General features: G+C 42.0%; 1 protein-coding gene across 1 annotated transcript; it reads left to right on the plus strand.

Moving 5' to 3' along the window:
* The first annotated feature begins 22,740 nt into the window (after positions 1 to 22,740).
* On the plus strand, positions 22,741 to 32,557 carry LOC115374116 (sodium/potassium-transporting ATPase subunit beta-233-like). The gene is made up of 6 exons (XM_030072874.1): positions 22,741 to 22,934; positions 25,953 to 26,081; positions 28,833 to 28,988; positions 29,862 to 30,046; positions 30,664 to 30,747; positions 30,852 to 32,557. Exons 1-6 carry the CDS (start codon positions 22,844 to 22,846, stop codon positions 31,110 to 31,112), a joined length of 906 nt encoding a protein of 301 aa, XP_029928734.1. The 5' UTR covers positions 22,741 to 22,843; the 3' UTR covers positions 31,113 to 32,557.
* Positions 32,558 to 72,089: the final 39,532 nt, after the last annotated feature.

Genomic DNA, 72,089 nt, shown 5'->3' on the forward strand with positions numbered 1-72,089 from the left:
GCTGCTTTGCCATAACACATACACTGTGAGTGAACCTGTAGTGTACTGCTTATACTTGACTACATTTACACTTAAATACTACTATATTTACGTATATACTGTTTATAGGTTCAAGATTGACGAGTCGGCGTTCAGGCTGGAGGTGGAGGACCTGACACAGTGGTGCGGAGACAACAACTTCATCCTCAGTATACAGAGGGCCAAAGAGATGGTTGTTGATTTCCACAGGTCTGGCAGCCCGCCGCTTCCTCTCTACATCAGTGGAGCAGCTGTGGAAATGGTGCCCTCCATCAGGTACCTCGGGATACATCTAAACAACACCGTGTATTGAAGAAAGCACATCAGCATCTCTATTTCTTGAGGAAGCTGAGGAAAGCAGGACTGGGCGTTGACGTCCTCAGGGCCTTCTACAGCTGTGGGGTGGAGAGTGTCTTAACATCCTGCCTCAAGGATGGCATTGCAGAGGATGGTAAAGTCTGCGCAGAGAACAATTGGCTGCAGCTTACCACCCATCAGCAACATCTATAGCACCAAATGCAGGGAGAGAGCCATCTGCATTCTCCATGACCCCACCCACCCTGCACACGAACTGTTGACCCCACTGTGCTCTGGTAAGAGGCTGTGCTGCATCCGGGAAAAAACATCCAGACTGAAAAATAGCTTCTACCCGGATGCAGTCAGACTATTGAACTACTCCCCCCATATACTGTCCGCCCACTTTAACAATCTGCACCCTGACTCTGCTGTTGACGGCTGTTGACTGTCGCTGGTTGTTGGTTGCTGACTGTTTTTCCCTGTTTTTTGCACTCTTTGCACTCTGTTGCTGCTAGTATATATGTGCAGAACTGTACTTATAGCCAGATGTTTATTTGTTATGTCTTATTATTTATTTACTTTTTTAAAAAATTCTTTTATTCCGCTGCACACACACCGAGACCTGGGTAACTGTGTTTCGTTCACTCATGTTTCATGGTTGAATGACAATAAAAGCCTGAAGTCTGAGGTAACATAGAGATATATTTTATTGTCATGTGCCATTCAATATATAATTCAATATAATCAGTAAGCATTCTAAAACATGAAATTTAGTAAGGCTTTTTTATTACCTCATCTTTCAGTGTCACTCTTAAGTGCAGCACCAAACCAATCTACTTACATTTTTTCTCAGCTTTAAGACAACTATATGTTTTCACAACAGTGAAAATGCTCAAAGCTAAAGCCTGTCCTCTAAATAGGTAAATAAATACAAGATCAAAAGAGGTTATTGGGGATTTCCTTTTGCCTGTTTTGAAAAAGGCTGAAAACTCAAACACTTTCCTCAAAACTCCTTTTTCCTGATGGTATGGTCCTCTGGATGAACAGATGTATCTTTACTTACTAAAAGGACCATAATATTACTTAAAACCCTCCTTTTTCTATCTTAAATAAAACACTGGGCTTGCATTTATCCTGTGGCATTAGATGCAGGTTTGCCCTTGAGTCCACGTTATAGAAAGCTGTTATGGGCTGAGGAAGATGGGACACAGGTCTAAACTATGTTCTCATTTTGCTTTGAAAATAGAGATTATTCGACCTTGAGTAAGAGGCAGGAACAGCAAAGCTAAGGAGGGGGTGGGGGATCCACTACATACAACACAGGACACCCACCAAGGAAAAATGGGAACATGCAGATAGAAAAGTGAACAGTGACATTTTGTGTAGTTATATTTCCTTTTGTGAAGACAATGTCATTCCCACAAAGACTGTAAAGGTTTTCCCTAACAACAAACCGCGGGCTTCATCTGCACAAGGGTCTGTTACAAAAAAGGAAAAAAGCTTTCAATGACGGTAATGTCTCTGAAGTGAAAGAAACTAAAAAGGAGATCAGGACAGAAATAAAAAAAAAATCTAAACTCAGGTACAGAGACAAAATTCAAGCTGAGTTGGGTAGTAATAATTTAAGGCAAGCCTGGCATGGTATGAAAGCTATGACTGGGTTCAACGTATTCTCATGAAACGGTTCGTATGATATCGTATGAAAAATAATGCACAAATTTTTGTGCATATTCCTACGAATTTCCAGCAGCACGAGCGATCAGCGCGCCTGCGCGAGCCCTGGAGCGAGAGCCTTAAGAAAAATGGCGGACATTCCTTTTATTCTCAGTGTGGCACCCCATGTCTGTGCCATTTTTTGTTGCTGCACTGTAAGCCTTTAAAAGTGTCTCAGGTGCAAGGTTCAAAGGGCATTCCTGAGGAGCAGGAACTGCGCACTGGTTTCACACTGAGATATGTTACTCCATAGGTCAAGACCTTTCAAACGATGTCTTCATTGTTGTTCTGTGACAAAGTTTGATTTTCATCGTGCTCCAAGCCAAGGCTGTCTCAGGTGTACATCTGCAGACCTCTTTAGGGCAAGCTTGATAAAATCAGTCAAACTTCTTTAAGGGGGTATTTAATGGCCAAATTTATTTATAATATTGATGTTAGTCTTAAACACAGTCATACTTTTCAATTTGGACCATTTCAAAGCTTATTTTCCCCTTAAAATACTCAGTGTTTCATATTTCATATTTTCCCATTGACTTAATATGGCCACCTGAGACACTTTTAAAGGCTTACAGTGCAGCAACAAAAAATGGCACAGACATGGGGTCAACATTTTTGGAAAGCTCTTGACCTCTACTATCATGCCCGATGGCAAACCAATAGGGGGCGCCACTGACTAGTGTCAAAACATGGAAAAAACATGATTTCACTATCTTAAGAAAAAAATAAATAAAATCTGACCAAACAGGTGTTCTTCCCACACCCAAAAACTATAACAAAGATTGAAAAATTAGTGATCACAACATCACATAATAGACATAACATATTAGAACTACAAAATCTATGGCGCAGGACACCTCTGTGTGTTGCAACTCCGCGCAGATTGTAGTTCTGGTACGCCTCTTCCGGGTTAGGGGAAAAGTTTTGAAATTAGGTTTAAAAAACATACATACGGTAGTTTTTCAACACCAAAACTATAACCTTAACATGTAGCCTATGTTTATATCACAAATAAAGATGTGTTATGAAAAATAAAAATATATATATAAATCGTTAGTGCTATTTTGACGTGTTTCCGCGGTTTTTCCACCCGCTCTGTTTCGCTGACTGAAAGGGTTGTGTTCAATGGCGTAACATATCAGCATATTATCAACTTTCATGCACTTTATTGACTTTATTGATGAAAGTAAAATCAGACTCGTCGCTGATAAACACTAGGATTATGGGTAAGAAATCGATTAAAACAGGTTACATGCGAGGAGCACGCAATGCGTTATTAGGAGGTCATGCTCATTTCACGGATTTCTGTGAGAGCAGGTTATCCCCACGCCTCCTTCCCCAGATTTACACGGTGACAGTCAGTGAGGAAGGGACTTCCGAGCGGAAGCTACATCAGCGACAGTGGTAGCAGCGTCCATAGCAACAGCCATAGCAACGATAGAAACCTGAAAGAATCTTCGTAATAACTAACAAAGTAAACATTATATACACTAACTGAACGAAGATTTTTGAAATAAAATGCACATTTCCCGCTAGAAATGTTATCAAAACGCATTTGAATGCATAAGCTCTCTTAAAATATTGCATTTTCCACTGAGAATAAAAGGAATGTCCGCCATTTTTCTTAAGGCTCTCGCTTCGGGGCTCGCGCAGGCGCGCTGATCGCTCGTGCTGCTGGAAATTCGTAGGAATATGCACAAAAATTTGTGCATTATTTTTCGTAGGAATTTGTACGAATGTTGAATGAGAACAGCCTGCTGGGTTAAATCACAAAGTCAGCAGCAACATTTCCCTGTCTGGTTATAATTCAGACAAGCAGTTAGCTGATGAGCTTAATAATTTCTATCTAAGATTTAATTGTATGGACTTCAGTGAAACACGCGATGTTTTGAGGAGCAACACTAGAGCCCCTCCTGATTTTGTTATTGACATGAAATGTGTGCAAAAATATTTCAGACATACTAAGCCAAGCAAGAGTCCTGGGCCAGATAATATAGGTGGTAAGGTTCTGGCAACCTGCGCTGAACAGCTGAGCAGCATTTTCCATTTTATTTTTAGTTTATCTCTTCAGCAACAGAAGGTGCCTAATTTATGGAAACATGCCATTATTGTCCCTGTTGCAAAGACGAAAAAGCCAGCAACATTAAATGACTTTAGGCCTGTAGCACTGACCTCTTTAATTATGAAAACACTTGAAAAAATCATTAAACAAACAACTCCTTGATCCTATGCAGTTTGCCTACAGGTGTGGCAGAGGTGTAGAGGATGCCACTACTACCCTGCTACATTTTCTGTATTGCCACCTTGAAGGGACAAAAGCTCATGCTAGACTGTTGTTTATAGATTTCTCCTCAGCTTTTAACACTATCCAGCCACATCTTTTAGCAGACAAGCTAATCCACCTTTTTAATTTGGATCTTAATCTTGTGGGCTGGATACTGGACTTCTTGACTGTCAGGTCTCAGTGTGTGAGGGTGAATGGCTCCCCTTCTCCAACCAGCTGCAGTCCTCTACTGGGTCTCCTCAAGGCTGCTGTGTCTCTCCTCTACTTTATATCTTGTATACTAATGACTGCCGTAGCATATCATAACAGACATACACTATATTACCAAAAGTATTCGCTCACCCATTCAAATGATCAGAATCAGGTGTCCTAATCACTTGGCCTGGCCACAGGTGTATAAAATCAAGCACTCAGGCATGCAGACTGTGAAACAAGACATTTGTGAAAGAATGGGCCGCTCTCAGGAGCTCAGTGAATTCCAGCGTGGAACTGTCATAGGATGCCACCTGTGCAACAAATCCAGTCGTGAAATTTCCTCGCTCCTAAATATTCCACAGTCAACTGTCAGCTCTATTATAACAAAATGGAAGCGTTTGGGAACAACAGCAACTCAGCCACGAAGTGGTAGGCCACGTAAAGTGACGGAGAGGGGTCAGCGGATGCTGAAGCGCATAGTGCAAAGAGGTCGCCGACTTTCTGCACAGTCAATTGCTACAGAGCTACAAACGTCATGTGACCTTCAGATTAGCCCAAGTACAGTACGCAGAGAGCTTCATGGAATGGGTTTCCATGGCCGAGCAGCTGCAGCCAAGCCACACATCACCAAGTGCAATGCAAAGCGTCGGATGCAATGGTGTAAAGCACGCCGCCACTGGCCTCTAGAGCAGTGGAGACGCGTTCTCTGGAGTGATGAATCACGCTTTTCCATCTGGCAATCTGATGGACGAGTCTGGGTTTGGAGGTTGCCAGGAGAACGGTACATTTCAGACTGCATTGTGCCGACTGTGAAATTTGGTGGAGGAGGAATTATGGTGTGGGGTTGTTTTTCAGGAGCTGGGCTTGGCCCCTTAGTTCCAGTGAAAGGAACTTTGAATGCTTCAGGATACCAAAACATTTTGGACAATTCCATGCTCCCAACCTTGTGGGAACAGTTTGGAGCGGGCCCCTTCCTCTTCCAACATGACTGTGCACCAGTGCACAAAGCAAGGTCCATAAAGACATGGATGACAGAGTCTGGTGTGGATGAACTTGACTGGCCTGCACAGAGTCCTGACCTGAACCCGATAGAACACCTTTGGGATGAATTAGAGCGGAGACTGAGAGCCAGGCCTTCTCGACCAACATCAGTGTGTGACCTCACCAATGCGCTTTTGGAAGAATGGTCAAAAATTCCTATAAACACTCTCCTCAACCTTGTGGACAGTCTTCCCAGAAGAGTTGAAGCTGTAATAGCTGCAAAGGTGGACCGACATCATATTGAACTCTATGGGTTAGGAATGGGATGGCACTTCAGTTCATAGTATGAGTAAAGGCAGGTGAGCGAATACTTTTGGTAATATAGTGTATCATCAAATTTGCGGATGATTCAGTGATTGTTAGTCTCCTAGAAGGGAATGAGCTACAACATGGACCTGTGGTTGATGATTTTGTTTCTTGGTGTTATGAGTCTTTTCTTCAGTTGAATGTGTCTAAAACTAAAGATATGCTAATCAGCTTTGGAAAGGCCCCTGATAGTCCTGTACTCACCAGCATCAATGGCACTGAGATTGAACATGTGGACAGTTATAAATATCTTGGAGTGGTTCTTGATCGGAAACTCTGTTTTGACTCTCATGTCGCTGTCACAACAAAAAAAGTTCAGCAACGTCTTTATTTTCTGAGGAAAATTAGCTCTTTTAATGTGTCCTCAGAGATGATGACTCTGTTCTATAGAAGTTTTATTGAATCTGTTCTAACATTCTGTATCATTGCCTGGTTTTGGAACTTGACTGTAGCCAACAAAAACAGGCTTGGTAGCCTTATTAATGTGGCCAGTAAGATTTCTGGGAGGAGGCAAGCCCATCTTATAGACCTTTATAAAAGGCAGGTGACTAAAAAGGCCACTTCCATTCAGGAGTGCTTAGATCATCCCCTTCAGACCGAGTTTGAACTGTTACCTTCAGGTCGAAGGTTAAGGGTGCCTCCTATCAGGACAAATAGATACAGGGTCTCATTTGTTCCTGCTGCTATGTTAAATAATGTTAAATAGTAGGGTGTAGTATTGACAGCTGTCGGTAGTTGCTGTCTACACAGTCTGCTGCTATCTCACTTCACGTTTTGATTGAACCTTGTGTCTGAATGTACTCTTATAATTACTCTGCCCACTACGTGCTGTTGTTCTTAACAGTGGTTGATTGTTTTGTGTATATTTACAGTACAGGCCAAAAGTTTGGACACACCTTCTCATTCAATGCGTTTTCTTTATTTTCATGACTATTTACATTGTAGATTCTAACTGAAGGAATCAAAACTACGAATGAACACATGTGGAGTTATGTACTTAACAAAAAAAGGTGAAATAACTGAAAACATGTTTTATATTCTAGTTTCTTCAAAATAGCCACCCTTTGCTCTGATTACTGCTTTGAAAACTCTTGGCATTCTCTCGATGAGCTTCAAGAGGTAGTCACCTGAAATGGTTTTCACTTCACAGGTGTGCCTTATCAGGGTTAATTAGTGGAATTTCTTGCTTTATCAATGGGGTTGGGACCATCAGTTGTGTTGTGCAGAAGTCAGGTTACTACACAGCCGACAGCCCTATTGGACAACTGTTAAAATTCATATTATGGCAAGAACCAATCAGCTAACTAAAGAAAAACCAGTGGCCATCATTACTTTAAGAAATGAAGGTCAGTCAGTCCGGAAAATTGCAAAAACTTTAAATGTGTCCCCAAGTGGAGTCGCAAAAACCATCAAGCGCTACAACGAAACTGGCACACATGAGGACCGACCCAGGAAAGGAAGACCAAGAGTCACCTCTGCTTCTGAGGACAAGTTCAACTGAGTCACCAGCCTCAGAAATCGCAAGTTAACAGCAGCTCAGATCAGAGAGCAGATAAATGCCACACAGAGTTCTAGCAGCAGACCCATCTCTAGAACAACTGTTAAGAGGAGACTGCGCCAATCAGGCCTTCATGGTCAAATAGCTGCTAGGAAACCACTGCTAAGGAGAGGCAACAAGCAGTATTTGTTTGGGCCAAGAAACACATGGAATGGACATTAGACCAGTGGAAATCTGTGTTTGGTCTGATGAGTCCAAATTTGAGATCTTTGGTTCCAACCGCCGTGTCTTTGTGAGACGCAGAAAAGGTGAATGGATGGATTCCACATGCCTGGTTCCCACTGTGAAGCATGGAGGAGGAGGTGTGATGGTGTTTTGCTGGTGACATTGTTGGGGATTTATTCAAAATTGAAGGCACACTGAACCAGCATGGCTACCACAGCATCCTGCAGCGGCATGCCATCCCATCCAGTTTGCGTTTAGTTGGACCATCATTTATTTTTCAACAGGACAATGACCCCAAACACACCTCCAGGCTGTGTAAGGGCTATTTGACCAAGAAGGAGAGTGATGGAGTGCTGCGGCAGATGACCTGGCCTCCACAGTCACCGGACCTGAACCCAATCCAGATGGTTTGGGGTGAGCTGGACCGCAGAGTGAAGGCAAAGGGGCCAACAAGTGCTCAGCATCTCTGGGAACTCCTTCAAGGCTGCTGGAAAACCATGTCAGGTGACTATCTCTTGAAGCTCATGGAGAGAATGCCAAGAGTGTGCAAAGCAGTAATCAGAGCAAAGGGTGGCTATTTTGAAGAAACTAGAATATAAAACATGTTTTCAGTTATTTCACCTTTTTTTGTTAAGTACATAACTCCACATGTGTTCATTCATAGTTTTGATTCCTTCAGTTAGAATCTACAATGTAAATAGTCATGAAAATAAAGAAAAAGCATTGAATGAGAAGGTGTGTCCAAACTTTTGGCCTGTACTGTATGTGCACTGGATGTTTTATGTGTATTGGACTTCCTGGCTGCAAATCAATTTCTCAATAGGGACAATAAAGCTAACTTTGAACTTTGAACTTTGAACAGTGCCAGCTTCAGCCAAAGTGAACGCATTCTGTCATTGAAAGGCAATGAAATGATTATTGTTTGTGGCATAATAGCTGTTTTAGAGTAAGTAGCATCACTCTGAATTATAGGGTACAGAACTGAAGTCTGAAATTGCATGTGTACTGTCACCATTCTAATTGCTAGCATGTGATGATTTTGTAATTCAGCATGGTTTTTGCATGCTGAATTACAAATCCACAGACAAATCCATTAGACCCAGAAATGTGTTCATATTTTCAAAATCGTAAATTTGCCCCTTGCTTTCACATTGGAAAAAAGTTGTATCACTTAAAAAAGTGTCCAGTGGGATACAAGGATACAAGGAAGTTTATTTATCATTATACAACAGGTTTCATAGTGAAATTATGGGGTGGTTGTTGTCTTTTAGGATCCTTTTGGCTCTGCGCAGGCACCTCACCTCCCCGATATCACTGATGCTTGGTAGATGGGTTCCAATGATGTTTTGGGCAGTTTTAATCACTCGTTGCAGAGTCTTCCTGTCCTGGGCCGTGCACATCCCATGCCAGTTTGTGATGTTTCCAGTCAGGATGCTTTCAATCCTTTCAAACCTTTGTAGAAGCTGACAAGAACTTGGCGTGGGAATTTTGCTTTCTTAAGTTTCCTTAAGAAATACAGCCGTTTCTGAGCTTTTTTAACCAGGGCAGAGATATGTGAACTCCATGTCAGGTTCTCTGTTATGCTGATTCCCAGGAACTTAAAACTGCTCACTTGCTCCACCTCAGCTCCACTGATGTAAACAGGGTCGTATGTTTTTGCCTCCTTTTTCCTAAAATCAACTATCAGTTCTTTGGTTTTGCTGACGTTGAGCAGTAGGTTGTTTTCTGTGCACCATTCTGCAAGATGGTTGATTTCCTCCCGATATGAAAACTCATCATTGTTGGAAATCCGTTCGTTGATGGTGGTGTCACACTGCAAAAACTCAAAATCTTACCAAGATTATTTGTCTTATTTCAAGTCAAAAATGTCTTATTACTAGTCAAAATATCTCATTACACTTAAAATAAGACATGATCACCTCAGAAGTAACTTGTTTTTAGACAATTGTCTCTTGTTCCAAGTGAAAATTTGCTTGGAACAAGTGAAAATTTGTTTGTTTCATTGGCAAAATTTGTTTCTTGTTTCTAGCTAATTTTCACTTATTTCAAGTGAATTTTCACTTTTTCCACTGGCAAATTTTGCCAATGAAACAAGCAAATTTTCACTTGTTTCAAGAGAATTTTCACTTGAAACAAGTGAAAATTGTCTAAAAACAAGTTACTTCTGAGGTGATCATGTCTTATTGTAAGTGTAATGAGATATTTTGACTAGAAATAAGACATTTTTGACTTGAAATAAGACAAATAATCTTGGTAAGATTTTGAGTTTTGCAGTGCATCTGCGAACTTTACAATAGAGTTCTCTCCATGTCGGGGGTTGCAGTTTTAGCGTGAGGGAGGCTAATAGGTAAGTATAGGACAATGCCACCTGGGGAATTTCACCCCAGGAAATTACTAATTATGGAGTCTGATGCACAGGGGCCCATTCAGGTTCGTAACATCACGGGCAGAGACGGTTTAAATAAAGAAATATTTATTAAACAGAAAAGAAATTAATAGCAAACAAAGCACCAGGGTATAATCAACATTACTAAAACCACTGGTAGAGGGAAAGGGGTCGGACAGGGCTGGGGCTGGGGCTTACCACAGCAGCAGGGGAATAATAATAATAATAAAATGGAAAGGGTCCACAAATCATCCACCCGTGTCACTGCACACCAACAGAGAAGGGAACATGAAGAAAACACCACCACCAGGAAACCGGGCTGCTGCCAGGAGCCTCAGCACCTGTCCAGAGAAAGAAGAGGAGAAAATTAAAACCCTACCATGCACCTTACCCTGGTGCATCTTTAACTAATCAAAATAATTTGGAAAAACAAACAAACAAACAAACCAACAAACAAACAACCCAAAAAAAACACAATTCACTTAAACTAAGAAGAAAGAAAAATAAACAAACTAAAGAACCCAATGCTAAACAATAAAATTATAAAAGCAGGTCCCCGCGTCCAGGCGCTCCCTCTAGGGCCAGCCTCCAGGGTGTGGGGTCCGGCCACACGCTGACGGTGGGGACGGAGCCGGTCCTCGCCAGAGGGGGAGAGAGGCTTGTGGTATGAGCAGTCGGCAGGCGACGTGACCTCGCGAGAGGGAAGCATGAACAACAACAGAGCCAAAGCAGCAGCCGGTCTTGGCGCAGTGGCTAAAAACAAGCCAAAAAAAATAAACCAATAGAAATCGATCAATACACCGATAGAATAATGGTTACATAATAAATTTGGCATTGTACATACCTTTGAACTTTGACAGCGCAGCCTCGCCTTGGAGGGCAGGAGTGATAAACACACAACAAATGCTGCAGCAGGAAAAATACATAAATATTTTTCAACAGGGAGCTCGGTGATAGCAGCAAGAAAGCAGACAAACGGCGACTCACCAAGCCGACAGACAGCCAACACACAGCGGGCCTCCAGCGAAGCAGTCCTCCGCTCCTGGACCAGTGGTCAGCCACATTACAAACAGGTGGAAACTGTCACTGAAATGCCTGCGGCGCATTCAATTACAAAACAGCACGATGCCTTACCTGTTTGATAATGGGACTTTTGTCGGCCGCCACACCAAACAAAAGGCCAAGCTGCCCAGCACACCGCAGCAACCCCGGAAGACGGAGTCGGAGAAAAAGGAAAGACCCAGGCATGGGCGCCCCCGACATACCACAACCAAGTAACAGGGTGTCCAGCTGGTCTGGCCCAAGTGTTTCTATTTGAGGATACTTGTGTTTACAAACACTATTTTTTTTCCCTTTTCCTTATGTATAGCTGGTGTGCTTGTATGACTGTGGATGTGTTCAATTGTTGTTTTATGTAATGTCATGAGAATTTCTCTGCTGCAAATCAAATTTCCCCAAGGGGACAAATGAATGCATAATAATATATAGGCTCCGCTGATAATTAAAGTATAGGCAGGCTGGCACAGTGCCACACAGTGGCCGGGAGCGAAGAGACCTCTTACCACACAGTCATGGGTGTACAGCATGAACAGGAGGGGGCTGAGCACACAGCCCTGGGGCGCTCCGGTGTTGAGCACTAGAGTGGAGGAGGAGAGACTGCCAATCCGAACTGACTGGGGTCTGTTTTTGAGGAAGTCCAGTAACCAGTTGCAGAGAGTGGTACTGATGCCCAGAGTGTTCAGTTTTCCAATCAGCTTCAAAGCTGAGCTGAAATCAACAAACAGCATTCTGATGTAGGTGCTGCTTTTCTCCAGGTGAGTGAAGACTGAGTGGAGAGCAGTGGAGATGGCATCCTCTGTGGATCTGTTGGTTCTGAATGCAAACTGCTGAGGGTCCAGACTGGCAGGGATGTTGTTCTTTATGTGCTGGAGAACCAGTTTCTCAAAGTACTTCATCAGGATGGGGGTGAGTGCCACAGGGCGGTAGTCATTTAGATCAGACACTGCAGACTTTTTAGGCACAGGGATGATGGTGGCTGTCTTGAAGCAGGTGGGAACACTCTCCTGTGACAGTGATATGTTGAAAATGTCGGTAATGACAACACGGCCAGGGATGTTATCAGGCCCAGCAGTTTTACTCATATTCACTTTCAGCAGGACTTTCCTCACATCCACTGTGGATACTGACAGTGGCCGGTCCTCTGGAGGCGGAGTAGACTTTACAGCTGACTCCCAGTTGAGGTGGTCAAAGCGAACATAAAATGTGTTTAGCTCGTCTGGTAACGTGGCCTCACACATGATGGGAGCGCTCCTGCTTTTGTAGCCTGTATGACCGCCTGCCACAAGTCTTTGCTGTTGTTGGTGTTGAGGTCTCTGCCTCCTTGATGCCAGCTTTCAGTTTTGCTCTGGCAGTGTTGTAGGCTTCTTTGTCACCTGACTTAAAGGCAGCTTTTTTGGCTCTACATAGAGCTCTCACCTCTCCATTCATCCAGGCTTTCTCATTGGGGAATGATTTAACTGTCCATATTTTTACCACATCATCAGAACATTTGCTGATGTATGATGTCACTGATGATGTGTATTCTTCAAGGTCGATATGGTTCTCCTGGGTAGCAGCATCTTTGAACATCTGCCAGTCTGTGCATTCAAAACAGTCCTGTAGAGCTGCTGTCCCTTACGGAAAGAAAATATATTTACCAATATATGAAATGCAATGTATTGTAATGTATTAGAATATATTACATTTAATATGCGAACAACAATGTATAGAAATATATTATATATTTGAAAATGTCTCAGAAATAAATGGTGTAATATATAGGTGAATCATATATGTGGCATATATTTATATATTGCATCAATATATTGCAATATATGTTAATATATGGAAAAATACAGCAACAATTGCGCATTTCATATATTTGCCATATATTGCAATATAAATATATAATATATGTGTTTATATATTGACTTTTATATGTATAAAAGTCCTCCATAATGTATTTACATTTATGTGATGAACACTGGGTTAATATATTTATAAATACATGATCTATGACATTCCAATTATATGGGAACATGTATTGGAAATATAGGTAAAACTACAGCTGCTGTGCAGCGATGGGTGGGGTCCAGGCATTTTTAGGTGCTGCTCAGTCACACTCACGCAGTTTGGAGCACATGATTAAGATGTTCACATTACAATGTGGATTCTGCACTAGTCGAGGTTTGAACCTGCAACCTCTGGAGCCAAAGACCGTCGTTTACCGCCCTGAGCTAATTGGCAGGTAGAAGCTCAGTAGCAGCTTGACAATTTGACTAAGCCAGTGGTTACATCGTGTTTTCCTGAAAATGAATAGATACCAAACATAGCAAAATGAAATTGCTCTACTAGCTCAATCATGTTGTAACTAGAATATCTGCTGGGAAAAAAAAAATATTTTTCTTTTCATGGACTGATAATTATACTTCTACCGACTTCTCAGTCATTTTTAACTGGTAGATGTTTCATTTCAGCTGGGGGTGTGTCATTCCAATTTAACGTCAGCTCCGATTAATATGGCTATGCAGCAAAAGTAAGGACAGTAAGCAGCCACATTAAGGCTGAACATAGCTATATAATCACCTTTTCAGGCTGTTATCAATTTACCTCTGAAATAAAGACGACAGTTTTCACAGATGTGTTGATTTATTAAATGTTCATTTCAATGTACAGACGCAAACAAACTGACAAATTAATTAAATAAATGGCCCAGGAAACTCATAAAGACTAAACAAATGAATAGTGATTAATAGGCTAATTAATAACTGATAACAATATATACATACATCTCTGTGGAAAATCTTACAGGTAGCCTACTGTCCGTGGTGCTAACTCCACTGAGGGACTTAATTATAGAAATTAAAATTCACGGAGGATCTTGTTTAGCTCTTGTTTACTTAAGTTGAGAAATCAGCTGTTTGCCTGGTGTTTGTCAGGTAGTCTTGTAGACATTTGACAGATTGCTCGGTCGGATCTACGCAAGGTAGTCTCGTGTTATAATTTTAAAAAATCTCAAGTACCCCCTGGAGTTCCTCTAAGTAGCCTACCCTACCTACCCTACCTGTTTTTACAGTTGGTTTGACCCTTTTTGTCAGCTGAATGTAAGTAGGCAGGAGAAGCAGGGAGATGTGGTCTGACTGGCCAAAATGAGGACGAGAGAGGGCTTTGTAGCTGCCAGGAACATTGGTGTAGACATGGTCCAGTGTGTTGTTTCCTCTGGTGGGGATGTGGACGTGCTGGTGGAATCTAGGTAAAACAATTCTGAGATCCGTTTGATTAAAATCCCCAGCAACAATAATAACAGCATCTGGCTGTTTAGTCATGTGACTGCTGATGACCTCATACAATTCCTGGAGTGCATTTTTTGAATTTGCATCTGGTGGAATGTAAACAGCAGCAACAAACACACTGGTGAATTCTCAAGGCAGATAATATGGCCGACATCTCAGCAGTAAAAACTCAATGTCAGGTGAACATTTTCCATCCACTCTGACTGCACCTGTGCACCAAGCATCACTGATGTACACACAGAGTCCGCCCCCTCTTTAGTAAGGGTATTTTATCAGATAATTGACCAATCTGCCAACTAAATCGTTACCAAGAAATTTCTTCACCAATGTGTTTCTAAAGGTGTGTAATAACATGTACTAAAAGGTTGAAATTCAACTCCTGGGGGAAACTTCATAAAAAACTGCTTAAAGTTGGGGTACCGATAACCGATTTTTCAAAAATTCTAAAGTGCTTAAATTGGACATAAGTAACTTTTCAGGGGTCAAACTAGGGGTTTTTCATGATGATGCTGATAGCTAGCATTTATTTATGCCCCCCCCCCCCCCCCCCCCCCCCCCCCCCTTCCTCCATAGAGCCCCATTCATTCTGAACTCGCCCGCGATCACCCCCAGTGGAATTCCGGTGGAATGGCAACCAAGTTCGATACAATGGGGGTTAATGGAGAGTGGCAAGGCTCGTCGTAGACGGGCTCAGGTACTACTCTGGGTGCAATTTGATACAACATGTTCTCATGAAAGGCAGCGGCTGGGCTGATCAAACCAGAGACTCTACCTCCAACAGAGGGTGCAGCTGCACAGCATTCTCTCCGTGCCTACCTACAAACCCAGGACTGGATCCTTCTACAGAGCATGTCCCTGGACCCCAGTGACTATGGATGAACATTAGGGGCTCTAGGGCCCTATCTTGCGCCACCCTCTACCCGTTGCCACTACCCGCTATCCGTGAATTGCACATTTAACAGCTTCCACTATCCCTAAACGGTATCTTGCTACCCGCTATACATTATGCCGACTCCGTTATTTGCACCTGGAGCTGTGCCCGTGGGCGTGTTTTATACGCTTTCCCTACAATTGCTATCTTGAGCATACACTTCAGGGAAAGCGGATAGCGGGTCCTCTAAACCACCCGCTATCCCATTTGGGCTTTTACAGGAGCGCGCCCAGGCGGCTTCAATACGCGTCCACTTGGACACATGTGGACGTGCACATGCGACTCCACCTCCCGAATAAAAAGCCACCTTGCTTTAGCCTCAGTTGAACCCCTAAGAAAATGGCAGAGTAGTACTAAATCGCGACCTGCCTCTCTCCATCATGGGTTTAGGATTTAGGATAGCGCAGCCTTCTCTTAAAGGCAATGGCACCTGGCACACTGATTGGTTTAACTGGTGTAACGCCCAAACCACGCCTCTGCATAATATAGTGGGTAGCGCAGGTTTTTTACGGATAACGGCAGGTGCGCAAGATAGCAACTTTTGAGGGGGAACACCTCTTACGCAATGCTGAATCCCCAAATAATGGGTTTAGGGACTCTGGCGCAAGATAGGGCCCCTAGTTTCCCGGTGCGGCACAGGGTGGCGCAGTGAGGCGAACCTCCAGCAGAGCTAGTTTCAAGCAGCGCAACCCGAGGAACGCTCAGTTTGGTAGTTTGGCAGTCCGAGGTGTGCTGAGATGAGAGTAGTGTTGCAGCAGCGGGAGGTGTTGACAGATTCAGCTTAGTGTAGTGACAGTTTCATGCCAAAAGGCTTCACCAAGGTGCGCTCAAAGCTCGCAATCTGAAACCAGGTCTACTTTCAGCGCAGCCGGTGTAGTGGAACTTTGGCAGACCAGCGCGCAGTGTGCACATGTCACCAAAACCTTACAGGCAGGTGTCCAGAATGTCAGGCACATTAACAATGCAATAAATACCGTCGAAATCCACTATTCAGTGCTACTGTCTCAATTAGCACATAAATTTATTTCCATAGCGACTGTCCCGTCTAGGGTTGAGTACCGAAACACGGTGCCAATAGGGCACTGGTTCTGACGTAAATGGTAGTAATGAGACCGAATAAGAACAAAAATTTTGGTGCCTCATTTCAGTGCCGCCCTCTGGTGTTCCGGCATGAACTTGCGGTTGTTGAACGTGACGTCAGCGCCGCTACTCAGCACACTTGTTGATCAGAACTGATAGTGAGAGGATCAATAGAGACGCTGAAGGCAAAAGGCTCCAAGGTTTGGCTACATTTCACGTCTAAGGAGGATGCAGACTCTGCGACATGCAACAGATGCCTTAAAGCAACGTCATGCAAGGGAGGTAACGCGTCGAATTTAATGAAACATCTGGCAACACATGGAGTTTATTTAAAAGCCGAACAATGCACCGTGTTTGATAATCTACGTCAGCGGTCCACAACCACCAGTCCGCGGACCAGTACCGGGCCACAAGACATTCCCGACCGGGCCGTGCAGCCCGACTGTAACCCCCCCTCCCCCACCCCCCTCCCCCCCGCGCGGTTGCGCACAAATAGCATGAGTTTATTATTACCATATGTTACTTGCATTTATATTGTTTAAATATTTAAGTTAATATTGTGTTCAATTTGGCCCTGGAAATGAAAGGGTATTGTTTTTTGACAAAGTGTGCGCATTTTTGTTTTTTTTTTAAGTACCGGTTCAAGAATCGTTTAAGCACCGGTACCGTTTAAAAAATACCGAGTAGGCACCGGTATCAGATAAAACCCAACCAATACCCAACCCTAGTCCCGTCACAACTGATGTCAGATCAAAGGAGATTGACACCTTTTGGCATGCGTAATGGAAACCCAACCTGATCACCTGTTAGTCAAACAATGTGTCCAGTACGGTGATGTCTTTTTTCCAGTCATGGTGCCTGGAGCTGCTAATGTTAACTACCCAGTTCCTCTTCCACATATATAAATATTCCTCACAAATCGAAAATGTAAAAGGCATCAGTTCCTTGCCAGATGCTGGGCGTTTAGAACAGCAAATGTAAAAGTTTTCATGAACCGGATTTTGTTTTAATCTCTAGTGTGTTGTTGCATCAGTATGTGATGGAGACGAAAGTTGCAAAACAAACATGTATTTAAATGAAGGTGGCAAGGATTATCCTTTGAGGTAAAAACATTCATTAAAAATGGGGGCTTCACAGTTAAATTTATAATTGCTCGTAAAAATCAATAACTTTAACAGATGGTGACAGCTGGAAAAAGAGAGATGCGAGGCAGCTAGGTAATGGAAAGACGGGAATGAGGAAGACGAATGTAAGGATAGATGGATGGATGGATGGATGGATGGATAGATGGATGGCAGCTCCAGCATCATTCCAGCAGCCAAGACTGGCCTCACTGTCCTGAGTGTGTGTTGCGGCTGCTCTCTTCCTCCATGTCAATTGTGTAAACGTTCATTATGTCTTCGCGCAGCGCATTTTAAAGGCGAGGACAGGGGCTCATTTGATTGGTTTAAAGTGAATCGGCTGTGTCAACCCCACTCCACGTCTTCTCTCCTCCCTTCCACCGGTAGGAGGGACGGCAGAGTACTTGCGCCACGGCGCACGGCATGCCAAACTTGCAAAATCCACCTGGCCACACCCAGTTGGCGAAGCGCAGGTGCGCTGTGCCCCCGCCTCGCCCAGTCTGCGAAACTAGAGCCCTAGGTGTTCATGGTTATGAGCCAGTTCCAACACTAGACCCCATGGCTCCTGAGGAGCTACTCCAGTTCACAAGCTGCAATTGTAATGGAGATTGCAGCAACCGGTGATGCAGCTGCAAGTAATGTCAATCTCATTTTATTATATTTTTAGGGTGACACTGTAACATCTGTACAGGGACTACAGATGAAAAATAGCCTCTTGGCTAACTCTGGCGCATTTACAGTAATGTTAATTAATGTGCACTGTCCCTGTCAAACAAACAAACAAACAAATAAATAAATAAATAAGAAGAATGGTGTCAAGTGCATCTCAGCATGTGGAGTTTGTAAAGGTATTACATGCAAGAATGTTATTCATGATGGTGTTGAAGGAGACTCAGACATTGACTCCTGAAGCATTTGACATGGTGGATCAGTATTTGCTCTGAGTATTATGCAACTAATTGAAATAAATGCAACTTTATATGTAGGCTAAATGCAAAAGTGGGCGTGGCAGTTTTTCCACTAAAAAGTGGTTGTAGTGAAAAATAAATGCTAGCAATTAACTCAGAATCATGAAAAACCCCTATTTTGTCCCCTCAAAAGTTACTTAAGTCCAATTTAAGCACTTTAGAATTTTTGAAAAATCGGTTATCGGTACCCCGACTTTGATCAGGTTTTTTCGGGGTTTCCCCCAGGAGTTGAATTTCAACCTTTTAATACATGTTATTACACACCTTTATGAACACACTGATAAAGAAATTTCTTGGTAACGATTTAGTTGGCAGATTTTTATATGTTTCCCTTACTACTTGTCTTACCGGAGTCTTGTGTTCTGTCGGCCCGGAACAGGCTCTGCCTGTCCAGTGCTAACGCCTCATTCGGTGTGTTTTCATGGAGCCACGTCTCTGTGAGGATGAGAGCACCGTAGTTTCTGATTTCTCTTTGCTCCTCCATGTTTAATAATTTTATTTTTTATACAATCAATTAATCAGTCAGGAGGGAACCACTTTTTAATTTCATTATACAACCTGTTGTACAATGACCAATAAACTTTCTTGTATCCTTGTATCCTTGTATCCTTACTTGCGGTCTGTTGCTTTGCTGCAAGGATTCAACATCTATATCAAGGTGTAGTTGTAGTTTGTTAGTTCAGGGCAGCTCTGGGCTGATGTACTATAGTGATGATGAGTCTCTGACTGAAATGTTTGCTGCCTTCTTTATGTCATATCTGCACACATGTCACTGAACACATGAAAATTTTCAAGTTCATTTCCGTATTTTCTTTTTATATTTTCTTGTAATTCTTTAGCCATATTTGATGTTATTTGGTTTTCATCCTTCCTTATATACAGTCACACACCAATACCATTCTATTAGTGAGACAGCACTGTAAATAAAAACTTGGCCTCTCTGCGTGTAATCTGTTTATGGAGTTGTAATAGTCGGGTCAGCTCAGTGAAAAAATGCAGATCTGTAACCTCGGTTTAGCAATCTGTATGGTTTACGAACCCTGCTCTTGGATTCATAATCTGCACCCTCCAATTACAAATCCATGCCCACTCATTTGGAACGAGTGGACACGGTTTACAAATCTGTAGGCATGGATTAGCACAGATTTTGTAACATAAATATAAAAGTTTTTGGATCAAATACACTGTCACAATATAGCAATTATAAACCTGACCAATTGGCTGTACTCACTAAAGTGGACTTCTGCACCATCAGACTCTGCATTCTGCTGCTGTAGTCAAGTTATATCAATAATGCTAGCAGTTGAATTAATGTTTACAGTTAGACAGAAAAAATATAGATAGATAGATAGATAGATAGATAGATAGATAGATAGATAGATAGATAGATAGATAGAAGTCCAGTGATGATGATGATTTATAGCAGCAGTGATAATAAGTGGCTGCCAGCAAAAGAGGGTTCAGTGAATGCTAGCCATGGTAACAGTGAAGCTGTGGGAGCAGATGTTGCTGGATAGAGCTTGGCAATATGAAAAAAAAAAATCAAATATCATTATATTTTTGACTAAATATCTCAATACTGATGTTGTGACAATATTGTAGGGATGACTATTGGTGCTTTCACAAATGTTTACACAAAGAGATTTTTGATAAATAATCATCAGCAATGTCAATATTAAAGCTGCAAGCAGCAACTCACCAAATTCGGCACGCAGGCCAGGTCTGGCGAAAAATTTGATAAAATGGACAAACAGACCCCCTAAGTGCAATAATGGGCTCGGTAGCGCCACCTAGGCACACAAAGGCAGCCGCTGCGGCCCACAGGAATGTGATAGAAACACCAAACCAACGCCGAAATGTAGGTCTCATCAAGCCCTACAATTCACGTGCTGACACTTCCCATCTAAAACCAACAGGAAGTCCGCAATTTGCGTTTGAACGTCACGTTCTTGCCCAAAATTCCTCCTTTGAACAAAATCTATCTCCTCCCAGGGCGTCCTCTGTCATCTATTAAAAAAATTTAATAGATGACAGAGGACACAGTGCTTAACAAAAGTTGCTAAAAACTCCGTCATTACTCGATTAGTTTGGATTTTATAAGCCCTCAAAGTCAGAGTGGCCAGAGCCAAAATCTCATTTTTTCCCATGGAGTTTAGTGTGCAGAGGCTGACACTTGGCATTAATTAAGCCCGTGGAGTCTAAAGTAAAAGTCTGACGGCTTTGAAAACTATGCAGATGGAAAGAGGACGAAAATTCCTACAAAAATATGTAGTTTTGATGTGGATTGGACCAAGTTTGTGGGAGCTATGAAGAGTTTTCAAACATTTTTGACTCTGGTGTGCTCTGCTCTGCACTCTGCCTGGACATGTGACTCACTCTAGCTGCCTCAGGAATGCGCAATACACACCCATTGTAAGAGCTCAGAGGGAGCAGAAAACACTCTCAAACTAAAACTGCCATAACTCAAAAACGGTAAAAAATAGCAAAATCATGTAAATGGCGGATTTATAGATCCGAGTCCCGTGACTCGTTTAAGCTTTTAATCAAGTCTGTAACTGAAACAGTGACCGAGCTGTGACACCTCAAACAGGGGTGGGTTTTCTGGATTTCTCCATTGGGTTGAATGAGGATTTCTCTGTCTGCCTGCATTTTGGTGTGATCATGGAGCAGCTGCCAGTACTCCTGTCGCTCACACACTAGGACTTCCGCGGCCTTTCAAAATAAAAGCCCAAAACTCTTTCAAAATAAAAGCACCAAAAATACCCTTAAAACTGGCACAAACGGACGAATTGTCCACACTTCGACACGCGCGCCGTCCCCGACGTGCACGGGGACGGCGTCCAGTCCTTTTGCTAAGGGATGAAACAGTGCACAACACAAATGTTTATCAGTGGTGTTTTTATGTATAACCATTGGCGGGACACCAATGACTTCAAGAGACAGGTTACATGGGAATACTGTAGGTATTCCCATGTACAGTACAGTACACCTCAGTACTCTCTCTTGCTTCTTATTCATTTGTGTGTGTGAGCGCACACACACACACACACACACACACACACACACACATATGGCACCAACACTAACCCACAAAGAACAAACAACTCTTTATGGATACATATCCATTCTATAACAACAAAAACAAGCTAAGGACACGCTGACACTCGCCAACATCTGTATCAATCCAACCAGCACAACAATGGAGCCAATGCATGGATCAGCACCACAAACACAGGGTGATTGAATATGCTTTTGCTCACCAAAGCTGAGAGCAAACTTATAACTGAAGTTAGCATGAAGGACAGCATGGCCAATGTGTTGAGTCGCAGCTGTCCCACTCAGGGTGAAGTTCCTCTCTGACGTTAAACGTGCAATTAGTTTGAGTTACAATAACATCCTGTGGCTGGTGGCCATTAAGGCACTTTATTTCCAATGTCTCCTCCAAAATAAGGGTTTCAGACCTATGCTTGAGTATTAAATCCACTTTGTTAATTTTCTTGTGTCTCCTGTCTATAACGTTACCACTAAATTCCAAGCTAGTGTTGATTGGACACTGTCTGACTGATAGCCAATCAGCTCTGAGATATTAAATCTCAGAGCTGATAGTAGGTGGGGCTACAGGCTGTGAGCCCCACTTGTGTAGTCTACACTGAATCCACTAAAAGGGGCTCTGCCCCATCATTTTGAAAGCTCAAACACATGCAGATCACCAGAGTGGATATGTGAAAAACTGCATGTTAGTGCATTTTTTCATGCCTTAAGGGAAACAAAAACACATAGGGAAAAAAAATCCTGCCTCAGACTGTCATAATTCATACATGAAAGGGCTATGTATTATTATTAATTTAACCACTTTTAATGAATTTGACAAGTATGACACCTAGAAAATTTCATTATTAACACAAACCAAAATATCTTCATATAAGTGGAGGTCCAGGGCTTATTTAGAGTCAATCTGAGGGTCCGAAGGATTAAAAAGTTTGAAAACCGCTGGATGTTATGAGTTCTTGTTTTATGAATGTATGTATAATAGTACATGCATTTAATGGACTAATGAATTATGATTCCATTACAATGTGCACTTCAAGGAGGACAGATGTATAGTGTTTGAGTGATGAATAACTCTGTCCACACAAGACTGATGCCTGCAGTCCACTGCATAGAAAACACATGTTTATAGTGCAAATGTCTGCCCCTATAGGCAGCGTGTCCGTCTTTCTTTCGTCACCCCTACGCACAGCTTCTCTGCTCTGTGATTGGCCAGCGGTGTTCCGCCCTCCTCCAAGGAAAGTTGCTGAGAGTTTCGGGCGGAGTCAGAAACAGTATATATAGAGGAGCATCCCACAGGATTGGGTCGGGTACATCTGTGACTGTTTGGGAGCTGGGTACTCCAAAGAGGGGTCTGCTGAGCAAGAAAGGAACAAAATAGGACCAGCTCAAAAGGAAATTAAAATGCCCTCCAATAAAGATGATGGCGGATGGAAGAAGTTTGTATGGAATTCAGAGAAAGGAGAGCTGCTCGGTCGCACCGGTGGAAGTTGGTGTAAGTATTGTTGTAAGCGCGCTCACATTTGGAGGAGCGCGGTCCCGTCGCCTCGTGTTTCTTGCCACCTGTTTGATTTCCCTGCTGTTTTAGAGCCAAGCGGACTGCACGAGTCACTATTTTTGTGTTGTCCACTGTCTGATCAGTATAGTCTCAATTGCATGTCCATGCATCTTACTTGTCCGCTGAATCAGGTTCCCCGTGTTCTAACGTTCTCTGTAAATTCAGTTAGTGTCTGTGCACGTTGCAGTGCGGACGTGGAGTGACGGTAGTCTGATGTTCAGGCCAACCATCACTCAGATGTTACTCGGGGGGGGGGCGGCTTATTCTATGTGAATGAGGCAGTCAAAGGGTTAAAAATGCATCATAGTCCAAGGTGAGTCAAGGTGATAGCGCCTCCTTGGATACTGAGACAGGACTCTGTACCCGTGTCAGGTTACTCTGATCATATGTCGCTGTAGTCCCCACAAACAATAGAATTGATTAACTTGTTAGACCGTTCTCTGGTTTCCTTCACCACCAGCAGTAGCAGCAGCAGCAGTACTGTCCTTCTACCTCCTCTCAATGTCACACACCTTTTCACTGCTGTCTGGCGAGTGACACTTTGTGGTAATACTGTAATTTAATGGCTTATTTAGACATATTATATCAGACAATAATGTGTTTTTAATCGAGAAAGGACAATATTGTGGCCAGGACTTTGAATAAAAGTACTGATAATAGAGCTACTGACAGAACTGATGGATCATACTTGTCCTTTGGAGGTCATCCTAAAAACTGCTGATGCATCTGGAAAGTGTGCCATGCGCAATCCTGCGATGAAGGTTCTGTTGAAGGACAGGCGGGCTAATAGGAGACTAAACTACCAAAATCATCATTTTTTTTTTTTTTTTTTTTACTTTTTTTTTTTTTTTAAACTCATTTTCAAACCATTAAAATGACAACAGGTTAGGCTACTGTTCTCTTACTGTAAATACTTATTTTTCCTTAACCCACCAAGGCTTTTAAAGCTTTGTAGTAATGTCACATTAACATTTAATAATCTGTGGACATGTCCTTCTGTGTAATACTTGTGAAGAGAATCTATCATCTGGTATTTGGTTCAGCCCATTGTACAGGTGATATGACCTTTTGACATTGCCTTATGCAGCAAAAGGCCTGGCTTGCGGTATTAATTACAGGATGCAGGCTGCAAAGTTATGTTCAGGTCTGCTGTATTTATTTCTCTATCCATTGTGATGCCTTCCCTTTTCAGCAGTTTCAGACCAAATTTAGTACTCTAATGTGGAATAACTATTTTAAGTGCACAAACTTCACTGTCACATCCAGATTCTGCTGGAAAGAATGGCCACTATTAGTGGATTAATTTAATATGAATGATATCTTTGCAATTCCTTCCCTGCTTGGGTCCTTGAGGGTCCTCCAGGGGGTCCTCAGAAAAATGAGGAATAGTGAAGCACAAACACAATATAATGTTAATCAGCATTACTGATTAGCCCTTTTTTAAAATATAATTTTAATAAATAATAAATACAGTTTTCTTGTAATGTTGTAACATTTTGTTAATTATTCAGGTTTTTTTCCCCAAAAATTTCTGGCAATTTTCTTGAGATTTCATTTTTTTTCTAATAATTCTTTTTTAAAGATTTTTTTCCCTCTTTTTGGGTAATTTCTAGTAAATTTACTCATCACCTTTTCCCCATGTTTTTGATAGAAATCCAGTGAATTTGCCCAGGTTTCGAAGGGTTAATTCAGTGGACATTGCAATGACAAAAAATATGCAGGAGTGATTATTTTAACATGCTTTAACTTCACCACTTTGAATTTATTTGACAAGTATGACACCTTATCAACTAACACAAACCAAAATTTCTTTTCATATCAAGGTCTCAAGGGCAAAATCACTTTAAGTGGTAATCCTTAATGAGTTTAAACTTCGGGGTCTGGAACATGAAAAAGTCTGAAAACCCCAACTCAGAGATATGGCCATTTTGTCCGAAGGTGCCCTCTAGTGTCCAGATAGCTGTATATTGCTCTCTGATGGAAACGTTTTAGAACTGTGCTGGGATGCTTCCAAAAAACGTTGTTGTTCCCATCTTAAGAGTTGTTAACTTTAACAAGGTGGTCATTAACCAGAGAAGTAGTATCCAGCCCCCTCTTCAGAGGAAATAGTTTGTTGTATGCAGAGAGAATTGCTTACTTCAGCTATGTTCCGGTGAATCTAGGACATATTTCTAAACCTTTAACTCCATTGTGTTCAGTATATATTTGATGTTTGTCAAACCAGGGATGCCACTCCACAGTTGCAGTAAAATGCAAGTGTCTTATCAGCTGTCTTGGTATTGGTCAACATGAGCGTATACCTTGTATATTTTGACTGTTGTACTGTGGAAACCTCATCATTGGTCATTTTTCCATCATTTTCAGTAGTGTAACAATGGAGAGATGTGATCCATACAGTATTACTATTAAATATTGCGAATTGTACATTCTGATAACTTGATTTTTATGTATATTTTTCACTTAGGTCAATCTTACATTTTGGTAGAACTTTTTTGCCTATATTTATGATGCGCAAGTTGTATATATTTTGATAAATGCTTGTATGTCTTGTTTTTTGTGGACCCCAGGAAGAGAAGCTGAATATTGCTGGCAGCTAATGGGAATCCTAATATGCTATAAAGTGTATACAGCAGGGGTAGGCAACCATGTGCCATAGTGAGTTGAGAGTCTGCAGCCAAAAATTACACCAGGTGATTTCACTGATTGCCTCACTTTCAAGCAGAGAGAAAGAACTAATCAGTGAAATCGCCTGGTGGAATTTTTGGTTGGACTAAAAGCCTGCAGACTCTTGGCTCTCCATGGCACTTGGTTGCCTACCCCCGGTATACAGTCTAATTCACCATGGTTTTTGCACACTTGCTCAGCAGATCAAGGGCATATTGCCATCCTTAGATTGCACCTCTCACTGTAGAGCAGTAATGAGACATTTGTTCCTCCTTCCTTTTTCCTCTATAGTCAAAATTTTATTATTCTACGTGATTTTCTATGGCTGCCTGGCTGGAATTTTCATCGGCACCATCCAAGCCCTGCTACTTACCCTGAGCAACTACAAACCCACCTGGCAGGATAGAGTTGCCCCACCAGGTAAGAAAAAAGCCACTCCTTCATACCTTTCAGGATTAGATAATGTGAATATGTTTTTGTAGTACATATGTAATATTTTTGATTAGATGATAAAAAGATTTTTTTTTTTCCTCCAAAAGGAGAAATCCCCACCTAAGAAAAGTCACAGCTACTCACACAAAATTATTCTGGGGAATTAAAGCAGTTGTGGCATATTTAATAACCTAATAATTGATAATTATGTCCTTTGCTGATTTAAAATGTAGAAATTTTGAATGGTTAATGTCCATTTTGCTTATGTCTTTGTTTCAGTTGTGCACCCATTTTTACTGTCCCCAAGCAATATGAGCACGCTGAGCTGAGTAGATAGTGTTAGCTTAGCTGCATTTATATATCAATAATGAACCATAAAATTACAAAGCAACATGACTGGGTGCCCCATTAGCTCACCTGGTCCTGATCCTGATCTCCTTCCTTTACTGTTTTGTCCCTACTGTGACTGTCAAATAAAAGTATAAGTATAAGAATAAAGGAATAATGCCAAAGAATAATCTTAAAAAAAAAAAAAAAAAGCAGTAGCCATGTTTGTCATATCTACTAAGTTACAAAAAACAAATTCAAGAGACCTAAACTACCATTAAGACACCAGTATGTAACTGAAACACAATCTAATCTAACCTTGTTTAAAAAAAAATAGGATTACAAACAGACAGATTATACAACATCACGTCACTTGGTTTACTAGAAAGTGGTGGCCTACTGGCCTGTTTGTTTGTCTGTTTTTTGTTTGTTTGTATTTACTTTGACGGTTATGAGGCTTTACATTAGGGGCTGTTGATCTGTTTTCTGTAAACTGTGTCACAAAGGTTTGTAAAACCCTCAGACTGTAACCATGATTAAGGGCTCTAAATAAACTGAAACTTGAACTGTAGTCCAAAGTGAGCATGTATATAGTATACAGTCAGTGGTACAATTGACATTCAACCTGACAAATCATAAATGCCGCGTGATATAACGTCTAGACAAATTATTTGACTAAACTGAAATCAGCTGATTTTGAAAGTCAAACTTGATTAATGTTTGGGAGAAAGAGGAGAGGTTGATCAGACATTTCTTAAATTCTTTGGCACATGTTCATTTGCATGTATCACAATCGAATCCTCTCACAAGGAAATCAAATGATATATTCATTTAACACATTTCATATGCTCATAGGTGCATGGGCCCAAATTCAAGCCAGTTTTCTGCCAGATATAAAAATACACACCTCTGCCTTAATTCGTGATAGTGGAGTTAATTTGTGCAGTTAATTAATGGTTCAGGGTAGGGAAATGCCTTTTTACCTCAGAACTCTTCCCATCCCAATTTTTTTCATTCATGTGGAAGTTGTCATATTGGTGTATTTATAAATCATAACAACCCCCCCACATGCAGTCACAAGTTAACTAGTACTCCATGTTTAACTTCTTTACGAAGCTGTAATCATAGCTTTGAGAAGAGGAAAGGATATTTATCAATAAGGACCCTCAGAATGATCTGCTTTTTTTTGTAGGGTGAGGAATCTTGAATAGCACATAACACAGGTAATGACAGTTCCCAAGTATATGTACTGAGGGTCAGAGAGTGTCAGAACAAATGATGCCTGAAATTAGTTTCCCCTCAGTATAAAGCAATGTTCAGGAGGAAACCAGATCTTTCAAGAAAATGAATGATGGAAGATCTGCATGTTGTGAATAAACCCAATATAAAGGTTTGATCTGTTAAGAATGCACTGTTCATTTATTGAACCCTGTTTTTAAGTGTCAGTTTAGGACACATTTGATCAGCGTTTGAATTTCACTTGAGTTTGACTCATTTCATTGTAGTTGAATTTGGGTAGGAAACACAGCTGCAGTAATGAATTGCTCCAATTTATTACCTTTATTGAGTCAAGGACTTTAAGCACCATGTTAAACTCCCTCTAAAGTCATTTTTCGGCTGCTTTTGAAACCTTAAGGGAATGATGATGAGTTTGTCTTCGAAAGCCAATATGATGTTGTACATTTGCTTCACCTCCTTAATTTAAAAAAAAAAAAAAAAAAATCACTTTTCCAGTCTCTCAAAAGGAAACAGAGTTAGTGCCAGAAGGTCATTTTAAGACCTCTCTGCTAGCTGCCTTTCTTCTTCGGTAGTAAATGATTTCTGTGACCTTTGGCTGACCTGGCAGGGTGAGGTAGTTTCTCTGGCTATGAGTAAAAAAAAAGGAAGCAGGCCTCGGAGTGTTCCCAGTTGCCCCCTCATGTAGAAAAACTATTATGCATCAGCTCAGTCTTTAACACCTTGTGGTATGACTGTGAAGGGTTCGACTGTGGACTTTATTAAAATCTCAGTTAAGGATCTTTAAGAAAGTCATTCATGTTAGTCGAGAGAAAAATTCTTGTTAGTTGGAAGAAGAGTCTCTTGATACAAAAAATCTCAACTGTTTTTTGCCAGAAAACAAAACTTTAATTCCTTAAAGTGTTCTGGTTATGCAGACCGCTGATTTGTAGTACTAACATCATGTGACTGTATGTGCCCTGTAGCAGCGAGGGAGGGAATGATGTTGGACTGTAAATAAACCGGAACTTGAACTTATCAGGATAATTTGCATAACATAGTTTTTGAATTCTTGAAATCTCCTTAAAATACGCAGAACATTTTGGATGGAAACCCAGCAAGTGAACCCATCACCTAGATGTTGAAACTGTTGTTGCAAAAGAGAGAAACAAATGTGAGTGACTGTTGTATTTGCAGGCCTTACACACACCCCACGCTCAGACAAAGCAGAAGTGGCGTTCAACCTGAATGATGTGGAGACCTACTTGCCTTACACCAAGGCCCTGAGGGATTTCTTGGCTAAGTATGACGATGACAACCAGAGGGACCAGATGAAGTATGAGGATTGTGGAGGTAGGTTTTCCATGGACTGTTGTCCAGTTCACTCCCCCCATTTTCCAATTTTGTCAACTCTTTTTTGCAATCTCATGCTTGGGCAGCGGCATTAAGGCTGCAGATGAGAATAGTATAAACAAGCTGCTGAAGAAGGCTGGCTCTGTTCTCGGGACCAACTTGGATCCTGTGGGTGTGGTGGTCAAGAGGAGGATGCTGAGGAGATTTCTGGCGATTATGGACAACTCCTCATCCACTTTATGACACTCTAGCCAGGCAAAGGAGCCTGTTCAGCAACAGGTTCACTCTGCCTAGGTGTTCAACTGAGAGGCACACACACTCCTTCCTACCCACTGCCATGAGACTTAACAATTTGTCCATGTGCTGACCCTCCACGCCCTCCACCCCACCCCCGGGTGGACGGTGGCTGTGACTGGCTCTATGTTCTTTGACATGGCACCTTTCTATTTTGTCTTCCATTACTGCTCGCACCTTGCTTGTATTTTTCTGTGTTTTAATCCTATTAATGTCCATTGTTGTACTAAGGTTGCTGTGACACTTGAATTTCCCCCTGGGATTACCTACCTACCTACCTACCTACCTACCTACCTTTTTAAAGCTATACTGGCGAAAGACATGTCTGCTTTATTTGACTAATATAGGTTTTAAAGTAAGCTTCTCCAAGTAAAGAACAAGCTAAAATCTTAGTGGCTGAGATCTAATCTTAATGGTTGTGTAGCCTATAGTAGCTTAGGAAGGTTCATGAATGCAATGAACTGCCATTGGATTCCAAAGGTTTGTGAGTGGATGGGTGGGGGTAGTTAAAGGACTTCTCGGGTTTGACTGATCAGCTGATTAAAAGACATGTAATGTTGCTGAAAACTTTGCCCATAGATGAGCCTGCAGAATACAAAAACAGGGGTGACTTGGAGAGTGATGTAGGCATTCGAAAGGCCTGCCGTTTCTCCAGGAGTCTACTGGGACCTTGCTCTGGCATTGAGGATAACGAGTTCGGGTTCAGGAATGGCAAGCCTTGCTTAATTGTTAAGCTTAACAGGATTGTCAACTTCCGGCCAAGGGTAAGTGATTACATGTCAGTGTGTGCATGAGTAATTTTTCAGTTTAACTGTATAGGAACTGTTGGACATGAACAAACCGCCACAGTAGCTGAGATAGGAAGCGGCAATTATGTGACTTTCAGTGTGTGTGTGGGTGAAATGTCTAAATTTAGTGAAATGCTTTTACAGCGTTGGGGTGAGACAGGACACCAGTTGTCATTTGTTTATGGCAAGTTTACCAAGGTGCTACAGTTAATTTGGCTCCTTTCGACTCCTTTTTTAATATTATATCACTATGTCATTCCAAAGACCCATTCTGGCCACCAAAAAAGTAGGATCCAGGGATCCCCAGGGGTCCTTCAGGGTCCTAAAGCAAAATGGGAAATAGTTAAAATACTAACCCTAACCCTAAGGCATCTGAACACAACCTTTGACAAGTATTCAAACAAATGATCTCATCTAGCATCATTGATATCACCTTCCTACTGTGTTTTTTTTTTTTTTTAAGTGGTCATTTCATATGTTGTTGCCGGTTATTGTGTGTGTGTGTGTGTGTGTGTGTGTGTGTGTGTGTGTGTGTGTGTGTGTGTGTGTGTCTACAGAAAACCCCTATTCTAACTGCATTGTTCTTTGTCTAGCCCCCTACCTCTAATGGGAGTATCCCTGAAGAGGCTCAGCCCAAGGTGCAGCCCAATGTTATCCCCATATACTGCACCAACAAGGTACATGGCAATTCATTTTTCAACCATTATTACATGCCTTTTTAAAGTATGTTTTTCCTTTTTTGTGTTTGTGTTGAAATTGTGCTGAATCTTTTGACTTTCAGAGAGAGGAGGATGCTGGGAAAATTGGGGAAATCAAGTACTATGGAATTGGCGGCGGTTTTCCACTCCAGTATTATCCCTACTACGGCAAGCTGCTGCACCCACAGTACCTGCAGCCACTGGTGGCTCTACACTTTACCAATCTCACCATGAACACTGAACTGCGCATCGAGTGCAAAGTGTTTGGAGACAACATTGACTACAGTGAGAAGGATCGCTACCAAGGACGCTTTGACATCAAGATTACTATTTCCAGTTTATGACCGGAATCAGGACAATAGCACTTTCTCTGACCACCCCTCTCTCCACCTTGGCCCCTTTAACTTGAACACAATTTCAAGACATATAGTAATATAATCTAGAAGGCAGAAATGAGGGGTGGTAGTGGGGGGGGCATACATTAGCAGTTATGTTTAATCACATCTAGTCTTGAATCAATTCTAAACCTCATATGAGACTTGATTAAAATCTGTCTGCTTTTAACACTAGCTTCTCTGCTTTTGTCTAGCATTAGAATGTAATTTACAGGGAGAGTAGCAATAGCCTAATAAAACTATTTATTCTACTGTAAATGAAAATATTCCACTAGTAATGGGTAAATTGTAATTCCATCACTAATGTGTAGCAAGTAGTGTGCTTGTTCCCTCCGTGTATTGCTGCCTTGTGTGGTTTCGATATAAGTTTTTGGAGTGTACAGTGCAGTAGTGGCATATTTCGATCTTTTCAAACCGTGTCATAACCTGTTTTCTTATGTGAGCAATCTTTAGCAGTCCAAAGTGTGTGAGTGTGTGTGATTCAAACTATTTTGATGCGGTACCCTTGGATCTCTTCTGATCTGTGTGAGTAAAAGGCTGCACTCCAGGGAACTTTTTTTTTTCCTCCTTTTTGTGTCCTCTACATCTGATCATGGGAAAATTTTTACTTATTTTTTCCACTTTTCTTTTGAAGTCATTTAAATGGTGGATAGGGTTTTATTTCACTTGGGTCATGCTCATACTTATAATTGAATGTAGAGTGAAGTGAATTGAATGTAGATTTGTGTCCAGCCTGTTAGACACCCTAGCCCACTTTAAGAGCAGTGGTGCTAATTCAACTTTGAAGAAACGATTGTCATTTTTAGCTTGATACATCACAGTATTGTGGTATAACTTTCTGATGAATGTTTTCAGACATCTAACATGGGAGAATTTTATATTTATGCAGTTGTACATTTTTTTCCTGAAAAGTGTAATGTATAAATACAATACCAAAGTGACTAGCTGAAGAGAATCTTTGTCAGAAGCAATGCAGTACCCTGTCTTTTTAGGATCTCAATTGTGACAGTTGCGCTTAAGTGTGACAATTGTGCTCAATTGCAACAGTTGAGCTTAAGTAAATGTCTAACATCATAATTTAATCAGTAAGAGACAAGCCAAAATAAAATTAAGAAAATAAACCTGTCACTTTATTTCTGTTTTGGCCATGAATGTACTTGAAGTGTTGCAGAATTAACAAGTAAATTAGGGACTAATTCCATAATGCCATAGTGATTATTTCCATAATGGAAATCCACCTGATATTTATGCATTACATTTAAAAACAGATTGTGTAGTTTTAAATTATCTGAATATTCAAGTTAATGTCTATAGCAGCAGTCAGCGTAACATGAATTCATCCACCTTTGTCATTTAATCAGGGAAAGAGACAAATAAAATCATAATAGACCCTTTGTGTCGTGTTTTATTCATCATTTTTGTCTTGACAAAACTGTTACCGCTGTAGATTAAAAAAGGTATATTTTCATATGAATGGAATATTGATTACGAAGTACACTAAAAATCTGAGTATTGAGACAACCACACTACACTCCTGATCAAAATTTTAAGGCCAGTTGAGAAATTGCAAGAATTTACATTTTGCACTGTTGGATCTTAAGAAGGTTCTAAGTAGAGCTTCAAAATGCAAAAAGAAGAAATGGGAGAGAGACAAAAAAAAAAAAAAAATTTTTGAGTAAGCAATTTATTGCAAACAACCATTAAACTGAAATAGGCTGTTCATTAGCTGATCAAAAGTTTAAGACCACAGCCTTTAAAAGCCCAAATCTTCGCAAAAATGTGGATTCAGTGTCATTTTCTGTCAGGTATCCACACTGTCATGACCTCCTGATGGCAAAGGCAAAAAAGCTTTCTCTCCTTGAACACGGTCGGATTGTTGAGCTGAATAAGCAAGGCCTCTCACAGCGTGCCATTGCTGCTGAAGTTGGACGCAGTAAGACAGTCATTTTAAACTTCTTAAAAGATCCTGAGGGTTATGGGACAAAAAAATTTCACTGGCCCTGAGCCGAAGAGTCCAATTGGCTGTCCGTCAAGACACGGGATGATCCTCGGCCCAAATTAAGCTTGTCACTGGTGCCAACTGCAGTCCCATAACCATCAGACGGCATCTGCAAGAGAAGGGTTTTAAGAACAAAAAACGTCTTCAAAGGCCTCGTTTCCTTCAACGGCACGAAATTGCCCGTTTGGAGTTTGCATGAGAGCACCAAACATGGGACACTGAAAGGTGGAAGAAAGTTTTATTCTCTGATGAGAAAAAATTTAACCTTGACGGCCCTGATGGCTTCCAACGTTACTGGCATGACAAGGAGATCCCACCTGAGATGTTTTCTACACGGCACAGTGGAAGGGGCGCCATCATGATCTGGGGGGCTTTTTCCTTCAATGGAACATATGGCTGTGCAGAGGCGTCATATTTGGAAGAGGTGGCTCAAACTGTAGGTAAAGCAGTTGAGACATGAAGAACTGAGGAGTGATGTCACTGAAACTCATCTACATATTGTAAGAGAATTATGTGGAAAATATGTTGCTGGAATGTAAAGATCTACGGTTAAAATTGGATTTTCACAACAGTACAATTTCACTAATTCATCTTCCCACAAAATCTTTTCAGGGTGCTTTGGAGTCTATGCCGGCATGCACTGGGTGAGAGCTTGGGGAATACTACAGGTCCCAGGGCCGTGTTCTTCATGCATGGATAAATGAGTTAGCTGGATTTGTTTGTTGACAGTTTCACATAATCCTTGGATTTTCAGTTCTCAATAACAGGTTTAACAGCTCACTAAACACTATCTTTTCTTCACTTACATATCTATGATATGCACTACCTTTTGTTAAATATCTCAGCTGTTCAATATAAAGGTAATTAGCTCAGATGTGAAATATAAATGTATACTGCCTATACATTATTCAGTCATAAGCCAACTTCCTTGTGGGCATAAGCACACTTGGCCAAATACAGATGAATCTGAGATTCAGATTCTGAAATTCTGCTGACTGAAAAGTACACTTATAATAATTTCTGAAACACTGACAATCTCAGGAAGAATCTTAAAAATAAATCATAGTTTCATGTAAAGTAATAACAAATAGAATCAATTGAACTTAGCTAGACTGAAACTGATACAATGAACTTCGTTATTGGCAAGTGTCTGATTGCATCAATGCAACCACATATGGTAGAGTTTTAATCATTTTACCTTGATCGATATTTGCCCTTCACACATAAATAAAACATTTCTGAAATATACTGACATCACCATCACAAACTAACTGAACTATATATGAGTAAAATGTATTACAATAATTCACATTAGTTAGAATTACTTAACTGAATTTACTGAAAACTTGTCACACTTTTGGAAAAGGTTAATCTTGCAAGCAGAGTGATATTTTTTAAATTTCAGTTAAGTGTGATGCAGTATGGGCTATAGATGGTGGTTGTGCCAATGAAACAAACTGTTATTTCTTTAAACCATGGTGATGCTAATCCTGCTAATTCTGGTTTCCACTCTGTACTCAAGAGAGCACATAGCTATCCAAGAGGTATTCACCCATTGATGAGACTGATTCTATAAATATCTCAAAGCATGTTCAAAAATATAATGCATCTAAATACATTTTAAGTAGCCAAAGGATCAGTGCCATTCAATTCAGCCCTCTCACAATGTTATGTATATAATGTATGCATGTAAAAATGCAATAATGAATCTTTATTTATTTATTTATTTGATTCAGTTAATGCTATAGTCACGGGATTACATCAAATTATCTTTGATCTACTATGGCACATACAAAGAATGGGGCCCTGGACATGCTCATATCTTTCACATTCATAGCGGTTCTCAGGCAATTTAGATTCTTCCATCCTAAGGGATGAAAACCAGCACGTAAACCAACTTTCAGACAAATCAAACTCATAGTGCTGAACACTGATAAAACCTGATACAGCTTGTATTCACTTGATACTCAGAAATTAGGTATAATAAGCAGGAAAAAGGAAGCTTTTTGCCACACCATGATTGTGTTGTAAAAGAGTATAGTGTCATCCTACAGTGATATTGGGAATTAAATAAAGTTGAAGTTACATTTGGACTTGTAAAAAGGTTTTACTGTTTACAAATATATCATTTTAAATGTATAGGGTTTCTTTTTGCTGTCCATTCATCCATTTCTTTTTTTCATGGCCATTGTTTTTGTTTTGCTTTTGTTTTTACTCAATACCCAATTTTCCCCTGATTCTGATTTTAGTTGTTTGCTAATTTATTGTGCTCTCTTTTGGGCAATGTATTATTTTATTTTTAATTAGAATTTCTATCGTTCAGCTTAGGGAGTGTAAAATCTATTTACTTGTCTAATAGCTGTTTATGTAGTGGTTGTATTAGCTTTATTTCTTGTTGCTTTATACACTGCAAATTTAATATTGTTTCTGATTTCTATGTGGACCCCAGGAGCAGCAGTGAGCACTTGTGGAAGCAAATGGGGATCTAAATAAAGAATGGAGAATAAAGGACATGCTGTTAGCGCTCTGTCATCTATGAAATTTGCAAGCCAATAAAATTAACTCCCTGGGAGGAGATAGATAGGGGGGCACGGCACGAAAAATGTCAAGCTTGATGAGATCTACGTTTCGGCGCTGGTTTGGTCTTTCTATCACATTCCTGTGGGCCGCACAGGCTGCCTTTGCGTCCCTAGGTGGCGCTACCAAGCCCATTTTTGCACCTCGGGGGTTCGATTTTTGATTTTATCGAATTTTTCACCAGACCTGGTGTGCGTGCCGAATTTGGTGAGTTTTTGAGCATGTTTAGGGGGTCAAATTAAGGGTTAAATTGACGTAATAATAATAATAAGAAGAAGAAGAAGAGAAAAACCTTACAAATACAATAGGGCTTCGCACTGGGACAGTGCTCGGGCCCTAAAAATACAAGCCCTTCAAAATGTCTCTGTAGTCTTGCTTGTTTAAAGCTTTCATCTAACAAGCAGGTATGCCAAAAACTACCAGTGAAAGTTATCACTGATAATTAAGTATATTTACAATGCTTAGTGACTGTGTGATGGATTCATGATGTTAACCTATGGATTCGTGCTGTCCGCATAAATGTAGACAATAATAGAATAAGCAATCAATCAGCATGTCAAAAATATTATAATCAATCATGTAGTTATAACATTATGAAAGGCTAGGTTTTATTTATTAATTCATTTTTAATTATCAAATTGTTGATTCATTTACCCATTTGTCCATAGATATGCACAATTCTTGATTTTCTTTTTTTTTTTTTTTTTAAGATTTTTTTTTTTTAAGATTATATTTTTCAGGGGAGCTACTTGGGCACCCCCACAATTCCTGACTGATTCTGTAATTGATTTGATTGATTTGTCAATTAAGTTATCTATTGACAACTGCTTATTCAATGTCATGAAGGGGCCCGAATGTGTACCGCCCTTCTGATGAGGTAAAACCCCAATGGTGCTGCCTAAGAAACTACTGTATCTCTGTGTCCTTAGTTTCCATATGCACAATGACATTTTTTAAATTAATATAGATAGAAGAGACAGACCCTAACCCTAACTCTAACCTGACCAATCAATGCAATAGCTTAAACTATAAGCTGGTCATCGTTAAAGAATAACTTTGTTTGATTGAGTAACAAGGGGTGATTTCCTTCCTTTTGACCGCTGACATCCACTCCAGAGCTTTATGTTTTCTCTTCAAAAAGTTTCTTAGATTCTGTGTCTGTGCAACACAATGTTTAGCCCCCACCCTTCTTTTCATTTTCTATCAGAGAGCTCATGAATGGCCATGCTGTGCTGCTGGCTGTACATGGTTGGTTTGGAAAGAGGATCAGAGTGACTTGACATTTTCTGTTACTATTCAATTGCAGGCCATGACAAGGCTAGTGGATAGGCTGCAGAGATATGGCTCTGTAATTACAGGTGCTACCCAGTGCATAGTGAATAAGAGTGGGATTTTGTTTCAGGCCTTTCAGTATCATGATCTCATCACCAGTGAGCAGGTATTAAGTCACCAGAAGCCATTGGAGGCCCACAGAGTGAGCCATCTAGGCAGGCTGCCTGTCCTTATCCACTACACACACCCAACTGGTTGTCCCTTTTTTCAGTAGCTCTATAATCTCTTACCCTAAAACAGCAAGTTGTTAGCACATTCTCACTTACTAGGACCATCACCTTCTAGACACCTTTGGGGAGGTGAGGTGCCTGCGCAGAGCCAAAAAGATCCTAAAAGACAACACCCATCCCAGCCACAGCCTGTTCACCCTGCTGCTATCAGGCAAAAGATACAGAAGTATCCGCTGCTGTACCAGACTACAGAGCAGCTTCTTCCCACAGGCTGTGAGACTACTAAATGCACCATCTGCACTCCTCCATGTTTAATAATTTTATTTTTTATACAATCAATCAGTCAAGAGGGAACCACATTTTAATTTCATTATACAACCTGTTGTATAATGACCAATAAACTTCCTTGTATCCTTGTAGACAAACGTACGACTTGTGTAAATATGACAGTGATTTCGGGTCAGTTTGGCTTTTTCATATAATGATCTAAATGGCAAACTATCACCTTACAACTACAACTACAAATACCTCTGACATACAGGCATATACCTACAGACATGCATACACACACATGCATGGAAACAGTGTTTTGAAACTGTAGCTCAAGGCTGGCCGCTGCTGTTGCTGCTGTGTGGTATCTGTCTTATGACTTATTCATAGTGTATCCAGAGACATAGTATCCTCAGACCAGACCAGTGCCACTAACCTCAGGAGGTGGAGCATAGCTCACTAGAATATGGAGTAAAAAAAATATTCAGCTATTATTAAAATCAAGAGAGAAAATTGAGAATTCAAAGAGAAAATGCAAATAGAATATTATTTAGCTTTAGTTTAAGGAATAATAAGGTCATAGATGCTGAAAACAGAGGGGAAACTGAAAAAAGCTGGTAATATAAAATGACAATTTGAAAATGGAGGGTGAAAGTAATGTGAAATTTAGAGGCTTACATTTTTTGCAATTGCACGTTTCCATTTGGTGTTTTGCATTTACAATTTCAACTTTCGCATTTGGTATTCACCATTTGATATTTTCAACTTGATTGTTTGCTAATATTAGCAACTAGCTATATTAGCTGTTATTTGCTTTACTATTTGGTGGCTTTGCTACAGAAGCATATTGCTGCCATGCCAGAAAAAGAAAAATGTATCAGTATCAGTAGTAAAAGTTTATTGTTATAACAAGATGTTTTTCACATTCTAACAAGATATTTTCACATTTTAACATGTTTTCGTGTTATTACAAGATACTACTTTATCATGTTATAAGAAACTTTTCTAGTCATAACAATATACTATTTATGTTATAATGTGAAAAGTTTCATGTTATAACAATAACTTATGTTATAACATGAAAAGTGTCATATTATTACGTGATAATGATTATACATTCTTGTATAATCAGTGATTTGAGGGTTTTTTTTGTTTGTTTGTTTTTTGGTTGTCCACCCACTTTTTGAGGATTGATCACAGGTTCTTGATGGATTTAAGATCTGGGTAGTTTCCTAGCCATGGACCCAAAATTTCAATGTTTTGTTCCCCGAGCCACTTAGTTATCACTTTTGCCTTGTGACATGGTGGAAAAAGCATTGTTCATCTCCAAATTGCTCCTGGATCATCGATCATTGCTATTCATGGAAGTGTTCTTAGGCAAAACTGTGACTGAGCCCTCTCCCTTGGATGAGAAGAAACCCCACACATGAATCAAATCAAATCAAATCAAGTTTATTTCTATAGCCCTTTACAATAACCAAAAGGTACCCAAAGTGCTTTACAACTAAGTCATAAAAACAGTTCAGAAAAGCAACACATGAAAAACAATACATAATACATAAAAACAAAACATAAGAAAAAACAGTATAAAAACAATCAAAGGGAAAGTGCTATAGTGCTGCAGGATAACTTGAGCCTGCCAGAAGTGCACAAAAAGGAGCAGAAAAGGAACAATAAGGGAATCTAAGACAAAGCGACGCTACTTATAATTAAAATGCCAATCTAAAAAGGTAAGTCTTCAGCTTTGATTTAAATAGACCGAGTTCAGTAGTGGTGCGAATGTCGGGGGGGAGTTTGTTCCACAATCTGGGCGCAGCAACGGCAAAAGACCGATCACCCCACTGTTTACATCTGGCTCTTGGAACTTCAAGCAGAAGCTGGCCCGAGGAACGTAGCTCCCTGCCATGATTGCGGATGGCTACCAAATCAGACAGGTAAGCGGGAGCCAGGCCATTAACGGCTTTGAAGACAAACACTAGAAGTTTAAAATCAATTCTAAAACGAACTGGAAGCCAGTGGAGTGATGACAGTACAGGGGTGATGTGTTCACGTCTGGACGTGCCTGTTAAAAATCGAGCGGCCACGTTCTGTACAAGCTGCAGACGTGAGATTGAGGACTGGCTGAGGCCAATGTAAAGGGCATTACAGTAATCCAGTCGCGAACTGATAAAGGCATGGATTGCCTTCTCAAGCTCGCGGTGGCTGAGAAAAGGCTTCACTTTGGCCAAGAGACGCAGTTGAAAAAAGCTAGTTTTAACAACAGAGCTTATCTGTTTGTCAAATTTGAGCCCGCTATCAAATGTTACTCCAAGATTTTTTACATATGGTTTAAAAAAGGGGGATAAAGTACCAAGATTTGTGTTCAGTACATTTGATAAAGGTGACGTGCCAAAAAGAATGCATTCAGTTTTGCTGTCATTCAGGTGCAGAAAGTTCAGTGCCAGCCACTGCTTTACATCAGCAATACAGTTATGTAGCTTAGTAAGTGCATTGTTTTCATTGGGTCTCATAGGCAAGTATATCTGCAGGTCATCAGCGTAGAAATGAAAAGACAGGTTGTGTCTTTTTATAACTGAACCCAGAGGTAGCATGTACAAAGAAAACAGAATAGGGCCGAGAATAGATCCCTGTGGCACCCCACAAGGGAGGGATGCATGTGCAGAGCAGAGGTCACCAATCATAACAGAGAAACTCCTATTTGCCAGGTAAAGTCCTTATTAAATTTTGGGGGGCGATAAACTGTGGCACACAGCACAGGACAGGCGAGGTCGATCACAAACAGCTGCAGTTCAAAGCTAGAATAATTATTAGGGGTTATCACTCGGCAACTGAAACTCTCCTTAAATATAGCAGCCAGACCGCCACCACGACAGACAGCTCGCGGGGTGCTGAAAAAGGAACAGCCAGGGGGGAGGAGCTCCGAAAAGGCGCTGTTCTCACCTGGTTTCAACCAGGTCTCTGTCAGCAGAAGGAAATCCAGATCATGAGTCTTAAAAAAGTCATTCAAAATAAATGTCTTATTCGTAAGAGATCTAGTATTAATCAGCGCCGTGCGAACTGAGTGTTGGTCAGTCTGGAGAGGGAGGCGGATGAGCGAGCGGAGATTCCCCGACACACAGCCCCGCTGGGAGATCCGCACGAGCTGACAACACGGGAGTAGCACTTCGGTGTCCCGCAGAACCGGCCGGAGCCACCGATATCTGCACTCCGTGGAACTCCGCAGGTCGTAGCCCCTGTAATCTGTGGAGGATCCAGCAAGTAAGCGACAGGGATCGTCACGGGAGGAAGCCAGGAACGATCTCAGTTTAACCAGAACTCCTACTCGCTTTCCACGTCTCCTGCGGCGACTGTTGCGAGGTAGCCAGCAGCAGGTAAGCCGCCGTAGATGTGCCGGTATAAATGCCAGGAAAGGCGGGGGCGGCTTTGAATGTCCATCAGGGCCGCAGATCGGCAGCTTTTCCAGAGACTCTCGAATATTAAGAAGTGCCTGGCGGTCATACACTTGCAGCGATAGCACGATCCGTACAACAAACAGCAGACACACAACAAAAGACAGCACACAGAGCAGAGGGAGACGGCCAGCCAAGCACAGAGGCGCCATCTTCCCGGTATCATAAAAAAGTGTGGAAAAAAGAATGGTCTCAGGATGCTTTACTGTTGCCATGACACAGGACTCATGGTAGCACTCACCTTTTCTTCTCTGGGCAATCATTTTTCTAGATGTTCCAAACAGCCTGAAGGGGACTTCAGAGAAAATAACTTTACCCCAGTCCTCACCAGTCCAATCCCTGAACTTCCTGCAGAATGTCAATCTGTCCTTGATGTTTTTCTTGGAGAGAAGTGGCTTCTTTGCTGCCCTTCTTGACACGAGGCCATTCTCCAAAAGTCCTCATCTCACTGTGCATGCAGATGTACTCACACTTGCCTGCTGCCATGAGCAAGCTCTGCACAGGTGGTGACCCAATCCTGTAGCTGAATCCTTTTTAGGAGATTGTTACGCCCCCCTTTTAAGGCGACAACACGACAACCAACAATGGTACGAGTCAGAGCAGAAGTAAATAGACACACACTCACACAGAGTTTAGTTTACACACAAAAAAACACAAGGTTCTCTAAGTGGGGGAGGATGGAACTGAAAGGTTGTGCCAAATAAATGAAATTAATATAACTAAACCAGGCCTGACTGGACTAACTCATAAAAATCATAATAAAGAAAAAGGCCTGACTGACTTACCTAATAAACAAGGACGTCTCCAAAACATACAGGAGGGGCACCAACCACTACTCCTGGTGTATATAAACAGTTTTATTCTACATGAATGCAAAGTGTACAGGGTACCCCAACTTACCTAAGTTTTCAACCTTCCACCACATACCTTTACAGGCTAGTCAACCCACAAACACACTGGCTGACAGCAGAACAAAAGAGAAAAAAAGAGAGAGCATCTCTTGTAGGGAGGCTCCTTTATAAAGAGCTCTGGAGTTGGATTGGCCGCAGCAAAGTCTAGATCTCCAATTGGCTGCAAGGACAGAACATTACAAGTGGAGACCAATCTCCTCGTTGACACCTGGAGAAAGAACAGGGGAGGGAGAGAGAGAGCAACAAGAGGAAAAGAAAAGCAGGGAGCGCAAAACCACACAAACACTCAATGTGCCCAAGCTTGGCACATAACACCCCCACCCATATAAGTCCAAACAAAGTTTGGAAATATATTATCACACTATTCAACTATACTGCACGTGATAAAGCATCAGCAAGAACATTTTCAGACCCCTTCTTATGGGCAAGTTCAAGGTTGTAATCTTGAACAATCAGAGACCAACACATGAGGCGTTGGTTATGGTTGTACATCCTGGAGAGAAACACAATGATCTGTGAAGACCTTAATAGGTTTATCACTTGACCCAAGATAAACTTCAAAATGTTGCAGGGCAAGCAATAATGCAAGAATTTCCTTCTCAATGGTGGAATACACAAGCTGATGTTTGTTAAACTTGCGTGAGAAGTAGGGATGCACCGATCCGCTTTTTTCGATACCGATACCGATATCTGAGGTTCAGTATCGGCTGATACCGATCCAATACCAATACAGAAAAACAACACTGAATTACCTAACAAACGATATGTCTCAATGTGTAGAAAAGACTGGGATCATTCTTTTGTGCAAGGCATCATCAGACTGACTTAAACATTTTTTTCTTTTTCTTTTTTTTTAAACAAATAAACAGATATAAAAGTACTGAATTACTTATTTATTTAATAACTATGCACCAGTACAGCAATCTTAAATAAAATCTTAAATTTTTTTTACATGTTTTTACAAACATGTAAAAAAAATATAACAAAACCTCTCCTGGTTCAGTCAGTGCAATTAGGAATATAACACCCAAAGTAAAATAAATAATAAAGGAGCTGAAATTGAGAAAACAACAACAACAACAACAACAACAACAACAACAGCCTCACTAGCTTGGTTGGTAGACATTCAAAATAAACAGCAATCAGCTCTTTACAATGGATTGGTGCAAATAGGAATTAAACATCCATTACAAAAGCAGCTGAATAAAACAATAGTTTCACTAAGCTTGGTAAAAAATAATGATAATCAGAGGTAGTCCCAACTTGTCAAGTTTTTTCACACACATAGCCTACCACTCAGTGTCAGTGACCTGCTCCAGCAGATTTCTCAAGCTCAGGCTCAAGCATCACTAGCAGGGGCCTATTCCATGAAAGCAGCTAAAGAAAGCTGCGCTTACGTGATATAGGCTGGCTTGAATTGGCGTCAACTTTCACTAAAGCCTCAACCCGTTCCACTAACGCGATTCAGCCGCGTCAGGTCAGCGCTAATTCTAGCCACGTCTGAACAAGCCTCAAGTGTGCGCGTCCACGGGGCACATAAGCAGCCCAGAACAGTCGAGTGTCGAAACGAAGATACAACTGTCTCAAAAGGAGGAGAAAAGGAGAGCCTCGACATTTTCAGCGGCGGAGCAGACACTGCTGATGGAACTATAAGAAGAATATAGGGAAATTATCACAAACAGGGCCGGATTTTGGCATAGGCGGAACAGGCAACTGCCTAGGGCGCCATCTGCTGGAAGGGCGCCGCTAACGGCCAGAGGGGCGCTGGAAGCAGGATTGTTGACCGGCGCGACACAGTCGGGATATGGAAATCAAAAAACTGGAGAAGGAAGCAGGCTAAGTAGCCTATAAATTTAAACACAACAGAAAGCCATGGTTTTGACTGTATTTAATGCTTTCATTCTTTGTCTTCACAGCTTGAACAAAATGATGATTATTGAGTTTGTTTTGTTGTTTTTTTTTTAACCCTTGTGCTCTCCTAAGGAAAAGTTCCTAATAACACCCTTTGACCAAAAATTGGTCATGCATTCATTCTTTCATAAAATTATGAATTTTTTATCAATTTTTCCAGGGTTTTTTGTTCCATTCTATTTATTAAAATGTTTTTCATTATTTTAAATCATTACTTAATAAAATATTAACCCTTTACATGCCGGTTTGTGTCATATACTACTAATTAAAATTTGTGGAAAAAAACATATACTGAAACTTTGTCAACATACTAACAGGTAATATGATTATTTTACTATTATTATCCCAGTCTGACATGGGTCGACCATCACCCACAATATTAACTTTGGTGCATTATTTTTTTTTTGTGCAATGCCAGTTTAAAAAAAAAAAACTCCCTTTAGCCTCCTTTGACCAAAAATTGGTCATGCATTCATTCTTTCATAAAATTATGAATTTTTTATCAATATATATGTATATGTATATATATATATGTATCTCCCCGGTCTCCATCGAAGTTTCATTTTCAATAAAAATCCTTAGCCTGCATGATTGCTCTCACGCACAGGGAAGAAATGAATAATTCTGGAGCTGGCTGTATTTATAAGTTTAGATTGTTTACACACCTGCATAAGCAGACTCCTGCTTCAGACAGCCTTATTTAGATGTTTGCACTTTTGCTGCGCTAGATAGTGTTGTTGTGGGGCAAGGGGTCATGAATTCATGTTGAAAAACTTTGAGACGGTACTGCTGTTTGATCCGTTTATTTGAAATAGACTTCAAGAGAATGGAAAAAAAAGCCGTTAGAATCACAAGATCCCTGGCCAGTTTCCCCTCATGCACAGTGCATGCACATGCACAGTGCATGCACGTGCATGTACGCACATGTACGCACATGTGCGTGCACGCACGGCTTGCATGAGTGTGCCTGTACACATAAGAGCAATGAAAAAAGTCAGGACAATCATACAGGCTCTTGTTCCCTGGCTTGTGCATATGCGTGCATACGCGTGCACAAACGTGCACGAACGAACATGAAAATGCATCACTATAACGAAAATGGGAATAGAATTAAGAGTCACCATCAATAACCTTTGTTTCAAGAGAAAAAGTTTGGAGAATCAACTTAATTTAATTTTGTTTTATGGAATAATAAAAAACATGATTTTAATGTATTTCAATCTGCCAAAAAATGGTCAAAGGAGGCTTAACTGTGTTTTTTTTTTAATGACAGTGTAGAAAGGTGTTGTAATTACAATTCTTTAGAAACTCAAATTTTAATGAAAACTACACATCTCTACTTAATTTCAAGGCTGTGGAATGATCACAGCCAAAATGACCACAGAGAATACAACTGAAATGACCAAAAAATGGTCAAGGAGAGCATGAGGGTTAATGGTTAATAGGCTAAATTATTTCAAAATTTAGGAATTTATATTATATATGAAATTATAGGTAGGCTACATGTAAAATTAATGGTTAATAGGCAAAATTATTTCAAAACTTAGGAATTTATATTATATATGAAATTATAGGTAGGCTACATGTAAAATCCAAATATAAAGGGATCATTCAAAAAGTGGGATGACCATGAATCCAATTGGGATTAAATGAAATATGTGTTCTTGTAAACGTCCCTCACCTGTGTCAACTAATCTATTGGCTTCGGGCAGATTAGAGGCGGGTCATCGCAAATTGCGGGTGGGAAATAAAATAAGACGTCTTTTTTATTTAACCTCATGTTCTTTTCAACCCTTTTATGTTCAACGCTTGTTGCATTTGATGTATGACTTGTGTTATATGAATAAAATTTGATTGAGTAATTGATTGTTTATTCGGTTGATTTCGGAGACTGACAGTGATAACACATGATTTTCATTACGTTTATTTTTATTAAGTAAACACGTACATTCATGCTTGGTCACATTGTGGGAAATAGGCTAAGTCTGAATTTATATTTCCGAACACGGACATGGTGCTACATAATTAAATTTGAATTTAATTAAATTGAATATGTGATGCCGGAGCAACAATATAGACGTGACGGAGCCGTCATTTGGGGTCTGTTTGCGTCCGTCGGACATTCTCTAACACGCAGCTGAGCTAAGCTTGGCTGTAAGCCTGCCACGGAGCAGGCTAGTTCTGCTGACTAAGTTGCCATGGTTATTGAGCTGCAACTTATATAAGCCACTTTGATGGAATGGAACTCTCACTTAAATTAGCGAGGCTCATCGAAATAAGCCAGGCTATCCCGTTAGCCAGCTTGATGGAATAGGCCCCAGGTTCTTGCTTAGGAAAGCAAGCATTTCTGCTCTCTCGGCTGTGAGTCTGTGGTTAATTAGCAGCCGGAATCCCTCGTCCCCAACAACCAACAGCGGTTATCCATCCATAACAATGAAGTTCAGTATCCTCTCAGTGATTTTTGTTGTCTGCACACTATTAGGTGGAAAATTTTCTCCTCTTTCCTTCATCTCCTTCCAAGTTAGCTGCTTCATACCACCTTCCTTTTTGTTTATTCAGTTCAACAAACTCAGCGTGCTCTTTAGCAGCGGTCCCCAACCCCCCCGGAGACATTCCATACCAGGCCGTACACGCCGACTGACACCGCCCCCCACCCCCCGTCATGTCGTGGTGAAATTTCTGGAGGTGTTTGATTAAGTTAGTTGTGTTACAGCATTTTACCATTTTCAAAACAATGCGAGTCTCCGCACGGCGAGTTGCTAGCGTGTGACGTCACTCACAGCGCACAGCATAGAATTAGACTGAATAGATCGGCCCCTGTGGATCGGGCCCATTGTCACCGATACCCGATCTAGAACTTTCTTTAATATCGGGACCGATACCGATACAAATATCGGATCAGTGCATCCGTAGTGAGAAATAACTCACAGGATGATCAATGCCCTGTTTGTCCTCTTGCAGAAGAACAGCTCTGGCCCCAACTGCACTAGCATCCACCTCAAGCTTGAAGGGCTTTGAGCAATCTGGAGCAGACAAGATTGGAGAGCAACACAGTATACTTTTAAGACTTTCAAAAGATTGCTGGCACTCCTTGGACCACACAAAGGGTTTAGAGGGATTGGTTAAAGCAGTCAGTGGTTCTGCCACAGAGGAAAAATTTCTACAGAACCGGCGATAGTATCCAGCCATCCCAAGAAAACGGCGTAGCTCTCTCCTGGTAGTTGGCACAGGAAATGCAGCAGAAGCCTTGACCTTGGCATCTACAGGGCACACTCATCCCTGACCATCTGCTGACCAAGATAGAGCACAGTGCCTTTTCCAAATTCATATTTGGCCAGGTTGAGTGTGAGGGATGCATCCGACAGGCGCCTGAAAACTTCTCTCAATGTAGTTATGTGACTAGCCCAGTCATCAGAGTATACAACTATGTCATCCAGATAGGCCCTGCAATTTGAAACATCTCCCAGTACTTTATTCACTAGCTTTTGAAAAGTAGCAGGAGCATTGCACATCCCGAAAGGCATGAGTGTATACTGGAGGAATTGATCAGGGGTTACAAAAGCTGAAATTTCAGAAGCGTGGGTCGAGATCCATCATGGCGGCGCCCTGCTGCTAGGCGAAAAACAACTTACCAACCCGAATAAAATAAACCCGGCTATTTTCCCTGGATCACCACCAAACACTCTGGATAATCTCGAACACTTTCTGGACGAGTATTTCTACCGGCTGTGCGTCATGGAGCGACCACCGAAACAACCAAGACGAGACTGGTTCACAGAAACTGACGACGACGGGACCACAACCATTGAGGTCAGTGTGCTTGAGTCCATAAACAACAAACTTGCAATCCTGGAAATACTGCACGCAGACATAAAAGATCTAAAAACCAGTCTCGAATACACCCAGTCACAAATCGAAACCTTACAGATGGAAAACAAAGATCTCAAACTCACCGTCAATGCGCTCACTACCAAAATTGAAACTATCTCAAATGAAAACAAAACCATGAAAGAAACCATATTAGATCTCCAGAGCCGCAGCATGCGCGACAACCTCATATTCACAGGAATAACAGAACAACCGCAAGACAATCCAGAACAAGCAATAAAAGATTTCATGCAATCGGCCCTGAAACTAACACAAGAAACAGTCAGTAACATAACTTTTCACCGCGTTCACCGCATCGGAGTGAAAAACAACAGCAGACCGAGGCCGATTGTTGCGAAATTTGAACATTTCAAGCAAAAAGAACTTGTCAAAAGCCGAGGGAGAGAACTTAAAGGAACTGCTTACGGAATGAATGACCAACATCCGCGGGAAATCCAGGCGAAGACAGGCGAAAGAAACTGCTCCCACTTCTAAGACAGTACCGTGAGAAAGGGCGGAGAGTCGCACTGACGGTGGATAAACTGTATGTAGACGGCCAGCTGTTCCGAGACAGCAACATTACCACCTGGCTATAACCTCTATAACTGCGCAGAATGACTGAAATATAAACAGAAGAAATCTCTCTCTCTCTCTCTCTCTCTTACCCCCCCCATCTACTTGTTTGTCTGTATGTTCGTCTGTCTGTATGTTCGTCTGTCCATCTGGCTGGTTGACTGCATATGTACACCATTTCTCATTTTGTATATGTATGCATGTGTGTGTACACTCATGGTGACATTAGTACATACAGTAACATGTACAAGTATGGATGTGTATGCATGTAGGGGTTTAGGTATGTATGTGTATGTATGTACGTATGTATGTGCGTGAACTCGCCTACGTACTAGTACAATATGTGTGTGTATTTTATGCGTGTGTATATGTACATACAAGTATGTAAATATAGGTTGGTATGCAAAAAAAAAAAAAAAAAAAAATGAACAACTGTGAATGATGTTAAGTGCATGTCTGTATGAGTATGTATCTATGTGTATGTGTGTATATGGGTGCATGTGTGGATATGTACGTGTGTGTGTATATGTGTATATATATATATATATATGTGTGTGTGTGTGTGTGTGTGTGTGTGTATGTATATATATGTATGTATGTATGTATGTGTATGTATATATGTATATGTGTGTGTATGTGTATGTATATATATATGTACAGGTGTATATGTATGTATAGACGCATAGGGGTGTATGATGTGGATAGACAAGCGAATGAGTATGAATACAAGAGCACCAACCGGATATACATGTGTGTGTGTGTGTGTGTGTGTGTGTGTGTGTGTGTGTGTGAGTGTGTGTGTGTGTGTGTGTGTGTGTATGAGTGAATATAAGATCACCAATCGCCTACCAGGTGTGTGTGTGTACAGGTGTGTGTGAGTGAATATAAGATCACCAGTCACCTATCAGGTGTGCGTGTGTGTATGTGTGTGTACATGTATATGTGCGTGCATGTGTGAGTGCGCGTGAGTCAGCATGTGAGGGAATATAAGTCCGCCAGTCACCCACTAGGTGTGTGTGTGTGTGTGTGTGTGTATATCTGAGTGAGTATATGAGCGAACACAAGATCACCAGTTACCTACCAGGTATATGTGCGTGTGGGTGTGGGTGTGTGTGTGCGTGTGTGTGAGTGAATGTGTGAGTGAACATAAGATCGCCAGTCACCCGCTAGGTGCGCGGGTGTGTATGTAGGTATGTGTGCATCTGTAGGTGTGTGGGTGTGTGAGTTAGAATGTGAGTGAATAGACGTTCGCCAGTCACCCACTAGGTGTGCGTGTCTGGGGGTATGTGTGTGTGTGTGTGTGTGTGTGTGTGTGTGTGTGTGTGTGTGTGTGCGTGTCAGTGTGAGTGAGTATGTGAGTGAATATAAGACTGCCAGTCACCCGCCAGGTGTGCGTGTGTGTGGTGTGTGTGTGCATGTGTGGTTATGTATACAACAGAGAGAGAGAATAATTACATTATGTATGTTAATTTCGACTCTTACTTTATTTGATTGTATTTTTATTTATTATTATTATTTTCTCCCTCCATTATTACCAATGATTATTATCACTAGGTTACTTTTTTGTTTTGTTTTGTTTTGGTTTGATTACATGTGTATGAGATGTGTGCATTGGTAGATGAGCATTCATGATAGCCTGAGGGAATATATTGTGACGGCCCCTCCCTCTGTATTGGGGTGTGGTGGTTGCTGGCTGGCTGTTGGTTGGTCTGCTCTGTCTTTCAGGGTTTCTTTCAGGCAGAGGTGGGACCGTAATTAGGTGATGCGCTGCACCTGGGCCCGGTGAAGCGCACACTTATTGTCTCCGCTGGCAGTCACCCCTCTCTCTCTCACTCCATCCACGCTGTCTGAGGGGACGCCACGGCGCGGCTGCGCTCTCTGTTTTCTCTTTTGTTTTCCACATTCACTCACACACATGCATCCATACACGCCTACATCACTGATTACTGACACTGATCTTTTGTCTTTACTTTTAAATGTAGTAATAAATATGTTTGTTCGTGCGAACCTCGTCTTCCCTCCCGTTTTTGGTTGCAGTCCCCGAGCCGGGCTGTAACAAGTGGGGGCTCGTCCGATTTTTGTCGACCCAGTGAGTGTCGGAGCTCAGGTGAGGCCTGTGGGCGGAGCTTCTTGGGTTTTTGTGAATGAAGTCTGTAGTGGTTGTATGTGGACGTCAGCACACAGCTGTGGTTGTTTACGGTATTTTGTGAATGAACGCTCAGCTGATTGTTCGGGAGTAGCGTTGACGAGGGTAGGTATTTCTGTCTATTGAAGCCGCTGCTTGGTTAATTAATTTAATTGTGGGTATGTTGGTCGGTTTTTTCTCTGTGTAGCAGTGGGTCCGGCAGCCAGCCGCGGCCATCGTAAGTTGCCGTTGTGTCTGTCCCTGTTTAGGCTTAAGTACGGACTCCCTTTGGCGTTCGTAGTGGGGGGTTGTAGTGTGGCGTGAACGTGGCTGAAGCAGTTTGCTCGGGAGCACGGCCGAGGCTGCAGGCGGGGTCGCCAATTGCTGGTTGCTTCGCCGGGTCTGCGGTAAGTAGTGCATAAATACCCACCGCAACTAGCGCCTGAAGTCTAGGGGGGGAGTTTAGTAAGTTTGGTTAGGCAGTTAGAGGGACAGTGCTGCGGTGACGCTGCGGCTGTGTACGGGGGGCTGTGTGGGACTCAGCGTGCTGCATGTTGTTTGTTAGTGGTCGAATAGGTAGCGGACTATGGAGGTGAGTGTTGGTGTGAGCAATGGCGGGTGTGGAAGAGTTTTTGGAAGCGCCGTCGGAGGAGCTGTTGGAGGGTTTCTCACGCGAACAGCTGATCCGTGTTGCGGAACATTTTGATTTGGATGTTGGTGATAAGAGGATGAAGGAAAACATGAAAAATATTATCAGAACTCGTCTGGCTGAGCGGGGTTGTTTTGAATCAAAAGCACTGGCTGCTGCTGCTGCTGTGGCGGACACTGTTGATGTGTCTGTGCAGGATGATGCGAACTTGACGTTTGAGCAGAGGAAGGAATTGTTGCGCCTGCAGACGGAGATGGAGAAGTTAGCGGTGGAGAAGCTGAGGAGAGAGACGGAGCTTAAAAGGCTGGAGCTCGAGGAACGGAGGTTGGACTTGCGTGCTGGAGGAGCTGCTCGTGACCTTGTGGATGGTTCCGGTTCTTCATTTGATGTTGGCAGTAATCTGCGGTTAGTTCCTCAGTTTAGTGAGCGAGACCCAGACACTTTTTTCTCTTTGTTCGAGCGTGTAGCTGAGAGCAGGGGTTGGACTGATTGTGAGCGTACTCTTCTGTTGCAATGTGTGTTAACAGGTAAGGCACAGGAGGCCTATTCGGCTCTGTCAGTGGCAGAAAGCAGGGTCTATTTAACTGTTAAAGCTGCAGTGTTAAAATTTATGAATTGGTTCCTGAGGCCTATCGTCAGAAATTCAGATCCTGGGAGAAGTCTGGCAGGCAAAGCCATGTTGAGTTTGCCAGGGATCTGGTCACCTTTTTTGGTCGGTGGTGCACTGCTTCAGGAGTGGACACTTTTGATGCTTTATGTAATATGATCGTGTTGGAACAATTTAAAAATTCTATTCCCAGCCATGTTGCAATTTACATCAGTGAGCGCAAGGTGAGGACTGCTGCCGAGGCCGCTGCATTGGCTGATGAGTATGTGTTGACACGCCGCAGTGACTTCCGGGCTCCTGAGGGTGGTGGTATGTATCACGCCCCAGGCAAGTGGGAAGAGAAAAGCCCTCCACGCCATGGTAAGTCTGAGCACACTGCACGGGGACACTTTCAGTCTGACTTTTCAAAAGTTTGTAACTTTTGTAAGGGAAGGGGGCATTGGAAAGCTGAGTGCCCAAAAGCTAATGCTCGGCGAGGAAATAGTGGGGGCCAAGTGAATTCTGGTGTTTGTGCTGTGTCTGTGGCACCTGTCTCTGTTGTTTCTCCTCCTCAACAGCTCAAGTGTGGAAGGGAGCCCGACTTCTCAGCATTCGTGTCCGAAGGCCGTGTGTCACTGGTGGGAGGTGACAGTGTACCGGTAAAGATCTTGAGAGACACAGCTGCATACGACTCCTATATTTTGAGCTCTGTGTTGCCTTTTTCTGGAGATTCTGATACTGGAGATTTTGTTTTGATGCGGGGTATGGGTCTGAATGTTGAGCCTGTTCCACTGCATTCTCTTTGTATTGACTGTGGTTTGGTGCGGGGAGAGGTTGCCATGGGGGTCCGCCCTGAGCTGCCAATCAGAGGGGTGGATGTCATCCTGGGGAACGGCCTTGCTGGCAGCAGAGTGTGGGCTGATGGTCCACCACCCCCAATTGTGTCATCTTCACCTGTTGTAAGGGGTAACCTGGATGAGAATGTGCAGTGCTTCCCTGAAGTGTTTACAGCCTGTGCTGTGACAAGGGCTATGGGTCGTGCGCAGCAGAAGGAGCCCGAGCAAGGGGAAGAGGTGAATGAGATTGTTAATGTCCCTGACTCATTGCTGTCCGTCTCTCGCAGTGTTCTAGGGGCGGAGCAGAAAGCTGATCCTTCCTTGAGCCAGCTGTTTGACGCTGTTCTCCCCAAGGGGGATGAGAGAAGCGCTGCTGGTGGCTACCTGCTGCAGGAGGGTCTTCTGGTGAGGAAGTGTTCGCCACATGGTGTAGGCTTTGTGGGGAAGCCAGTTTTTCAGGTTGTGGTTCCTGAGAAATTCCGCATTGAGGTCCTTAAGGCATCACATGACCAGTTTGGACATCTTGGAGTTCGTAAAACGTACAACTACATTTTACGATATTTCTTTTGGCCTCGGTTGAAAAAGGATGTGTCACACTTTGTTAAATCTTGTCCTACCTGTCAGATAACAGGGAAACCCAATCAGGGAATAAATCCTGCTCCACTTCATCCCATTCCAGCGATTGCGCAGCCATTTGAGTATCTACTGATTGATTGTGTCGGTCCTTTGCCTCGTTCCAAATCTGGTAGCAACTACTTGTTTACAGTGATGTGTCAGAGCACGCGTTATCCAGCTGCATATCCACTGCGATCCATCACGGCCAAGTCAGTTGTAAGAGCGTTGTCACAATTTATTTCTATCTTTGGGATACCAAAAGTTATTCAGAGCGACCAGGGCTCGAATTTTTTATCACGTCTTTTTGCACAGGTACTGAAACAGTTAAAGGTCCAGCATAACATGTCTTCTGCCTACCATGCACAGAGCCAGGGTGCTCTTGAGAGGTTCCACCAAACCCTTAAATCATTGTTGCGTGGTTATTGTGTTGAGTTAAATCAGGACTGGGAGGAAGGGCTGCCGTGGCTCCTGCTAGCTGCCAGGGAAGTGGTGCAGGATAGCACTGGCTTTAGCCCGAATGAGCTAGTTTTTGGCCATTCAGTGCGTGGACCACTTGCAGTGTTGCGTGATGTTATTGCACCATCATCAGAGCCTCCATCAAACCTGATTGATTATATAAATGGTTTCAGGCACCATTTGTATTCAGCGGGGGAGATGGCCAAGGAAAAGTTGTCATTGTCCCAGGGGAAGATGAAACAGTTGTATGACCGGAGAGCAGAGCAACGTGTGTTCAGTCCTGGTGACCAGGTTCTTGCTTTGCTGCCGTTGTTTCATTCACCTTTTCAGGCTAAGTTTTGTGGCCCTTATATTGTGTTGCGTCAGGTGACGGATCAAAATTATATTCTGTCAACGCCGAACCGCCGGAAAGCGACGCAACTTTGCCATGTCAACTTGCTAAAACCCTATTACTGTCGTGAGTCCAAGCCTGTGTCAGCCGTAGCAGCAGTGGGGAGTCTGTTCTCTGTGGGGGAGGACGATGGGGTTACCGCACCCGATGACGGGTTGCTGCGTGGCAGGCTATCAAACAGTGAGACTTTAAAAAATCTGTCATTGTTGTTGTCTCATTTGACTGAGGAGCAGAGTGTCCAGTTGTCTGTTTTGATTAAAAGGTTTCCGGATCTGTTTGGTGATATACCGAGCCGAACTCATTTGGTCAAGCATGATATAGATGTGGGTGACGCGCAGGCCATTCGCCAGCGTTTTTATAGAGTGTCGGAGGAAAAGCGCAGGGTGATGGATGCCGAGATAAAATACATGCTCGAGAATGGGATCGCCAAGCCGTCATCCTCCAGTTGGGCATCGCCATGCTTGCTTGTTGAGAAGGCTGATAAAAGCCCCAGATTCTGCACAGATTACCGCAACGTGAACGCAGTTTCAAAACCTGATGCGTACCCGTTACCAAGGATTGAGGATTGCATTGACCAGGTTGGTGCGGCGCGTTTTGTCAGTAAGTTCGATCTTTTGAAGGGATACTGGCAGATCCCGCTGACTGACAGGGCGAAGGAGATCTCCGCATTTATTACACCTTCTGGTTTATTTGCTTATACTGTGATGAGTTTTGGACTGAGAAATGCGCCGGCGACGTTCCAGTGGTTAATGAACATGGTAGTGTCCGGGTTGGAGGGCTGTGCGGTATACTTGGATGATGTGGTCATTTACAGTGAAACGTGGGAGGAACATCTAGCCCGTATTAACAGCTTGTTTGTTCGCTTGCGTGATGCCCGTTTGACAGTGAACCTAGCGAAGTGTGAGTTCGCTAAGGCTACTGTGGTTTATCTGGGTAAAGTTGTGGGGCAGGGGAAAGTTTGCGCTGTGCAGGCCAAGGTGAGTGCTGTGGAGAAATATCCAGCCCCCACCACGAAAAAAGAGCTGCAGCGTTTCCTCGGTCTGGTAGGGTACTACCGCAGCTTCTGTAAAAACTTTTCCAGTGTGGTGGCACCCCTGACTGACCTGTTAAAGGGGAACACTCGTTTTGTTTGGTCAACCTCATGTCAGAGGGCTTTTGAGAGTGTAAAATCTGTGCTGTGTTCATCTCCTGTCCTTGCAGCTCCTCAGATGGATCGTCCCTTTGAGTTACAGGTGGACGCGAGTGACGTGGGGGCAGGAGCAGTGCTGTGTCAGAAAGACACCAACGGTGTAGATCGGCCCGTGAGTTTTTACTCAAAGAAGTTCAATGCTTTCCAGTTGAACTACTCTGTGATAGAGAAGGAGACCCTTGCACTTATTTGGGCATTGCAGCATTTTGATGTTTATGTCAGCTCAAGTGTTCCTCTTGTTGTTTACACTGATCATAACCCATTGACTTTTCTGCATTCTGTCCATTGCCCTAATCGCAGACTGATGCGATGGATGTTGTGTTTACAATCCTATTGTTTGGACATCCGCCACATCAAAGGCTCGGATAATGTTGTGGCCGATGCCCTGTCAAGAGCTCATGGCTCCTGATTGTCCTGCTTGACTTGTATGTAACCCTCTGGTTTTCTTCTGTCACTCTTAAATGCTTCTTCAGGCGCCGGAGTTGCTGGGGGACGGGATTGGGCTGGTTGGCCTGCAAGGGATTAGCTGTAGGACGGTCAGTGAGTAATTGTAGTTCTCATGTACTTGTAATTGCATGTAAGTAATGTGTAATATGTAGTTAATATTTAGGTAATAAATGTATGTAATTAATATGTAGGTAATGTGTAAGTGTTATAGTGTGTTACATGTAGTGTTTTGGGTAGCAGTTGCGGTGTTCCTACTGGAACCCCTTTCTTATGGGGGGGTGTGTGACGGCCCCTCCCTCTGTATTGGGGTGTGGTGGTTGCTGGCTGGCTGTTGGTTGGTCTGCTCTGTCTTTCAGGGTTTCTTTCAGGCAGAGGTGGGACCGTAATTAGGTGATGCGCTGCACCTGGGCCCGGTGAAGCGCACACTTATTGTCTCCGCTGGCAGTCACCCCTCTCTCTCTCACTCCATCCACGCTGTCTGAGGGGACGCCACGGCGTGGCTGCGCTCTCTGTTTTCTCTTTTGTTTTCCACATTCACTCACACACATGCATCCATACACGCCTACATCACTGATTACTGACACTGATCTTTTGTCTTTACTTTTAAATGTAGTAATAAATATGTTTGTTCGTGCGAACCTCGTCTTCCCTCCCGTTTTTGGTTGCAGTCCCCGAGCCGGGCTGTAACAATATCTATCCCATTTTTCCTCTTTTTCTTCGCTCAGTTATGTATTGATACATTTGCATGTGTATGTGTGTATGTATATGTGCATGCATGTATATGTATGTAGGTATATATGTAGATATGTGTGTGTATAGGTATGTGTTTATGTATATACACATTTATTATATATAATTATTTCTATATAATAATAAGAACATAAACATCTATTATATATAATTATTTCTATATAACAATAAGAACATCCAGTTTATTACCAGTTGTCTCTGATCGATGTACCTTTCCCTTGTTTTTTGTTGTTTTTCTTTTTCTTTTTCTTTTTCTTTTGTTCTGTTACTTGCCTCATGGTTTTCCTCTTTGTTTTTTGTTTGTATGTGTGTGTGTGTGTGTATGTGTTTGTTTTCTAATTTGTGCACAATGCCCATATGTGTTCTGGTGTTAATCTCTCTTCGTTTATACCAAACGTCTTTCCCTGCCTTCTCTATGCCTGCTCATCCTCCTCCCCCCTCATCAGTGTCATATCTCTGCCATTTGGGAACATTGTACAAAGCAACAATATCAGGATGTAAACAATTAATCGACCAAACCCAATGCCCATTGATTTAAAATTCGTCAGCTGGAATGTGCGTGGCATCACCGGCAAAAAGAACTACAATTATGAACCACCTTAAAAAATTAAAAGCCGATGTGTGTTTACTACAAGAAACCAAATTATCAGACAACGAACATAAGAAGTTAAAAACTCAACATTTCAACCAAGTATACTTTGCCACATACAATTCCAAAAAAAGAGGCGTGTCAATTCTGATAAATAAAAACACACCACTAATCCACAAACACACTATAACAGACCCAGAAGGACGCTACATCATTATTAATGGAACAATCAATGACATCACCATAACAATTGCAAGTATCTATGGCCCAAACACAGATAATCCAACATTCTACCATAACCTCTTCACAATCCTACTAGATTTCTCAACATCAGCTATAATCATAGGTGGCGATTTCAATACAGTCATCAATCCAACAGAAGATAGTTCAACAAGCTCACATCACACCAGAAACTGGCACTCACCACAAATAATTAAACAGTACATGATGGACCTTGGTCTTGGCGATAGTTGGAGGCTACAAAACCCGTCAACCAGGGAATACACTTTCTTCTCTCCGGTTCACCAATCATTTTCACGAATTGACTACTTCTTAACTAGCAACTCCATAATGACAGATATTTCCGACCCCACCATCCACCCAATTATCATATCCGATCATGCACCAATCAGTTTCATAATGCACAAAAAAACAGAAGCAAAAATCAATCCAAGATGGCGATTCAATACATCCTTACTCCAAGATAAAGAATTCGACTCATATTTCAGGAAAGAATGGACACTATTTATGGAAACTAACAACACAGCAAATACCTCACCAACGCTTATCTGGGAAACAGCCAAAGCAGTACTAAGAGGAAAAATCATCTCATACTCAACATATAAAAAAAAGAAAGAACAAGAAATGGAAAACACACTGGAGGAAAAAATCAAGCAACTTCGCAATTCCCATGCAACCAATCCCACAGAACAAACACTAAAAGAAATCAGAGAAACCAAATTCCAACTAGACAACATCATCAATAAAAAGACACAATTCATATTACAAAGACTACGTTACATCCACTTCGAACATAATGACAAATCTGGTAAATACTTAGCAAATCAACTCAAACGCAATAAGGAAAAATCACTCATCACAACAATTAAAGATTCGACAGGGAACATCACCAGTGACCCACAAACCATAAACAACATCTTCAGACAATACTACTGTGAATTATACAATGACAACAACAACAAAAACTTAGCAGCAATAGAAAAATTCCTGGATAGCATCACATTACCCTCACTAACAAAAGATCAAGCAGACACACTAGACGCCCCACTAACATCGATCGAATATGAAAACGCACTTAAAACTATGTCAAACAACAAAGCCCCTGGACTGGATGGACTCCCCACAGAATTTTATAAACACTTCTGGCAAACATTATCACCACTATTCACCAAAATGGCAGAGGAAATCAAGGAAAACAAATCCATCCCCTACCATATGAATACAGCACTGATCTCATTATTACTCAAACCAAACAAGGATCCAACTCACTGTTCAAGTTACAGGCCCATTTCTTTAATAAACACAGATATTAAAATAATCAGCAAAGCACTAGCCATCCGAATGGAATCAATCATCTCATCACTCATTCACCCAGATCAAACAGGATTCATTAAAGGCAGACACTCATCAAATAACACCCGCCGTCTCATCAACCTTATAACTATATCCCGTCAAAATAATTCAAAAACAATTATTCTCTCACTAGATGCCGAAAAAGCATTTGACAAAGTAAACTGGACATTTCTTATAAAAACTTTGGAAAAATTTGGTTTTGGACAATCATACATACAATGGATAAAAACATTCTACAACAAACCAAAGGCAGCAATCATGACTAACAACCATATCTCACCAAACTTCACACTGCACGGAGGCACAAGACAAGGTTGCCCACTCTCACCCTCACTATTTGCACTCTTTATAGAACCACTGGCAGCAGCAATACGTCAAAACAACAACATCACAGGCATCCGCACTAATAAGATAACACATAAAATCACCCTGTATGCAGATGATGTACTTTTATTCATACAAAACCCAAACAATTCAATAAAAGAACTTATCAAAACCATCGACACATACTCCAAGATATCAGATTACACAATTAACTGGAACAAATCCACCACCCTAGCACTAAATGGAGACAGCTCTCATGCAACATCACAAATCCCCCACTTACCACCCCCGACTGGTAATCTTACATACTTAGGAATAAAATTTTCCACCAAGCTGTCAGAGTTGTTCCATCTGAACTTCACTCCACTCCTAAAAACAATACAAGATGATTTAAGCCGATGGTTAACACTACCACTCTCAATTATAGGACGCATAGCCACAGTCAAGATGATGATATTACCAAAAATTAACTACTTATTCACAATGATCCCAATCCAACCCACAGCAAAATGGTTTAACACACTGGACTCACTAACAACAACATTCTATTGGAAAAATAAAAAACCCAGAATAAAACTTACCACATTGCAACAATCCAAACGTCAAGGAGGCTTAGAAGCACCAAACTTTCATCACTACTACCTGGCAAATCAGTTACAACACCTCATTAAATGGATCCATGCAACCCATCACCACCACCCATGGATTGACATAAAACGGACAGAATGCCAAGACATATCAATTACAGACTTACCATTTATCAGTGACACACTCAGACACCACAACTGCTTTAAAAACATTGCAATCACCACAACTCTGACAGCTTGGTGGAAAACCAATAAAATAAAAAACACCATATTCTCACCCACCACCCAAACACCCATATGGAACAACCCAGACCTCACTGCAAACAAATCCCCTCTAATGAACACCAAATGGAAAGAAAAAGGAATCACACACCTACACCACATTTTTGACCATAATATCCTATTATCATTCCAACAACTCATTGACAAATACGGCATTGAGAAACAACAAATTCTACAATACATCCAATTAAAAAACACAATTAAGACAAAAATAGATATTTCAAACACCCACCTGGAACAACCGCCACTACTGGACACTATCAACACAATCTCAAAATCAAACAAACCACTCTCAAAACTGTACAAACTTATATCCTCCAATGACGACACACATATTCCAATAAACAAATGGGAAAAAGACCTCAACATCAACACCGATCATCAATTTTGGAATAACATCTGCAATAACATTTTCAGTATGTCCAGGAACACCAACATTAGATTAATACAATACATGATTATTCACAGAACACACATTACACAGCATAAAATGCATCTAATGGGATTAACTGGTTCAGACATATGCACTCACTGCACACTCAATACAACAGATGACTATCTCCATGCACTCTGGCTCTGCCAACCAATCCAACACTTCTGGAAAGAAGTAACCACCACACTATCCCAACTCACTGGCTGCAATATCCCACTATCTCCCTCCATATGTATACTCGGCAATCTAGACTCACTTAATACACAGTCAAAACAAATCATTACACCCCTGCTTGTAGCCCTAACTATCGCCAAGAAAACAATACTACTAAACTGGAAAAGCCGGAAAAAGGTCAGTATCTCACAATGGCTTGATCTATTAACACAACACATATCAATTGAAAAACAGTCAGCTCTACAAAAACACCAAATCGAACCATTCAATAACATATACTCAACAATTCTCAACTCAGTACCGCTGTTGCCGGTGAGTTGATGCCACACAGGCATGTAGCTGAGGACTGAGAAGGAGGGCAGGAGGAGAAGGGAAGGAGAAGGAAAAAAAAAAAAAAGGGATTTTGAATGTACATGATTGTGGGCATATAGACAAGAAGAACCAGTAACACCAAACAAAACTCATCCTGTAACCCACCTGAAATTCCTCTCGTTTTGTTGGTTGTTGTTTTTGTTTGTTTGTTTTTTGTTATGTCTTGTTTTAAGTTTTGTTTTACCTGTTCTGTTTTACCTTGTTCTTTGCTGTTACTGCCACTGTCACTATAGGTGTTGCTACTGTATGTTGGTTTGTTGTCGTTGGTGTTGTTATTAGTTATATGTATATGTATTAGTTATATGTATGATTTCTATGTATGATCTCTATGGTGAATAAAAAAAATAAAAAAGAAAAAAAAGAAATAAAAAAAAGAAATTTCAGAAGCGTGTGGGGTCAAAGGAACTTGCCAACATCCCTTTAACATGTCGAGTTTGCTGACATGGGTTGCAGGACCAATTTCAGCTATACAATCATCAATAAGGGGTAAAGGATGTGCATCTGGAACAGTTACAGCATTCACTCTACGGAAATCTGTACAGAACCTTGCGCTTCCATCAGATTTGGTATCAAGAAGACAAGGGGAACTCCATGCACTAGAACTTGGTACTGCAAGTCCATTTCTCACAAGATAGTCTACCTCTTTCCTCATGATCTCTCTCTTGGCTGGGTTTACCCAATAGGCGTGCTGCTTAATCGGTGTTGTGTTATTCAGAACTACATCATGAGCTATCACAGAGGTTTGGGAAGGAACATCAGTAAATGTAAATGGGGAAGTCACATATGAGTTCCTTCACATCATTACTCTGGTCATCAGGAAGATGAGACAAGTAGTGCGCCAAATTGGACAATATTTCACCATTACCCAATCTTGCTCCTTGCTGTGTATCACTACGCATTGCCAAACCATCACTACTATCACCAGTAGTGCTCACCTTTGATATAGAAGCCATAGGGGAGACAGCCATTTTAACATTGTGGGATGAATGTGACTCTTCCCTCGAGTGATATGCCTTCATCCTGTTGATATGACAAACCCTGGTCCATCGCCTGCGATCAGGAGTTTGGATGACGTAGTTTGTTTCATCGAGTTTCCTCTCTACAACATAAGGACCAGAGAATTTAGTGCAGAGAGTAGAACCAGATAGATAGATAGATAGATAGATACTTTATTCATCCCGCAGGAAATTCACAACCAGGTGTTGGCAAAAGCAGCAAAACTTTGTCACCAGGCTGAAATGAGCGGACAACTGCTTTCTGGTCATAGTGTTGCTTCATCCTCAATGAAGAGTCTAGAGCATCCCTAGCCAATGAACAGCTTGGCCATGTACTCTGGGATACTTTTTACTTTTTACTTTTAGGACCTTCAAAGGACCCCTTACCTCATGTCCAAACACTAGCTCAGCAGGGCTGAATCCTAGTGACTCCTGCACGGCTTCACGGACAGCAAACAAAACAAAGGGAACACAATCATCCCAATCCTTCTGAGACTCATGACAGTTTTTGCGTAACATCAACTTCATGGTCTGATGGAATCTCTCAAGTGTTCCCTGGCTTTCTGGATGGTAGGGGCTGGATGTTACATGACTAATACCCAGGGTTTTAAGGACCTGAGCAAAGACTTTAGGTCCTGGACCTTGCTGGACTCTCTTGAGCAGCCTTCTTTACAGCAATTGAACCTCTCTTCTTGATGATCCCATAAATGGTTGATTCTGTCTTAATAGCAGCTATGTTCTTGCCTGTGAAGCCCTTTTGATGCAAAAAAATGATGACTGCATGTGTTTCCTTGGAGGTAACCATGGGTAACAGAAGAAGACAATGAGTACGTTTACATGCACACCATATTCCGGTGTTATTCGGAATATTCGCAATATTCCGGTTGCACATGTGTCATGTAAACACGCACCGAACCCGATTAAGGTCACATTCCGGTTGGAAAGAATTCCGAATAAGAACGAATAACAACCTGAATATTGAGGCATGTAAACACCTTAGTTGGAAAATGCCCCAAACCGGAATATTCAGTCACGACTGCGCATGCTCGATTCGCAAGGAATTCTGGGGCGTCTTTGTTGCTATGGTTACTGCAAGCAGGGAGAAAGCAGCAAGAGCCAGGAGACTGCAGTCTGCCTTCAGCTGATCAAAGACTTAAATATCATGGAGTATATCGATGGGAGAAAAAACAGAAATAGCGACAGAAGAAGAAGAAGACTTCTTCTGTATTTCCAGCAGACCAGACGCCTATACGCGTACTGCTGCCCCCTGCAGCTGAATGTCGCATTACGTAAGAGAGTTGAATATGCCGAAACACGGGAATATGCCAAGTAACATGTAAACAGAATATTCCAGTTGCTGCAGCGCAGTTACCTTAACTGGAATATTGACCCAAACCGGAATATGGTGTAAACAATGATTTCAACCATCAACCCCCTTTTAAAGTACCCAGTCTGCTCTTCTAATTCAATAAGCATGACAGAGTGATATCAGCTGCCTTATCCTCCTTAACACTTTCTCCTGAGCTAATAAGAAGATCACTGAAATTAAGTTAGGTCGTTTTGTGGCAGGGCTAAAATGCAGTGGAAATGGAGTTTTTGTGATTAAGTTGATTTTCATGGCAAGGAAGGACATTGCAATTAATTGCAATTCATCTGATCACTCTTCATAACAATCTAGAGTCAATGCAAATTACCATTCATAAAAACTAAAGCACTGTTTGATCTGAACACCTTTTGAAATGTGATAAATAGCATTAAAAGGAATGTTGATGATGCATTGTAGCAAACTTTTCACACACCAGTGAATGTGCAGTAAATATAACTCTTTTTGAGCTACAGTGTATTTGTATTTTTTTTTTTTTTTTTTTTTTTTTTTTTATCTGACTACTGTTTTGATGAAAATCAATGTTTGTGCTTGCAAACACTGCCCCTTTTCGCTAATCATTACCAGATTTTACACAGTGAATTGGGTGTGTATCATGAACACTGGAGAAAGTTTCACATGAATCCTGCATGCTGATTCTGAGATATTTTTACTTTTTACTGCTGTAGTGCCACTTACTGTTGCAACTGCAAGAGATTTTGCCTGTATGTTCAGAATATACAGTATCTGAATAAAAGTGTTTTAAGATTTGAATTGATTGGATAAATGGTTGATGTGTTAGTTAAAGCTTAAGTGGGAATTGAAAAGGCTACAGTAATAATGTGATAGATAATACTGATGTCTCATAATTTTATTCACCGATGGTTAGTTACAGTGACTCCACTTAATTTTCACTGTCTGTTGATGGAATCTCTTATTATATCTGCTGTTACTGAGTTTACACTACACAGTTACATCCAGATTGCAGTTATGAAAATCAAACATGTTTGATGTGATCGTAGTGGCTCTGACTCACCCAGGTTAGAGTTTGTACCCCTCATGTACGTTTGGATTCTCTGTGCTGACAGTCCACCCTGACTGGACCTGCACTCTGCAGACTTGCACTGACTACCCTTGACTCAGTTCAGTTATGAATCTGGCCTGTGATCAGGAGAAAATTGGTGCAGTTTACCCTCAGTCTTATTCACCTTGGTGCCATTTTCATGATATAAAATTACTGAAGGAGAATTGCTGTTTTGCTGACTGACTTTCATTCATCCTACAGCAATAAAACAATGGTTTTAATTTGGCTGAGTTTGTAGGAGAAGAATAAAAAGTGTTTGAAATAAATCAACATAGTGGCTTATAGGCATAATATGCATCTGGAATCAGTGTCACTTGCAGTAGTGGGGCTGGAGGGTTACAGGACCTACCCTCTAAATTTGAGATCTGTCACTCCTAGTTTCTGAGATTCAGATAGTGCACCTGGAACTAAATTAATACTAAGACGAATATGCTGACAAAGAAGAGGACGATGAAGAAGAAGCAGAAAAAGAAGATTCCAAACAATAACAGTAGGTATCACTTTGTAGTTGGACCCCTAATAATACCATCAATAACCACAGGCTTCCAATGCTTTAGTATGCCCCATGAAATAGATTCCATTTGAATGTGAAATCTCAAAAATGATTTGTGTATTTGTATTTGTTCACAGTGTTACTCTTCAACTATTGTAATTGAAGCACTTGCATGAGGAGAACAGACATGAATGTGTGAATCTGTGTTGATACTTGAACACAGCTTTAAGCATGCCACCACATACTGTACTTTGCACCTTAAACTTTGTACTTTATACAAAACTTTTAATTTCCTATATCTTATCATAGTTGATAACTCAGCTGTTATGATTGCAATGATGTTTTTGCACAAGGAAGTTTTCCTTAAAGGACATACATACACACAAAGTTTGTTGTTTTCAACCTCATATAATCACTGAATTATTCACAGCAAGTGATAATATGTATTTCATTCTCAGTCTTCTTTATAAACTGGATATGAGAATGTTTTTATTTGAAATTCACTCTCTGAGTGGAATTATTTGAAAGTTATTGGTGCCAGCCCTACACACACACACACACACACACACACACACACACACACACACACACACACACACACAAACACACACACACACACACACACACACACACACACATCTAAACAGACCCTGTGGCTGGACTCCCCTCCTCCAGTCCAATCATAACACATACCACCATGCATGGAAGGCTTATGGGTGTAAAGGCAGATGAAAACACTGCCGAAGAGGTTCAATGAATGGTTAACCCACAAGAATTCAAAACGGTCTGCTTTAGTGGGAGGCTAACATGAGGGGAGAAAAATATCTCATCCAGTAGTTGAAATGGGTTGAACATTAGCCAGAGTATTCTAGATGTCCAATATTTAACCTTACGCAAGCTCAAAACTACTGTTTCTCAATCAGCTTCACAATGAGCTCACTCCGATAGACTGCTACTGTGAACAGGTTAAAGCAGTTCTATGCAATCATAAGTTACAGCCTCATGACCAGAGTTTGGTAAGTTACTCAAAAAAGTAATCAAATATAGTTACTTTAGTGTTACTTTCTCAAACCCCAGTCAGCTCTTATCAGAAGAACAAAAGACTGGACAGCAAATTATTTGAGGCCCATCCAGGGTACGCCTGCCTACCACGTGTACAATGGGTACAAAATCAGTGCATAACAAAATGCCATTTAACATAACAATCTTTATTACTAAAAAACATACAACATCTGAAATAAAAAACAATTAGATCATCAATTAATAATAATAAAAAATGTCTATATATGGATCTACTAATAACAATCTACTCTTGGAAATAACTGAATCTCTAGTAGCCTATATACAGACTTCTCTCATGTTGTGAATTGCAGCTGAGGTGTATAATATGGGCAAAGTTTTACATTTTTACTGAAACAACATACCCACCTTTGAGTGAATCTTGAGCTTCTACTTGTTTTGTATTTTTTCCCCTGGCTTGCACCGGGTTCAAACTGTCTTTTCATTGCCATCTCTTCACCTGTATTGGTGCCTAGCCCTGAACAGTGATTGTTCAGATGTTAATTGGCAACCATTACAGCGATGCGTAAGGTAATTGACAGACCTCAACTGACTTGACTTTGTGCCTGCAGGCCCTGTCAACAATGTCTTGGTGGCCTCCCAAACTGCTCGCACTGGGGACACTGTAGCGACCCGCATATATGTGCTACATTTGCACAAGAGGCTTCCAGCGCAACATCAGGCCCTACATGCATCATGTGTTCTGCGCTTAGGGAGGGGCGGCCCTGAGTACTGATATAGGATCAGTTTCAGATCATAAATCATTGTAAATAAGATATAAAAATCTGATCATAGACCAGCAGACAGGATTCTGGTCAGGACAAACCCTCACCAGACATGGCCAACACGTCAGCTCAAACACTTTTTGAAAGATATGAGCTCAGATATCAGCATTTTTGAAATATTTTCAACAGCAGTCGAAAACACTGCTGGACAAAACTTTGAAAAATTCGCCAAGGCTGAGACAGTCATTCACAAACTAGAAGCAGACAGTGCAAACCACCTGGACCAAGTTGACAACTTAGAGAACCTGTGAAACAACCTATGAATAATAAATGTAATATAATAATAATAATAAATTCGTCTCAAAAATGCTGATGGGAATCATGGGCCCAGAAGTGTTTGACAAGCCCCCAGATCCCCAGAGGGTCTACCGCTCTCTCCATCCGAAGCCTAAAGGAGGAGGGGCTCCCAGAACCATAATGGCATGCTTTCATCAGTACCAAGACAAAAAACGCACTCTGAGCTGGGCCAGACAAGACACACTCCACCACCAGGAGAACATTTTGAGATTTTACCCCATCTACAGTACAGCCTTGTCTGAAAACACACTGCAATTAATAAGGTTAAAGCTCTGCTGTAATGCCAAGGTGTATGCTTCAGACTCCTGCACATTGCTCACCTATGTGTCACACTTGCAGACAGAGATCGGGCTATATTCCATGTAGCCCGATCACCATGAGGATTCCCCGCCACACTTGTAATTTTTGAGGACTGTTATGTTTTTTTCTTTCTTTTTCTCTCGACCACAAGCTTGGTTGACGCAGACACCATCGCCTACACTGTAATCCAGCTGTGGACCCCCAGAGCCCCTGAGACACACTGGAGGACATAGAAACTTTAACTTTCAATAAGCAAGAACCCATGATATCGCTCAGTAACCAATTTAAATGGTCACCTGCTAAAGCAGTATTACTATTAGTTTAATGGGACTTTCCTCCATATAGCCTGTTCTCCAGAAGGATTTCCTTCTGGTGATTTCTATTGCCTGTTTTTTTTTTTTTCTTCCATTTTTCTTCTCTCCTGTCAGGATCAGCTGATATGGACACTACATAGCATCTTGTGGAACATCTCGTGACCCTCGTGACCTTTGGGCAAAACACTAAGGGTCACTTTAAACCAACTCACCTTAGATAACGAAAAGGGAGGAGATAGATAGATAGATAGATAGATAGAAACTTTATTCATCCCGCAGGAAATTCGCATTTTTTCAGCAGTATCCACAGATTACAGATTAAGTAAATAAAAAAATAAAAATAAAGAATAAGATCTAAGTACAACAGAATAAGATCTGAGTACAACAGAATAAGATCTAAGTACAACCAAGTGTGCAAAAAGCAATGTGCAACAAAAAAAAAAAAACAGAAAAAAACGTGTGCATGGGTGTATAAAATGTGCATAGAGGTAGGTCAATGTGCAAATTTAGAAGAAATATACAGTATACACATGATAAATAGCAGTAAGCAATATAAACACTATAAACAATGATTATACAAAGATAGAAATATGAACAATTTAAACAGAAGTATTAACAGTTTAAACAGCAGTGGAAAATAACCTAACCTGAAGAACACACGCTCCGACCGAGGTTCAGAGTTAGTGTGAAACCATGAGACCAAGACCGTCGACAGAACCTGACGCCCGGTACTGGGAATTCAGGAACTGTCAGACTTGATCCAGCCTTATGGAATCACCCCTTCCCCTCCAGTCTTTACGTGTTATCTACCAGTAGTGCAGTATGTGTATAATGAGAGTTATTTCCTCCGGGTGGAGTTAAAAAGTCGCATGGCGTGGGGGAGGAATGATTTCCTCAGTCTGTCGGTGGAGCAGGACAGTGACAGCAGCCTGTCACTGAAGCTGCTCCTCTGCCTGGTGATGGTGCTGTGCAGTGGATGCAGTGGATTGTCCATGATTGACAGGAGCCTGCTCAGCGCCCGTTGCTCTGCCACAGATGTCAGGCTCTCTAGTTGTGTGCCCACAACAGAGCCCGCTTTCCTCACCAGTTTGTCCAGTCATGAGGTGTCCCTGTTCTTGATGCTGCCTCCCCAGCACACAACCGCATAGAAGAGGGCGCTCGCCACAACAGACTGGTAGAACATCAGCAGCAGTTTTTTGCAGATGTTGAATGACGCCAGCCTCCTGAGGAAGTACAGTCGGCTCTGTCCTTTCCTGCACAGAGCCTCAGTGTTGGCTGTCCAGTCCAGTCTATCATCCAGCTGCACTCCCAGGTATTTATAGGTCTGCACCATTTCCACACAGGCACCGTTGATGCTTATGGGCTCCGGGTGAGGCCTGGTCCTCCTGAAGTCCACCACCATTTCTTTTGTCTTGGAGGTGTTCAGGTGGAGGTGGTTGGAACCACACCATGCTACGAAGTCCTGGATGAGTTTCCTGTACTCCTCCTCCTGTCCACCGCTGATACATCCCACGATGGCCATGTCGTCCGCGAACTTCTGCACGTGGCAGGACTCCGAGTTGTACTGGAAGTCCGACGTGTACAGGGTGAACAGGACTGGAGAGAGTACAGTCCCCTGCGGCGCTCCCGTGCTGCTGATCACAGTGTCTGACCTGCAGTCCCCCAGTCGCACATACTGAGGTCTGCCTGTCAGATAGTCCATGATCCATGCCGTCAGGTGTGAGCCTACTCCTATGACAGTCAGTTTGTGACCGAGCAGCTGGGGCTGGATGGTATTGAAGGCGCTGGAGAAATCCAGAAATGTGATTCTCACAGCACCACTGCCCCTGTCCAGGTGAGAGAGGGATCGGTGTAGCATGTAGACAATGGCGTCCTCCACTCCCACCTTCTCCTGGTACGCAAACTGCAGAGGGTCGAGGGCATGGCTCACCTGCGGTCTCAGATGGTGTAGCAGCAGCCGCTCCATGGTCTTCATCACATGTGACGTCAGGGCAACCGGCCTGAAGTCATTCAGCTCTGTAGGATGTGGCTTCTTTGGGACTGGGATGATGCATGATGTTTTCCACCGCAGTGGGACCCTCCCCTGCTCCAAGCTCAGATTGAAGATGTGCTGCAGAGGGTCTCCCAGCTCTGACGCGCAGGCCTTCAGCAGTCGTGGGGATACTCCATCTGGACCTGCAGCTTTGCTGGAGCGAAGCCTCCTCAGCTCTCCACACACCTGGGCTGCTGTGATTGTAGGCAGGGAGGGGGTCTCCTCATCGCATCTGTCCACTTGTAGCGGGGGGAGAGGAGCAGATGAGGGTGTGGGGGGCAGGGTGATCAGAGGTGAAAGTGAGATGGGGTGGTCAAACCTGTTGAAAAAGTTGTTCAACTCGTTCGCCCTCCCCCCATCCCCCTCAATGGTGGCCCCCTGCCTGGATCTGCAGCCGGTGATGATCTTCATCCCATCCCACACCTCCTTCATGCTGTTGTTCTGCATCTTCTGCTCCAACTTCCTTCTGTACTGCTCCTTTGCCTCCCTGAGCTGGACTCTGAGTTCCCGCTGCACGCGTTTTAGCTCCTGCTTATCAACGTCTTTGAAGGCCTTCTTCTTCTGGTTCAGGAGGCCTTTAATGTGACTTGTGATCCAGGGCTTGTTGTTCGCATAGCAGCGCACCGTTCTTACAGGAACAACAACATCCATACAGAAGTTAATGTAGTCAGTGGTGCAGTCTACAACCCCCTCGATGTTCCCGCTGTGCGACCCCTGCAGTACATCCCAGTCAGTAGTGCCAAAGCAGTCTCTCAGAGCGTGCTCTGCCTCAGGAGACCACTTCCTGAATGACCGTGTGGTTGTGGGTAGCCTCCTCACCTTTGGTTTGTAGTGAGGCTGCAGCAGAACAAGATTATGGTCAGCTTTTCCCAGTGCAGGCAGTGGGGTGGCCCTGTATGCGTCCTTTACATTTGCATACAGCAGGTCAATAGTCTTATTTCCCCTGGTGTTACAGTCCACATACTGGAAAAAAGCAGGAAGTGTATTGTCTAGGGTCACATTATTGAAGTCCCTGGAGATCAACACAAGCGCCTCGGGATGCTGTGTTGAGAGTTTATCAACAGCGGAGTGGATGACGTCACACGCGACTTCCGCGTCAGCTCGGGGTGGAATGTAAACAATGACCACAATGGCGTGTCCAAACTCTCTGGGCAAGTAATAGGGACGTAAACTTACGGCCAGAAGTTCTATGTCCCTGCAGCAGCTGCAGATCTTCACACTTACATGCCCAGGGTTACACCACCTTGTGTTCACGTACACCGCGAGCCCCCCTCTTTTCCGCTTCCCGCAGGCTTTGTTGTCTCGGTCCGACCTGACTGTGCTGAAGCCGGGTAGCTCCACGTTAGCGTCTGGGATGCTAGTCCTTAGCCACGTTTCAGTAAAGCACAACAAACTGCACTCTCTGTAGATCTTGACATTTTTCACCAGTGCAGCCAGCTCGTCGATCTTATTGGGCAGTGAGTTCACATTCCCCATGATTACCGCAGGTACCGTAGGTTTGTATCGCCACTTCTTCTCCAGCCGCTTAGCCTCCAGCTTAGTGCCGGCTCTACAGCCTCGGTACAGTCTCCTCACCTCATCAGGTAAATGTGGAACCACGCCGATACGGGACTTGGTCTTCAGAGCAAATAGTTGAATTCTCGAGTAAACAAGTTTCACTGGGTGAAGATCCATAGTCAGGTAGCACACGGAGGTACGAAAATAAAAAAAAAAAAACGGAACAACTCAACAAAAAACTAAACAAAAAAGTAAACAACAAACACGGACATACACGGAGCTGCTGAAAAGGTTGCCACTCGCGTCGGCGCCGGAAGCTAATCCGGAATAGGAATAAAACTCCCTAACTTCAGACTGTATTATTTGGCAGCATAATCTAGATTTTTGGCTCAGTTGTTTGAGAAGGACCCCTCAATCCTCATGGCTGACCATTGAGAGCTGGCACGTGCAGAGGGGGGGGCGGAGGGTGCTGGAGCACCTGCCCCTTTGCCCCTTGACGACCAAAGTGCCCTTTTGTCAAAGTCTTTTTTTTTTTTTTTCGTAAGTGCGTGCGTGAAAGTCTGTCTGTGTGGCCCAAAATAATAAGAAATAAAACAAAATAATAATAATTTAGATCTATCTTGGTCAGTCACATGATCCGCGACGTGCCCTCACTCTGCCCTCACTGCCCTGACATGCCCAGACGTGCCATGTAGCTAAGCGCTGCTAAGCAGCTAGAGATGGCCACTGCTAGTCTCGCGAAACCGAAGAAGACCCAAGGGAGTAAACAGCTGGTCCGGTGAGTCGGTTTTGCAGTGGTATTCCTTTGTGCACAGTGTATTCTTGCAAGATGACTGACGAAGTGAAGCGAGCAATGAGCATCCTCTGTGTCATCTGTGTGCAGAGTCAGACGAGTGAGTGAGTAAGTTAACCACACAGCGGGCTGTGGGGAAAAAGTATGTCAGGCTTCTTGTTGTTTCTGTATGTTTCTCTTATCATGGGCAAAGTGCATTAGAGAGATGTCATGTATTATTTTACTCTCAAGCAGTGTTTTTCCTATGTTTCTAGAGGCAATGAGGCATAGACTATATAATTTCACTAAAACAATGCACTATGCATATTCACATAATTTTGGACTATTACAGTATAAATACAACAACTAGACTTTGTAAAGTTTCTGAAGAAGTTTTGATGTGCTTGCCACCCTTGCAACCACCTGGACATGCGCTGAACCAACAGCCCTATGCTGTTTGTAGGTTGCATAGTGTTGT

The sequence above is a fragment of the Myripristis murdjan genome, chromosome 2 (assembly GCF_902150065.1).
Source record: "Myripristis murdjan chromosome 2, fMyrMur1.1, whole genome shotgun sequence".
NCBI classification, from domain to species: Eukaryota; Metazoa; Chordata; class Actinopteri; order Holocentriformes; family Holocentridae; genus Myripristis; species Myripristis murdjan.

Bases quoted from the DNA above. Each gene is read 5' to 3' on its own strand.
- LOC115374116 (XM_030072874.1), top strand. From the start codon at position 22,844: ATGCCCTCCAATAAAGATGATGGCGGATGGAAGAAGTTTGTATGGAAT. The intron at 22,935-25,952 runs GTAAGTATTGTT...TTTCCTCTATAG, and splicing joins TCGCACCGGTGGAAGTTGGT to TCAAAATTTTATTATTCTAC. The intron at 28,989-29,861 runs GTAGGTTTTCCA...CTTTGCCCATAG, and splicing joins GAAGTATGAGGATTGTGGAG to ATGAGCCTGCAGAATACAAA.